Source organism: Leiobunum rupestre, chromosome 1 (genome assembly GCF_980474605.1).
Source record: "Leiobunum rupestre chromosome 1, qqLeiRupe1.1.hap1, whole genome shotgun sequence".
Lineage (NCBI taxonomy): Eukaryota > Metazoa > Arthropoda > Arachnida > Opiliones > Sclerosomatidae > Leiobunum > Leiobunum rupestre.
The window spans coordinates 90,834,601-90,906,689 of NC_143384.1; the positions used below are offsets into that span (position 1 = coordinate 90,834,601).

General features: G+C 37.4%; 3 protein-coding genes across 8 annotated transcripts in view; 1 reads left to right on the forward strand and 2 right to left on the reverse strand.

Moving 5' to 3' along the window:
• The first annotated feature begins 3,367 nt into the window (after window positions 1-3,367).
• Window positions 3,368-51,213, forward strand: LOC149968884 (uncharacterized). Of its 2 annotated transcripts, none has more exons than XM_090155024.1 (20): window positions 3,368-3,412; window positions 7,481-7,539; window positions 7,622-7,715; window positions 7,959-8,027; window positions 8,505-8,678; window positions 10,169-10,421; window positions 11,069-11,284; window positions 11,353-11,452; window positions 13,149-13,260; window positions 14,438-14,617; window positions 14,677-14,759; window positions 14,815-14,890; window positions 38,184-38,288; window positions 39,531-39,860; window positions 41,815-41,941; window positions 42,008-42,158; window positions 42,547-42,793; window positions 42,849-42,967; window positions 49,789-49,912; window positions 50,308-51,213. In XM_090155024.1, the coding sequence occupies exons 1-20, from the start codon at window positions 3,374-3,376 to the stop codon at window positions 50,497-50,499; spliced, it is 2,850 nt and encodes a 949-aa protein (XP_090011150.1). In that variant the 5' UTR covers window positions 3,368-3,373; the 3' UTR covers window positions 50,500-51,213. The 2 variants fall into 2 exon arrangements, with proteins under 2 accessions (XP_090011150.1, XP_090011148.1); XM_090155022.1 differs by having other exon boundaries at window positions 49,786-49,912; window positions 50,308-51,212.
• A 4,496-nt stretch (window positions 51,214-55,709) lies between these two features.
• Window positions 55,710-57,174, reverse strand: LOC149968885 (uncharacterized). Of its 5 annotated transcripts, none has more exons than XM_090173665.1 (2): window positions 57,030-57,174; window positions 55,710-56,354 (listed from the first exon to the last, which is right to left on the reverse strand). In XM_090173665.1, exon 2 carries the CDS (start codon window positions 56,347-56,349, stop codon window positions 55,753-55,755), a length of 597 nt encoding a protein of 198 aa, XP_090029791.1. In that variant the 5' UTR covers window positions 56,350-56,354; window positions 57,030-57,174; the 3' UTR covers window positions 55,710-55,752. The 5 variants fall into 5 exon arrangements, with proteins under 5 accessions (XP_090029791.1, XP_090029799.1, XP_090029767.1 ...); XM_090173673.1 differs by having other exon boundaries at window positions 56,997-57,174; XM_090173641.1 differs by having other exon boundaries at window positions 56,974-57,174.
• Window positions 57,175-65,904: 8,730 nt separating this feature from the next.
• LOC149968886 (uncharacterized) overlaps window positions 65,905-72,089 on the reverse strand; it is a 7,883-nt gene continuing 1,698 nt past the window's right edge. Inside the window, exons 2-3 of the mRNA XM_090173683.1 lie at window positions 66,536-66,868; window positions 65,905-65,980 (exon numbers count right to left, since the gene is read on the reverse strand). Of these exons, the coding sequence (XP_090029809.1) occupies window positions 66,551-66,868 (318 nt within the window). The 3' untranslated portion in view covers window positions 65,905-65,980; window positions 66,536-66,550. The remainder of the gene's footprint in view (window positions 65,981-66,535; window positions 66,869-72,089) is intronic.

Below are 72,089 nucleotides of genomic sequence, written 5' to 3' on the forward strand. Positions count from 1 at the left end.
GCAAGTGGATTTTTCGAACGAAAATCGCAGAAGATGGAACAGTCGCCAAACACAAAGCACGACTCGTAGCAAAGGGGTTCACTCAACGAGAAGGGTTGGACTATCACGAGACATTTGCTCCAGTAACACGCTTCGACACCCTACGAATTTTTCTCAGCATCGTCGCCCAGAAGAAACTCAGCATGCGGCAATTTGACGTCAAGATGGCTTTTCTCCATGGTACTCTGGCGGAGAAGATCTACTTATGTAAACCTGAGGGGTTCGCAGATGGAAGTGTTAGAGTTTTGGTTACTGGAGAAAAGTCTTTACGGTCTGAAACAATCCCCTAGATGTTGGAATGAGAAAATTGACAAGTCTCTTCGAGATTTTGGTTTCAGACGCTCGGACGAAGATCATTGGCTCTACGTTTATTCGACTGACCATACTTGCCTGGTCCTGGTTTTGTATGTCGATGATGGGCTGGTTGCCGGAGATTCTGATAAAGCAATTGATGAGTTCTTAAAGAAATTCAGCGAGGAATTCGAAATCGTCACTGGTCCGGCAGCAACGTACCTTGGTCTCCAAATCGATGTCACGAGGGCTGGGTCAGTCTGTCTTCATCAGAGCGCTTACATTGAACGAGTCCTGGAACGTCTCAACATGGCTGAGTGTAAACCAATAAAGACACCAGCTATGGTTCCTGGTTTGAGCGCTGAAGATCAGAAACCATTCGAGTCGTCGACCTTGTACGCATCAGCAATCGGAAGCCTTCGATACGCCGCCATGGGCTCTAGACCAGACATAGAGTTCGCCGTAAATCGTGCCTCTCAGATAATGGTAAACCCGACGATCGCAGACTGGAACGCCGTCAAACGAATATGTCGCTAACTACGAGGAACGACGAATCTCGGGCTGCTATATCGATCATACGACGTCCTTTCCATAGTCCCTTATTACGATGCTGACTATGGTGGCTGCGAGAAGACCAGACGTTCTACTACTGGCCTCGGTTGTCTCATGGGCTCCACTCCGGTCACTTGGGCCAGCAGGAGACAGCAGTCAGTCAGTCTTTCAACGACCGAGTCAGAACTGATGGCAGCTACAGAGGCAGTGTGTCAGAATTTATAGCCCGGTGTACCTAGTAACAGAGACCATACCACCGGAGGCCTATCATCATAGTGCCCTACGCCAGCGTCCCCCTAGCCCGGACAGGTGACAAATCCAGCATGGGTAGCAGAACCCTACTACTGATGGTCGCACCTTTGACGCAAGCCACTCAACCCAGCAGAAGGTGCAGCAACGGGTGGACCAATCCCCACTTCGCACACAGCAGTGGGACGAAGAGTGGAGCTATAGCAACTCCAGCCGACACCCTACCTATGAAGGTAAAGAGTCAAACCCTTTGGAGAGAGCTCTTAAAGGGGAATGACGAGCACACAGCAGCCCGCATAACCCGGCACAGCTAGCACCGGAGATCCCAGTGGTAGTCCAAAAGGCCGGGAGATGGGTCCACCATGCCCTCATACGGAGGCCCACCGCCCCACAGCAGGCTACCCAATCCGCCGAGGTGACTAGTTTGCCCGGACCCTCTCCGTTAGCCTGAACCGAAGTTCAGTATCCAGCCCAAACCTGACCGAAGTCGGAGGTGGAGATAGGACCATTTGATCACAGCTAACATATCCCAGTGCGACACCGCCCTTATGGGTTACAAGAGCCGGACCCCGACTCCCCGTTAAAGCCACCAGTTATTGCACACTCTAACCCATTTAGGGCCAGCTACAGAGGCAACGAAAGACGTTGTGTGGATAAAGTCAGTCAGGGCAGTCATTGGAGTATCTTTACGAAGGGTCTTCCAGCAGAAACTTTCATTCGTCCTCGTCAGAAAATGAATCTGGTCGCACTATCCGAGCAGGGGCGGATTAACCCTTTCGGCGCCTTTAGGCACCGAAAATTTTAGCGCCCCTTGGCATTGGTCAGCTAGGAGGGGCGTATCGGTTTTTAATAACTAAATAAATATATTTTAGTTTCCCCAAACCTTTTCGGCGTTATTTTGAGTAGGGGCAAGCCAAGTACATGGACCGTGGGGCTTTTTCAGAGTTTTGGCGCCCCTAGAAAATGGCGCCCTAAGCACGTGCCTACTTTGCCTAATGGTTAATACGCCCATGTATCCGAGTCTTCATCGAGGGAGAGTGTTGAAGTTTAATACGATGAGGACTCTTTACCGGTATTATATCTACTCTACAAGGTAATCGGGAGCGTGTTTTTTTTTAACAATAATACGTTTTTTAACACTGTATATATAATCGCCGGTAACTGTTGTAAATTGGTTCAGTATTCACTTTCTCGTTCTCACGTAACCTTGTACATATGTAAATAAACCAGTTTCGTATTGTTATATGCGTCGTCATCATTTGGAAGCTTTGCTATCTCCGTTGAACAACTACTTCAACACTTAGGTTAAGAGCGTAGGAAAAAATATTAACAACATAAATAAATAGCTTATATAAGTGAGGTTTATTACCAAATTTAAGATTTCTGCCATCTGGCTTAAACTTGGGTGCTTTTTTTTTGAGATACACAAACATCGGTGTCGACCCGAGGCCTTAGACACCAGAACACACACAATAACTGATTAATCAGGGTGAGATATGTGTAACGGCCACGCCAACGGGGGGATACGTAGGGACAGGGGTGGGGACACCCGTGGCGGAAGTATCCCGACCACCCGTTGGGGGATTGGTAGTCGGCCTCACATGGCCTTCCACAAACTCTGCCCCCCGGACGCCTGGGATTACAGGAGTGAGCCACTACTCCCGGCTAAACTTGGGTGCTAGTTACATTACAAAGCTGTAGCACCAGTTTCGTTTTCTGGGAGCGCGATGCAAAGCAGAACGTCACGTTCGTTTTTTAATGCGCGCGAAAAGAGTTTAGCACTATATTCGTTTTCAAACGCTCGAAAAGAAAGGAATACTAGCCACTTTCATTTTTCAGTGAGCGATAAAAACGAAGAACGCCGCTTTCGTTTCTTTACCGAATTCGAAAAGAGACGAACCTTTATCGTTAAACAATCTTAGTTTCAAACTGCCGTAACGCGAAACAGAGTAAAATTATAATAAAATGCAAATATAAACCTTTAATACCTTCTATTTCATCCATCATCGCCCATTAATACGCGTATTTACGTACCATAAAAAGTCTGTTGATATCTATCTTAAAAATACTATAATACCATAATACACTTGTAACCAAAAGAGGGTGTAGCGATAGCTTTCGGTCTTTACGTCCCGAATATTTTTTAATGCAATTTTTTTCCAAAACAATTTCCCTTAACGAGTAAAATTTGGATGCTAGCGACATCTGTGTGTATAATATAGACTTTAAAGTGTAAGTAAACATGGCGGATGACAGTGGTGTGTACTGCGGGACATGGAAGGTAAAACATGATTTTCTTAATTATTTTTAATTGCATTAATTATTTTCTATATTAATTTGTATTGCTAATGCACCCTATATTATATTCCGAAACTTAAATATTTTGCAATTGCATTACTTTTAACGCTAGTGATATTTTGGGAAAGCTACGACCAAGGCTCAGTTTTGTTTATCTGTCATTTTATTGGCTTACAAAATATAATTCAGTCTCTAAAGATGATATCTTTGAGTGTGTGACCCCCTAGGACAGGTTCCTATTAAATAATTGTGTTGATAAATTTCATTTAGAGGGTTCAAATGTCGGAGAGTAATTCCTAAGTGCTTAAGAATTACATTCATTTTTATTTGATTAAATACTCCAAAGATGCGTTATCATTAAATTGGATCATTAGCCCTTGAATGGTTTTAAATGGCATTCAGGGGGAATCTATGGATCACATTTTATAGTTAAAGACTGCGTCTGCACCCGCATTCCTGCTGGGTAACCTAAATGTCAGATGGGACTGAGAGCTAGATAACACCTGGGTTTGAGGTATAGGAGCAGTGAAAGTGGTGCATGACTGCATGTGTATGCACAAATGCAATTTTATCTATAATAAATGATCCTTATCTGCATCACGACTTGAGTTGCCCTTTAATGCTTAAGAAGGAAATAGTGCATTTTTTGAATGTCAAGTCTTTTGCGCAATATATCAGTTTCTAAATTGCTACAGCTTAATCTATTTTGGGTAAAAGTTTGCTCAAAGATTTAATTATACCACTTATCATGGGCACCTAAAAATGTTTAATATGTATAGTTCATTTTTTTGTATTTTGGTTAAAATAGTTCTGCTAGGTTTAGGTTGTTATTAACAGATTGAAATTGTTTGCTAATGAGTTATATGACACTACTCAAGGTTAGTTAGGTTCTTCATGCAAAAATCAATTAAAGTAAATTTTCCAAAATATTATAGATTGTGTTTCTGTGGGTTTACCTAATCACTTTTGCCACCACACTGTGTCCACCCACTTTTGAATACTGTTCTTCAGAACTAATTAAGTGGTGACTGTGATGTAATCTAATAGCAAAGCAAAATTATTGTAATTGTTTTTAAATTTTGGTATATAATAATAATCAGCTAGGCTAATAATACCCAAGGCACCACCTTAGGAACAAGTCATTGAGTGATTTTTAAAGCCTTTAAACAGGTGGCCAGCGTAGGAGGGTGGTGGCAAGCCCTTCATGGCGGGCGAGTTAATAGCTCCCTATCTTGATTATAAAAGACTTCATTTAAGTTCATTACTATTTTCGTGGTCATCCCTAACCCTGCTAGTTTTGTTGACTACTTTGGTATAGTTCTGTTTATTTCAAGCCCTGTTTTTAATACGATGTTTATGAGCTTAGAGCTAATTTCAGTTTATTCATGGTGTGGTGTCGTGCTTAGTGTTTGAGGTTTGATGATCTAGTCTCTCTACAACAAGAATTAGATGAATTCCAAATTGAAAATATTGTTAACCCTAAGATTTTAAGTTCACTCTATTTGCAAATGAATACCATCACATGAACTATATTAACTCTCCCTCCCTTTCATATTCCTGAGTGTGAAGAGGGAAATTAATGAATTTTAGAGAAAGGGGAGTTAAATGCTGAACAAAATGAGATGTATGATGAATTTGCCATTTATATTAGCACCATTGTTATTCATTAACTTTTGACAGTACTGCAAATGCAAAATATTTAAATTTTATATATTTTTTCAAAATATTGGTAGTTATTAAGTTATTCAGCTTCGTAGTGGCATTTTTTTTTAAATGCCAAATTTGGAAAAACATTTTACTCATCAAAATACAAATAAAATGAATAAAATTATGGTCAGGAGCAGAGTAGCTCTTCCTTCTTAGACATACTGCTTATCTCAATTCAAATACAATGAGTTTTGTGAATCAAATTAATTAATTGCTAGTACAGAGTAGCTGTTCTTTCAAGCTAGAGCATGAGTTGATAAAATACTTAGTATATAGTACTTCTTCACAACATTTACCATGGCCGAATTTACCCCTCTCTCAAAAACTTGTTTCTACCTTCTCCAGTCACTCTAACCCGCAGTCATCATGCCAAACTAAAGAAACCACACGTGAAAACGTTGGTCAGAGGCATTAACTTTGTAGTATGCGTTATCAATGATTGGAATAATTTACCATGTGATTACATTGTACTAACAACGTCTGCCACTTTTCGCCGAAATAACATGTCCTGGTTTAAGACATCGATATTCTAGATTCCTAGACTGTTATACCTCTCATGACTGGCTTTCATTTATTTTTTACATGGTGTGGCTACATACAATTAAGTAAATTGTGACTTAGAAGCATTTCTGTATATAATATACATAATATACATGTAACTTATGAAATAAATAAATTGCATGAATAATCTGAAAAATTAAGTCCAAAAAGGAAATAGATTATTAGTGTCTCAATTTGTTGGTTAATACGGAGATGGAACACTCAATTACCCAGAAGCAGGTTCTAATTATTTACAGTTCTCAGAGTTTAACCCTTGATGACATAGGTTTGTGTTATTTTAAAGTAACGAAAGCATTTATGCTAAATGCTAACACACAATTAGTTTCCTTTGGCTTTCATGCATGTTAGTTTCAACCTGCATAATCTAGTTAGAAGTTTCATTTAAACCAAGGAATACCTTTGCGTATTGTTCCTTACCAGAGTGACTGAGAAAAATCATATCACTTCGGGCAGGAATCGAACCTACGACCTTTGGGTTACCCTCCCAACGCTACTACCATTGGACTACCGAGGCCACGAATAATCAGGCCTCGGACATCCAATTTAAGAATGACTCTTATCTGGTTCACATTATTGACGGGATACATATAACCCCTGTGTTGACGGTACCGTAGCTTTTTACGTCAACTAATTTATAACAGGTCCTTGATAGCCTGTAGTCATAACATTGAGAATTTATTTTTATTATTACGCAGGAATTAATACAATAATCTAGGTTTTGCACTTTTCACTGAATGGTTACATGGATAGTGTCTAGGGTATGCCCATTAAAATAAAATGTTGCTGATTATATTGTGATTCAGTTGGACACTGAAATGGAAGTAACTATTTTGGACGTTTAAACGTACTTACTAGTTAAATTTAAGTGTTTTTCGTCTTAACTAGGACTTCTGTCTACTTTTATAACTTAAATAAGTTGATGTATGCCAATATTATATCTTCTGTATAAAATATGATCAAAAGTTACTGTAGTTTCAGTAATTATTATACTTTGAGCAACTAGCTTCTAAAGTCTAATAATAATAAAAATAATTATTATCAGCTAGGCCCAAGTCGTCTAGCGACTTTTATTGTCTTGAACTTCATAAATGTTGCTTTGAAAATTTTTAATTTTATTTTGAATTTCTAGTTATATTATTGCATAAATTAAATAGCTTGTGGGGGAAGGGTCTAATTACACTAGTAAAACTTAATTTTACATATAGTCTCTTCTAGTGCTTTGACAATTTTAAATTCAATCATTAATTAGTTATAGCATGCCCTTACCAAAAAATAAGTGGTCTTGTAACTTTTTAAGTTGGTTTTAAGTTGGTATTTGGAACAAATGCCAACTAAATACCAACTAAAAACCTACTTAAAAACCACTTTACACCAACTTAAAACCAACTAAAAGCATTCTTAATAAAGACCACTTAAAACCAACTTAAAACTTACTTAAAAAGACCTCTTAATAAAGCCACCTTATAACCTACTTAAAAATTATAAGTAATTATCTGACCACTAAAAACCAACTTAAAACCAACTTCAAAAAATGAGTATTTTCCAGCCAACTTAAAAACAACTTAAAAACAACTTATTACCTCTTTAAATAGTTTATTAAAATATGTTGGCAACTTGAACCTACTTAAAACCAACTTAAAACCAACTTAAATGTGAAAACCTACTAAATACCAACTAAAAACCAACTTAAAACCAACTTAAATGTGAAAACCAACTAAATACCAACTTATTTTTTGGTAAGGGTGAAGCCAAGCAGTTAATTAATTTGGATTTTTTCAATTAGATTGTAAAGTGTATGTCCTTAGCTGATCGTGGATCAAGTGATGCCTCTGATATTGAAGGGTAATTTATTTACTTTTGTATCAAAACTTATTAATTTTATTTTGGGCTACTGTAAATTTTTTTTGGTATATTTCTTTTACAGAACCGAATTCAAATTGGATGAAAGTGGAGATGTTACGTGGCGAGTTACTGAAAATGCAGAAACGAACCCAATTTTTAACTGTGAAATTTACGAAGTATATGTTATTGATATTTCTCATTTAGTATAATACTTTCAAGTGTCTTCCTGATCGTTATTTATGAACATAATATGTTACACTTTGACAACAATTTCAATTTTGTACATTGTATTTGTTTGGGCCAAATGTTTAGGTTGTAAAAACTATAGCTCAAAAAATCAGGAAATTTATGCTTTCGAAACCAGCTGCCAGAAAACTCATTACCGCTTCAATTCCTGACAATATTTCTATTTTTTCCAGGTATTTCATGGTAATCCGAATTTTCTCAAGTTTTTTGGAGCTGCAACTGGTCATGTGATCGAGTTTATGGTAATTGTAAATTATTGTTTTCATGTAACTTATGAAAAAAGTCATTTTAAACGAGTTAATTGAAAACTCGTCCAATGACCACTTAGTTTTGAATCAATAAACTAGTCCAAGCAGTTAAAGTTGTTTTGCGCAATGACTAACTCGGCAATAACCCGTGAACTCCTATTGCATAAAATTTGCTATTCTCATTAGTTTGTAAAATTTGTAGATTTTTTATACTTGTTCATTAGCATTAGCAAAATACACTTTAGTGCCCATGGAAAAACATGATTTAAATAACAAGTTTATAAAGTTTAATTAAATTACTGCCGTAAAACCATCTATGAGCTATAGCCTGCATAATTTAATAGATTATAACCCCAACCCCTTTTTCTTGTATTAATGCAACACTAGACAAATTATCCTTTTAATTCAATAATATTTTGGCTTCTGACAATATTTTACTTAGAGAAACAATTGTTTTTTTCCTCAACTTAGGTTGATTTACCTAAGGAAGATTGTTTTGAGTTGACATACCAAGGCTGGTTCATTTTACAATGTGAAAAGGTTTCAAACAACGAAACCAAACATGATCATCCGTTTTCTTTCCTGTGTGCCTTAGAAGAAGGTTATTTCTCAGATATTACTATAACTGCGGATAACGGAAAAGAGGTTTGATATTTTTAAGTTGTTTTTCGGGTGTTGCATTGTTTTTCTTGACAGGTATTGAGGGTATTTTTAAATACTGTTATTCATACGAGACCGTGGAATCGCTCATGAGTGCACAGAAATATCCTTAGTGGTAAAATTTGAACTTCCTTCGCAGTTTTTGATGATTTGTTGGATTTGCTCCGTAAATTCTTGTAGCGTCTTAGGCACATGTCATAGCTAGGCCGCGCCTGAAACCAGCCGCCATGACATTCTACGTGAAGTAAACAAGGCAAAACCCTATTTAATCCAGTTTGGTAAATAATCGCATGACCACTATTTATGGGCTTCCGAATATCTTGTCAACTCATTACCATGGCAACCTATGAATCGAAATACCACAATCTTTATGAAATTAAAAGATTTTAGTTATATTGAAATAAATTTTAAAGCTTGATATCTAATTGAAAATTCGTCTCAAAATATGAAAATCAGTTTGAAAAACTGAAATTTGACTTGAAAACTGTATTTGAAAATCTAAAAATGAAATTCAAGATTTCCAAAATCATCTTAAGATTAAAAAATTAAGTACAAATAATTTCGGATCATTTTTATTCATCTTTATTCTTGTAAAAAGGTTTCACTAACCACTTTTCACCAGAATGTGAAAAGTGCTACACACTTAATAAGTTAAAACGTATTTACAAATGAGTCCTTCACACTTAAAAACCAACAAAAAAAGCAAAAGGATAATAAATTAAAAGCTAGTACAGGATTTCATATAAAGTATTGTATGCATTGCAATGATTGCATTCAATGGACAAAAAAGAAATTTACCTGAACCATATCATATAATGATTTTTAGTTTTACATAAACTATTGTTTCCATGATACCCTTTTGTAAATCAGCGTACAAATACCGAAAAGGATATCACAATAAAAAGCTTTTATTATTAGTATTATTTGGTTATCCTCTTATGTATTTGGTGGCGTTTTGACTGAGAGAAGCCAAGTTATTACTAAGCAAATTAATCTATGAGATGACACCATTGAAGTGTTCTACTTTTGTAGACATAGTAAATTGTCTCTTGATTTTTGTTTGTGAAATGGTAGATTTTAGTGAAACCTTGATTTCAAGTTGAATCAGTGACCTGCAATATTTTAAGTCAGTCTTGGTTCGTGGTACCTTATTTTTAGCAACAATTAATGATAATAGTAAAGATAATACCATCTTCTTAACTATAGTTTAGTATTTGGATTCATACACGTGGCTCAGCACCTTGAACCATACTTCCCGTAATACGCTCCAACATTATAGGGAAATATGAGCTGGGTCATGTGCTTGTATCTTTCTCTAATTATTCGCGACATATCAATGAAATTAACAACTATAGAGTAAATTTTCCATGATGGCCTTCGGTTATGTTGATCATTCATGATGAAATATGGGATTAATTATTTCTTAACTTCAACCAAACAATAGTGAATGTGTTCTTCAATATCTCTTTGTGCAGTTTAAAGCTCATACAGTTATTTTGAACTTTGGAAATCCTGAAGTTGATTGGAATGCAAAGCCAACACCAATGGATGGCCTTTCAGCTGATGTTATACAAACACTTCTTCATTACTTGTACAGTGAATGTTTACCTGAATCTTTAAAAGACGAAACTGCTCGCAAATGTTTGTTAGCTTCTAAAAGAATACCGGGGTTTGAAAAGTTTAATGAGTTATGTGAATTCTTCCTTAAAAACACTGCCCTTAAACAATGTAAGCCTTTCTCTCAAATTTCACTTTTTGACTGAGTGAGTGACGTTTACTTTCAATAGTTTAATTTTGTTTGAAATGATAACTGATGTAATTTTGTGTCAAAATGCTTTGAAATGTTCAACATTAAGAATTATAGCGTTTTCCATTTTATTGCTCAAGATTAGCTCTGAATCTGTCTCTGACGTCATAGGTCTCGCCCCAATTGACTAGAGTAAAACCGCAAATGGAACATTCCATGAACATATTCCTGCACTTTGTTGTTTTTCGTCTGCAAGTAATTTGAATTTTCGTGTCTTTTCTGCCATTTTGCCAAAAAATCTAAAAGGAACATGCCAAAATGTGCTCCGATCTCGATCTTGATCCGTTGATCTGTTGAAATTGGCAGAACAGTTTTGGGCGAACTCGGAGCTTCCAAGAGTGGGAAATGGAACACCCGAAACTTGATCGGAGCAGATCCAAGCACGCTAATGAAACATAAAATGTTGATCAGAGCGATCTAGAGCAGTCAAATGGAAAACGCTATTAGACTCACTAATAATTAGGCAATTAAAGTCACACACTAAATGTTGTTGTAAACTTCAGCTCACTCAGCCTTATTGTTGCGTTGCAGAAATCAATTAATCTTACAAATGTAATGGTTTTTATAGTAATTATAGGACTTGTTACTGATATGCACAATCGTGGAAATCGCATAATCGATTTCTTCAGTGGGAAAACTTGTGAGGAAGATGAAAACCCAGACATTGGTCTCACAAATTCAATAAGTAATGGTCCATTAGCCAATGGAGATGGGGATAATTTGGCAGCCAATCCTGCAAAACTCTGTTACATAATTAAACAGGCCTTGCGGGAAGGTGCTATTAGTAAGTAGATATTATTTCTGACTTAAAATTTATTTGTTCATTTCATAAGTATATACTTAATTTTCTAGCTGGTATCAAACTAGTCATGTTGTGTGATATTTTTTCCCGGAAAGAAAATGAGCTTTCACTAGAAGAAAGGGCTGAAATTATGAAGTATTGTAAATCGAGGTAACTATTTGTTGACATTTGATTTTCAATGTAATTTTTGGTGGAACACTTAATTTTTTTCAACTTGTTTATACGAGTAAAGTCAGTAAGCGTATAAAACAGCAGTGTGTCAGAACCTGGAAGAACATTATGTGGCCAGCCATGATGATTATTCTTTGCTGACTTTAAAAGATAAAAAATATTTTGATTTCCAGAACAATTAAGAAATGCATGTCTAGGGTCAGATCTCAAGCTGGTTGGAGTTAATCGCTTTCTCTACAGTTTATTAGTTAAATAAACGGCAAACCGATTATCCTATAATTCAGTGTAGTAAACTAAGAGAATAATATATTAATATTGTGCAGCTCACTGACTGGAGTTAATGGTTTTCTCTACATTTTATTAGTTGAATAAACTTTGACAGTACTATTACTGGATTTTACTACTAAATGAAAGCCCATGCTTAGGGCATATTTATCTCACTTTATTTTTCTTTGGAAGAGTCGATGCTTGATTTAAAGACAAATTGATTCATTGACCTAAATCATTAGGAGATTGGGTGGAGTGATTAACAATAAGAAATAATTAATATTTTCCTCATATGCAGCTGTTTTATAAAATACACTAGCAAAAATATGGCCACTAACACTTGTAATTCCTACCATTATGGATTCTTGACCGTTGCAAGAGTACACTGATTCATATTATAAATAATGTAAAGGAAATGAAGCTATTCATTATGGTTCCATTATTTATGGTCATGTTCCCTCAATTCGTTGAACTTACAGACTAAAACCAGTACATATCATTCGCAGTGATCTAGTGGAAAGAACTTTTCGTTGTTGAGAAATTCTAAAACCACCAACAGATTCCTAAAATTTCAAACATTCGACCTTTCATCTTTTCAAGTTATTTCCAGATCATTTTAATTGCTAAATCATTAAATTGGAAAACATTCAAATTATATCAAGTACAGCCCTTAAACCTTTGGCTCTTGGGAAGAGTGGTAGGCAAGCCAACACCAGGATTAGCAACAGCAGCCAGAGATAAAGTTGAACAGCCAATAAGAGTTGGACAGTAATGACAGCCAATAATTATCAATAATAATAATCAGCACCACCCTAGGCCCTTTTATTGTTTTTAATTTAGGTGACTGCAATGGGAAGCCCTTCATGCCACGCGAGCCAACAGCTCCTACAATTACCATTACCACTTACTAGTGTTGTAAATTACGGAAAATTTTCCTCAAATTGGGAAAATAAAAAATTGAAACATAAATTACTTTTTAATGGTTTTTAATGTTTTTAACTTTTTATCGATAAAAAATGTCTAATATCAGTAAACATACTAAAAAACATTAATAGTGTTACATTGTTAACCAGTTTAAACTAGTCCAGAGGTTTAGTTTTACTTTTAGATTAGAAAAAATGAGGCGAAAATGCTGCTTTATTTAAATTTGCAAACAATATATTAGACTAATCATGGAGTGATAACTTTTTTATTTTTTTCGGAAAAATACGGAAAATTTTCCGGAAAAAGGCATCAGTCATTTTCCGGAAGATTTTCTGAGTGGGAAATTTTCCGCACAAAATTTTCCTACTTACAACACTACCACTTACCTCTACAATTTTTTTGGAAAGGGGAAATGTTAATTATGTAAATTATAATAATTTTCATTAACCTAATTATAATCTAATTTCTGTAAATTCCTCTGTAGATTACCACATTTTTTAAATCAACTGCACAAACTGCTAGAAGTGATAAAACAATCATTCAGTAACTTGTCTGATAGAGAGTGGTTGGAAATTGCCTCGTATCTTGAGCCCGAAGTAAGTTGACTTTTTTTCTATAAATTTATAAATTTGCTTCTGGGATAAAAAAATTAAGGTTAACAGAGAAAATGTAGCCTTGACCATAGCCTCTTTATTTCTAAAGATATTTTCCACCTACATTAAAAGAGCCAGCCAGTGATTGTATCCTTTACAGAGAGAATGGGGGAAAGGCAGAGAATAGCGAGATGAACTGGGTGTTAGACTACGAGCATTGATAATTTGCATTTCCAAGTTTTAATTTCTTTATAAACGTATATTATCAAAGAAATTTTTTCCCTAAAAACCTAAGAACCAAGGAAATCTGTGGTCATGGTTTGATACTAATCCCCCGCAAATATCACATGGATGTTGCAAATATTGTTTTTGTTAACTAATTAACTGGAAATGAATACAATCAAATAAATAATATAAATAGATTTAATTGTTAGAACATTATATTTACAATGTATTAAATTATAACGTTAATACTGAGCTGAGGAGGGAACAGCCTTACTGACCCACGTCAAACAAGCAACTAACTTTCAGACTGCAAAGGCACAATACATAATAACTATTATACCTAACTACGGCAACATTAGTATACACAGCACTTCACCACATCATTAGTAATCATTCCATAAGGTTAATGTCATTAGTTCTAGTTACATGGTAAAGTCCAAAAAGTCCAATTATAACAGTTTTATTGAATCCTGGAATTTTTTAACACTTTTAAAATGTAATTTAATATAATGTATATAATAATGTAATATAATAATAGTACATATATTATTACTATAGTATTACGTATGCAAAATACTTTTCATAATCTGTCAAAATAAAATTTTGATTTTTATGTTAAAAAAATGTTTACACAGTAGATCCTAGATTTGAACCTGGGAAATTCTCTTATAAGAGAAAGATCATAAGTTTAGCAAACCTCCATCTGTATATGAAATTTAGTTTGTGACAATACTGAAATGTATAAGAGCATGGCAGCAGGAGCCAATATTGCCATTTGGTTCAAGGTTCTTACTGACCTAAATATTTTGTTGATAGTATAAAAAATAAATATGCTAGAAGTTCTATTGCGTTAGTCTAAGCTGTTATAAACAATAGTTTGAAATTTAAACGCTTTACATTATATTGTAAAAATTTTACTGGTGTTTTATGATGCAAATTGTAATATTTATTATAGTTTGAAGCAACTGTAAGTTCAATGTCACAGTTCACTATGGAAGTGAAAGTGGCAGTAGAACAAATTATAAATCTTTCTAATGTGAATATGGGTTCTGAGAAGAGTTTCGGTTCTTCGTCCTCATTAAACCACTCTCAAAGAGGAAAGATTAGTGATCAATTTAGCAGGGCATTAAAAAAGGTATTTTTTTTATATGCATCATGAAATTTTTCCATTTTTAAATTTTTTCTTTTGCTTAGGCGCTACATTGCAGGGAATTGTTGAACTTAAGAAGCTTTCATGGCAATGTTATAAATATCTTTTCTCAGTTAGTTTATCGAAAGTAAGTTTCTTTTTGTGTTTTATGTAACCCTAAACTCAATTGTAACGTTATCTAGAGATCGGTTTGAACGCCAAACGTCTTATGAGAAGATAAGATATATGGCGAAAAATTTTGAAGAAGTTATCGAAGAGGTACGTGTTGATCTTGCTGTGTTATCTAGCATGATTAATATTGCTGATATTGCATGTCTAAATGCATGATTCATTACAATAGGTAGTTTTGATCACAAACTTTAAAGGGTTCTGTCAGTTTTGTTAGTGGGAAAACACGTATAAGGAGAGGGAACGAAGAAAAAATAATTTCACCTAGTTTGAACTACCATTTTTATGTGAGTGGGGAGGTATTGGGAATGAAATTCTGATTGACAGCTCACAGTGAATGCGTGTTTATCCTCTCAAGTGACTGTTGGTGCCCCTTAAGCTTTCTTCTAAAACTTAGTTCATAAAACTCTGTTAATCAGTAGAATTGAATTACTACCAAGGTTAGCAAGATGGTATCCCGGATGTTTTAGACCATCTGGGTAAAGTCCATATTTTGAAAAATTAATCATGATATTTTCCTTAAGTAAATTTACATTTTAGGAAGGACTATTGCCATTAGTATTTAAGTGCCTTATAACTAATAAAAAAGATAGACAAAAAACAAGATAATTTTTAACTTATCTAATAAATGATTACAAAGGTACTTTTTATAAAACTGAATTTTCATGTTATTTAAACATGTAACATCAGCTGTCATTGTAAATTCTTAATTCATGTTGTTTTAAATGACTGGGTCAAACTGTAGACCCTTTAGGGCTTAGGTCGTATGTAAGTTATACGAAGAGAAAATTAATTAGGTGCGATCTTATCAACCTCTTTTTCTAATATAAGGCCTTGAGAATGAAGTAGACGTAAATTTGGGCTTCGTGAGAGCCAATATTTCATTCAAATTTGTTTGCGTGAGGTTGGGTCTAGCCCAACCTAGCACTTCGACCAGATGTCCATTGTGCAGCCCCAACCTTTTAGACCTGGAAAACAACAGTGTTAGAAACAAAGAGCAAAATCTGCTTTTCTGAGGTATCCAACCTGCGCATACCAAGATGCTCAAACGGTTGAGCCACATAAAAATCAGACACGAGAGGAAGTTTCCTCCTCTGCAAGGCACGCCCTGCCCATAGGACTTTCACTGATGCCAATCAGATACAGATGTCAGTTTAGCTGGCAGTGACCTAGGAGTAGGCCCGTAACCAACCTGATACTGCTGTTAGAGAGCGAGAGCAATTCAGTTGCTCTTTTCTTAGAAGGCCCCGGGATAAACTCCTTTGCTTATCAAAGCAGGACATCTCTCTCAACCATAGTGCCATGCACATGGCTGGGAACGAGGCCATTGGGTATAGGAATAGCAGTTTCAGCACCCTCCTTGGCCAGTGGTCTGCCCTTTCATTGCCATGATGCCCCTTATGACTAGGCACTCAATAGAGTTGAGTCCTATTATGCTTGCCCAGTTCTGAAAGGAGATCCAAACAGCTAAGAATGAGCTTAGAAGTGATATGTAACTGACTAAGAGCCTAAAGGGCTGCCTGGCTGTCCGAAAAATCTGAACAGTCTTTCCCTGATACTTCTTAAGACAGAAGTCTACACAGAAGCAAATGGTAGATATCTCAGCCTGAAAATCCTTGGCAAAAACACCAAGGCTTTCAAAAAAGCCAAACTTCTTAGTTTGACAGTAAACCCCAGCTCCCACCCCTGAGTGAGTCTTGGATTTATCCGTGAACCAAACATTTTCACGTTTATTTCCAAAAACTGTTTTGCTATTCCAGTCTAAACGACTTGGAAAGTAAACTCTAAACAGCTACTCAAAGTGTAACTTTGCAGCCATCTTGTCAGAACCCATCAACAAGATTGGTAATTGACTAAAGCCCTTTCCACACTAGCTTCTTTTGTATCGCGGGACGAAACCGGAATAGTTGGATCGCGTCCAGACTGAAGTTTAAAACAGTTCCGATAACGTGATCAGTTCACTTCGTCGTAGTGTGAACAGAACTAGCTCACTTAATTATCAAACCGCGATCGGCACGGCTAGAAAATGTTCGGCGTAAAGAATGCAATTTTATTACTACTAATGTTTTTGAAGTACTGTATACGTAATAGACATAACAGATTTTTTATTTAAATAACAAAAGAAAGAGAAAATATAGAATCGAAAAATTAGGTCCACTATTTAGGAATGCCCATTGGTTGTTGTCGACTGCATCTCTATACTCTTTCTTTAATTTTATCGCGGCACTGAATATAGGTTCTCTCGTATCCATTCTTATTCGTGGGTTATTAAAAAATTGTTGTAATATTTAAAAAAAATATCTCTATAACTGATATTTATTTTAGATAAACGTTCACCTTCATACTGTATATTGATAGTCAAAATAACAAGCACCAACGAAAATGCTTCACGTATTATCACGTGTGTAGTCTATTGTGTATAGTATGTTAATTTGTTGACTTATGTCATGACCCTTTCAAGGGAAGGGTCGTCTGCTAAAACGGCTTCGTTATGTTTTTTATATTTTTGAGACGATAAATTTTATTGTATCACGTTGTTCTACAAAAGATGCCTCATTGTCATTGATTGCATTTTAAGCCTAAATGGATACTTAACAAAGATTAAGAGTCTCTGCTTTTGAAATGAGCTTAACATAAGTAAAAAGAAATGGCATCAAGCAAGAATGAAGAGTTATTTTGTTTCCCAAAACTCGACGGAACGAATTACGCCGATTGGAAAGTGGATGTCAAGATGGCCTTAGCTACAAAGGGCTTAGGGAAATATATCGATTCCAATACCACTGTACCAACGGATGCAACTTTATTAGAAGCCTTTAATGAGAAGAAAACGAGAACTTTGGGTTTCCTTTACTTAACATTATCACGAGATATACGCCGTTTACTGAGCTCAACAACCGATTCTGTGATAGCCTGGGACCTGCTAAAAACCACTTATGAACCATCCTCAAGAGCAAGGCTCGCCATGTTACGGAAAACTTTCATCGCATGTAAACCAGAACCTGGGGAGAGGGTTGAATGTTTTCTCAATAGAGTTCAAGAAGCATCAACGGCTCTGGCCGAAGCAGGAGCTACAGTCCCTGACAGTGAAATATCATTTCAAATGATTGGCGAATTACCTGCAGAATGTTGGCTTATTAATTGAAATCAGCAGTAAAACACAAAGGCATTCATAAAACTATAAACTATTTATTATTATTAAGTAAAAGATCAAGGAAAAGTTAAACACCTTATTAACATCATGGCTATTAGCGGAGTGAGAGTTGGAGAGTTAAAAAAATAACAGTGCAGTGTTGCCTAGCGGTTTAGTTCTAAACAATTCAGTTCAGTTCAGTTAATATCAAGAGGAACTAGTTAATATATGATAAAGCAAACATGAACTACTAACACTCCCCCTCTTTATCATAATATATTAATGGGCAATCAAATACACACATGAATAAACTAATTATCAATATTTAGCTTTTGGCAACAATTATCAAACAGTGTTTTACTCAAAAATTTTGTAAAGATATCAGCTACATTAGTTTTAGAAGGAGTGAATTTAAGTTTAAACCGATCATTATTCAACTCATCGCGTACAAAATGATACCTAATGTCAATATGCTTTGATCTCTGGTTTTCAATTGTATCATTCGCAAAGGATATAGCAGATTGATTATCACAATAAATTAAAGGGGTCGGTAAGTTAATATCAAAGTTTTTAAATTCGTGAATTATTGGAGTTAACCATAATAATTCCTTCACTGCTTCGGAAAGTCCCACGTATTCGGCTTCCATTGTTGAAAGAGACACAGACTTTTGTTTTAAGGACCTCCAGGTCACTGCTGAATTTCCTACAAAGGTGACGTAACCGCATGTGGACTTTCTATTGTCGCGGTTAGCTGCCCAATCACTGTCGCAAAACATGGTTAAGTCTATTCTCGGGCCGGATGGACGATATACTAGACCTTGATTTGAGGTATACAATACATATCTGGCCAAGTGGCATAAATAATACCAATGATTTAAACCGGGATTACTGTTATACTGAGAAAGTGCCACCACTGAGAACAGAATGTCCGGCCTCGTACCCTGGGCTATTATTATTATTATTATTGATGAAGGGGTGAAGGGCTTTGGGAATGCCCTTTCGCGCACGTCGACCAGAGGTCCATTGTGCAAAACCCGAACCTTAAGACTTAAAAAGTCCAATATCCGACACAAAGCGGAGAATCCTCTTGGCCGGCATATTATAGAAATCAGAAGTTTCCAGTTGATGCATACCAAGATGCTCGAATCTTTGGGCCGCGTAGTAATCGCACCTACAAAGCACATGAGAGGCGGTTTCCTCCTCAGCCTGACATGCCCTACAGATTGGATCATCACTGATTCCAATCAGGTGAAGATGTCTGTTAAGGAGACAGTGACCTGTTAGTAGGCCAATGACCAACCTGATATTAGATTTGGAAAGCGAGAGCAGCTCCTTAGCTCTCTGCCTAGAGGGGCCCGAGATAAACTCTTTAGCCTGCCTTTGGCCATCCATCTCAAGCCAAAGCTTGAGTTGACGGTCAGTCATGGAGTTAGAGATAAGGCCGCGAACTATGCTAGAGGGGATAGGAACGGCAGGTTCAGGACCAAAGAACCCAGCCTCTGCCCCCTTCTTGGCTAAGACATCGGCCCTCTCATTACCATAGTACCCCCGATGGCCAGGAACCCAATAGAGCTGAACTTTATTATTGGTGCCTAGCTCCGAGAGGAGGTTCAAACAGCTGTAAACCAGTTTTGAAGAGACCTGAAACTGGTTGAGAGCCTTGAGGGCTGCTTGACTATCCGAATAAATTTGGATAACCTTGCCATGAAGCTTCTTCTTAAGACAAAAATCAACACAGAAGCAGATAGCGGCAATTTCCGCCTGGAAAACACTAGCATAGACACCAAGGCTTTCAAAGAAGCCGAGATTGCTAGTAAGGCAATACATCCCCGAACCTGAGCCAGAGCGGGTCTTAGACCCATCGGTAAACCAGACGATTTCTCCTCTGGCCCCGAGGGTACTATGATTGGCCCACTCTGTACGGCTCGGAAAATAAGTATTGAAGGACTTACTAAAATGCAGCTTCGTAGTCATCAAATCAGAACCCATGAGATATACAGGTAACTGACATGAAATTTCCCGAAAGATCTTGGTGTGGCTATTATCCCAAGTATTCGCCTTCCACCAACCATTCTGGTTGAGCCTATAGGCTCCCATAGCAGCAGCTTCTTCTATAAAAAGATGAAGAGGAAGAATGTTCAGGAGAATTTCTAGAGAAGCACTTGGGGCTGTTCTCATAGCTCCTGTGATGCTGACACAAGCCAGCCTTTGTAGGGTGCGCAGATCGCTCTGCACAGTCTTAATTTGGACTCTTGGCCACCAGACCACTGCAGCATAAGAGAGCAGTGGTCTGATGATCATGGTGTACAGCCAGAAGGCCACTTTAGGGCTAAGCCCCCATGACCTGCTAACTGCACTCCTAGTCCTCCAAAGTAACATCTTGGCCTTCTTAACTACACAGTCAAGGTGAGGCTTCCACGTTAGTTTGTTGTCAAGAATAACACCAAGGTACTTCACCTCCGTGCTTTCCCTCAAAATAGTCCCAAATAAGGAGATATCATTAAAAGAGTTTTGCAGCCTTTTACGAGTAAAAGGAACAAGTACCGTTTTACTAGGATTAACCGTAAGACCAACTTCCCTGCACCATTTTTCCACTGATGCAAGAGCCCTTCTCACTAAATCGCTAGTAGTGTTGGGGAATTTTCCCGTAAAGATGATGGCGATATCGTCGGCATAGCCGAAGCAGCGGCACCCATCCCTGTCTAGCCTCACCAAAAGCTCATCCACAACCAGGCACCACAGCAGAGGTGATAGAACACCACCTTGCGGGCAACCACGGCTGGTGGAGATCATAAGGGATTCACCGAGCAGGGAGGATACCACCACACGATTCGTCAGCATAGCTTTGAGCCAGAGACACAGAGTGTCATTAATGCCAAAGCGCTTAGCAGCCTTCATGATGACTGCGCTGGACACCTTATCAAAGGCGCCCTCAATATCAAGGAACACAGCTAATGCTATTTCCTTAAAGTTAATAGCCCTTTCAATGCAATTGGTTATGCCATGAAGGGCAGTCTCAGTAGATTTGCCTTTTTGGTAGGCATACTGAGCCGTCGAGAGAGGTGTATGAGAAATAACCTCTCCCCTAATATAGTTGTCTACCAATTTCTCCAAAATCTTTAGAAAAAAAGAAGTCAAACTGATTGGTCTAAAAGCCTTAGCCTCGAGATAGTTAGATTTCCCTGGCTTCGGAATAAAGATCACCCTAGAAAGCTTCCAGGTGCTAGGAATATATCCAAGGGCAATACAAGCCCTATAGATTCTACTCAGCATTGGGCAGACAACGTCAATGCCCTCCTGCAACAGAATGGGAAGTATCCCATCCGGCCCCGGAGACTTATAGGGCTTAAAAGACTTTATAGCCCAAATAAGTCTCGAGTGCGTGACAATTTTATTCGCCACCGCCCAGTCCTCCCTTTTGGTACGTGCAATCCTAATAGGAAGGGGGTCAGAATCAGTACTGTTTGTAATTCTGGAGTCGGGAAAGTGTACATCTAACATATGAGTTAGTGTCTCCTTACCCGACGAAGAATGACTGCCATCTTTCAACTTGATAGTGTCAAGATGTTTAGTCTTATCGTTGGCCATAATTTTCATTAACTTTGCCGTACTAGGAATATCAGAGATATTCTCACAGAAATTCCTCCACGAGTCCCTCTTGGCCTCGCGGATGGCCTTATGGTACGCAGTGAGGGTTTGCTTGTAGGCAACCCAGTCACCCGACCTCTTAGCATTGTTAAAGAGCCTCCTAGACTCTTTGCGAAGCCTGCCAATCTCAAGGTTCCACCAAGGAACTAGCCTTGGCTGGTTGGCAGACTTCACCGGACAGTTACGGTGGTAGGAGTCGATAATGGCATGTTGCATGCGATCAACAGCCAAATCAAAATCCAGCACCGATGACAGCCTAGGCTTATCATCCTGCAGATGAAGATTTAGATCATCCCTAAAACCAGGCCAATTAGTTCGCCTGGGATTACGAAGTTCGGTACAAACCTGAACCACTTTCATCCTGACTGTATAGCAGATGTGTCTGTGATCCGACAGTGATGGTTCACTAGACACATGCCAGTCATTAATAAGAGCTGCGACATTTTCTGTGCACAGCGTGAGATCAATGACCTCACTTCTGTTACGAGTAACAAAAGTTGGTTCATTGTTCCTATTAAGAATATGGAGTTTCGTACTAACCACATATTCCATTAGTTTATCACCACGATCGTTGCAGTTACTGCTGCCCCAGATAACATGGTGAGCATTTGCATCACAACCTATAATGAGTTTCTTTCCCGACCGCTCACAGTGGTTGACCAGATTGGTCACCTCCTGTGATGGTGGGGGCAGAGCATCATCGTAGGGAAAGTAAGCAGAAGCCAGCGTGAGTTCATCATTCCCATCAGCAGAAGGGGAAATGATTTTAACCACTGCAGTGTCCCTAGAGTGATAGATTGAGAGCGGAAGGGCATGAATGTCCTTGCGTACCAAAATACAAGCTCTAGGAGAAACGGAATTATGGTCATAATAGATATTACCTGCACTATTAAGACCAAGGATTTTACCCCTGGCAATCCAAGGCTCCTGAATAAGAGCAACATCAATTTGCTCCTTAGCAAGCCTTCGACAAAGTACAGCGGAGGCTGCCTTGCAGTGATGAAGATTTATCTGCACCACCTTAATGCTCATGGCGACGGGCCTAGATTGGAGGTTGACCAGTGACACCGCCCCCTCCAGTGGGGGGTGTGGAAACCACACCACTCCCGCTGGTTAGGTTAGTACCACCAGTCTCCCCCACCACTGCTCCATCTGGCTGAGCCACCATGCCTTGGACCTCTTCACCGTCCGAGACACTGAGGTTCTTGATGTCCTCTGTCAGCGTATCCCCTTCCGAGTAATCGCTGAGCAGAGGCTCTAGGTCCTCTAGTCCTGAAATTACCGAGTCGTTAGACTTGGAATCATTAATAGGTGTAGGATTATCCACACCCTCTACAGCACTTACGACTGAGGTTTGATTTGGTTGACTGAGTATCTTAAAGATACCCCTATCCAAACCTGTCTGAGCGGCAAATCCTGCCGCTTTGATGGCGTTGACCGACTCACCATCCATTAGAAAAATCCAACGGATGGCAGCCGGTTCCTCGGATTTGCCCAGCACCTTCCAGCGGCTGGTGTTCAGCGCACCGTTGAAGGCTTGAAGACGCCTGAGGAGCACTTTAGGGTCCTTCGTCCAGACGTCCCTTGTACGGAGAGCGACCTTAAAAGGTTTCGGCAGGTCACTGGCTTTTGTTACCAAAAGCTTCGTTCCCTGGAGAACCTGTTCGTTGCGGTCGAACTCCTGGCTTAACCATTTACCTGTGAAGTCATCCTTACACAGGTAAACCAGGGCACCTCCTTTCAGCTGGAATTGCAGGAATTGAGGAAGAGGGTTACCCGAAGGTATCCCGTCAATCCTCTCCAGAACTCCACGCTGGATGGTACCCATTTCTGCCTCGGTTAAGCCGTTCGAGGGAAAGCCTTCTTTAATGATGGCCATCCGCATCGAACCCACAGCTTCACTGAAGGTTAGTGGTTTGGACTTCTTGGCAGCCTGTTGTTGAGAGCTAGGAGAGTCTTGATCTGACTCCCTTGTTCTCTTGTTAGAAGAGGAGTTACCCTTTGGAGAGTCGTCTGCCACCTTCTTGTTTGTCTTACGACGCCTGTTCCTCTTGCGAGTACGAGCATTAGAAGCACTTACCTTGCTTCCCTCCGTCGGGGTACTGTCTTTGGTAGACTCCGGCTTCTGATGCTGGGTACTGCCAGAGGCAGACCCTAGCACCATGGGCTCGGTATCCTCCACGACAGACCCACGACCTGAACTTGTGGAAGGGAGGGTAGTATCCTGAGATACACCCTTCCCCTGGCTAGAGCAGGGTGCTGTCAAAGACAGACCCTTGCCCGATGGTTTTTTGTTTTGTTTTTTGTTGTTGGAATTCATAAAAGATCCCACGAGAAAAGAGGAAAGTAGAAGGTCACCGCCCTTAATCCTCTGTCCGGGCGGAAGGCTAAAATACAACGGGGTGTCGCCTGGTTCCCCGAGGGGATCGTTCACGATACCGTAATTTCGCTTCCCCGGTACCACTCAGCCCTCAGCACGATACCACCCACCTTAGCTTAAGGAAGAAGCAGAGCCTTAGTTGGCCAGCATGAAGGGTTGCCCCTCCACCTGTTACTCCCTTCCACCACGAAGAGGTACAAGGTTGCAGTTTATGGAAGGGACCCTGGGCTATAAAAAGTAGACTTCCAACCAAGGACCTGTACGGGTATTTGCTCATTGCTTCAACATCTGCTTCATCTGTCGGACAATCATTTCTAGTCAATATTGTGCTTGCGTTAACCGGTAACTTAATTGATTCTTCGCAATATAAACCATACTTCTTCCCTAACTGGGTAATATAAGATTTTTGATGTAATTTAATGGATCCATCTGGTTTGTCTTCAAATTCTACTCCTAAAAGGTTTCGCACTTTTCCCAGGTTCTTTAACTTATAGACTCCTGACAAGCGTTCATATATGTCTTCTACAACTGCTTCATCTTTACCAAATACTACTAAATCATCTACGTAGACCAAGATAACTGCTTTATATGGAATGTAATAAACACAGTTCGTGCTTGATAATTTTATGAAACCAAGGTTGTGAAAGGTCTTATCGAGGTCTTGAAACCAAAGGCGGCCACTTTGTTGTAGGCCATATAATGCTTTGTATAACTTTAAACAATGGGTATTGGGATTTCCACGTTCATATCCCGGGATCTGCTTCATATAAATATCCCTATCAAGTTTGCCATACAGATAAGCGTTCCGCACATCAAAGTGATTGTGTGCCCATCCGAAAATTATGACAAAAATGGCAAAGAAAAGGCGCACTAACGCAAAATTTACTACTGGTGAGAATGTTTCATTATAATCAATTCCTTCTGTCTGTGTATACCCCTGTGCGACTATTCTTGCCTTATAACGAAGTATCTTGCCACTAGTGTCTCTCTTGATTGTACACACCCATCGGCAGCCAATGACATTCTTCTCATTTGGTTTTTCTACCAGTTCCGTGACTTCCCTTTCATTTATGATACCCATTTCTTCATCCATGGCATCTTGCCATTTCTTTGATTGTGGCGATCTCATGGCGTCTTTATACGACTTAGGAACTTCTACCTCTGTACAGTTAGCTTCGAAGATTTCAGAAATATCCGCTGAGACCAATAATTGCATCATTGCCTGCTTCCTGCTAAAGTTGAAAATATCGATATCATATGGTAGATTGTTTCTTGTGAGATGCTCTTGTACTTCTCTTGTTGAACGGAATTTATTCCCTTTGTCATCATAATAATATATATCTGGTAGTCCTTTTGTTTTTCCTGACTGTCGAATAACGATATCTTTTCTCCAACCAGATGGTAATTCCTTCTCGGTAATGTCCGGATTAGCTTCAGCATTCACTTTTGGTACTTCTTCAGAATTATCGCTTGACTCGTCTTCGGACAATATGGCTGCTTCAGTGTTTTCAACTTTATCTTCAATTGTTGGTACTGAGTTCTCACCGGCATTCTCTTCAAAATGCCAGTTTAATATTTCCTTATCCCCTCTATGTTCTGTGCCTTTAAAGCAATCAATTCCCAATTTATCTTCATCGAAGGTTACATGTTTTGTCTCCACCACTGTATTTTCATCTGGGTACAGGATACGATAACCTCTTGTTCTATGTGCATAGCCTATAAATATGCCAAGCTTAGCTCTGAAGCTTAACTTTCCTTTTTGCCGTTGTTTTGGGATGTTAACAAAGGCCAAACACCCAAATCTCTTTAAGTGACCAGCACTGGGTTTACTGCCGACTAGGTACTCGCATGGAACCGCATCTTCCAATAATGAATGTCGCAAGCGATTCTTCAGGTAGACTGCTGTATGAATAGTCTCCGCCCAGTACTTAGAATGCAATTTAGCACCAGTTAACAATGATCGTACCATGTCCAATAGGGTGCGGTTGACCCGCTCAGCAACACCATTCATCTCTGGTGAATAAACGTTTGTTCTTTGGTGTCTTATCCCAGCTTCTTCGCAAAATTGCGTGAAATACCCGGCACAATATTCTAAACCATTGTCGGTTCTTAGTATCTTAATTTTTCTCTCATATTGGTTTTCTACATAATTTTTAAATTTCTGGAAACAAGAAAATGCTTGATCCTTACTTGTGATGATATAGACCCAGGTATATCGACTGTAGTCATCCACAAAACTGATATAGTAACGGGCTCCGCCTGCAGATGATGTTCGTGCAGGTCCCCAGACGTCGCTGTGCACCAATTCAAGAACCCTCTTGCTTCGCCTCTGGCCAATGCTCTTGTGGCTCTGCTTAGTGCTTTGGTTTAATCTACAAGAGACGCAGGTATTGAATTCTCCTTCTAAATTTTCCAACCCTCTGAGCATTTCTTTCTTTGACATATGCTGCAAATCGAACTCATTCACATGCCCGAGGCGTTCATGCCATCTGTTAATATTCGACTTGGATAACTTGGACATGGTATTGCTTTCACAACAACCCTCTTCCTGACTTCCTGTTACAACTTGCGCATCATTTAAAGCATAAAGATTATCCTTGGATAATGGTGCCGTAAAAACAGTTTTTCCCTTTCTATCATAAGCCGTATATTTTCCGTTGAAAATAATTCCTTTATATCCAGCCTGGTCTATTAACCTCCCGGAAATTAAGTTGCGCTTCATACCAGGGGTAAAGACCACATCCCTCAGGCTAATGGAAATGTTATTTCTTCCACCAATTTGAATATCTATATTCCCGACGCCTTCTATCTTAGTCTTGCCTTCTCCGCAAACCGCATCAGCCTTGGAACTCTTAAAATCAGAAAACCACTCACGTCTATTACAAAAGTGATGTGTCGCAGCAGAATCAATGATCCAGTCATCTGAAGGCGTATATGAGCAATGCGCTGATGCTATAAAAATGTGCCTTTCATTCTTTCTTCTCCTTTGATCCTGACCACGTCTCCCTCGAGAACTTGATGTATCCCGCTGTTCCCTTGGGTGTCTATTTTCGCTATCATTTCCTTTCTTCTTACAATCAACTGCTTTATGACCCGGTTGATTGCAATTATAGCATAAACCAGAGAATTCCTTGCGAAAATCTTGATTGAATCTTGAACGATTCTGTCTTGCCCTGCTGTCAACCGACCTGCTGACTCGGGTGAAATAAATATCAGGCTTTTGTTCCAGTAATTTATTCTTTTCAAATTGTCGACTGTATTCTCCGATCAATTTCTTCTTAATATTTGCTGGGGTAAAATCTTTATCATCAAATTGGTAGATTTGTTGGACCAATGGTTCATAGACTTCTGGTAAGGATGATATTAACTGATATGACCCGGTTGATTGCAATTATAGCATAAACCAGAGAATTCCTTGCGAAAATCTTGATTGAATCTTGAACGATTCTGTCTTGCCCTGCTGTCAACCGACCTGCTGACTCGGGTGAAATAAATATCAGGCTTTTGTTCCAGTAATTTATTCTTTTCAAATTGTCGACTGTATTCTCCGATCAATTTCTTCTTAATATTTGCTGGGGTAAAATCTTTATCATCAAATTGGTAGATTTGTTGGACCAATGGTTCATAGACTTCTGGTAAGGATGATATTAACTGATACGCTACTTCTTTCTCGGCTATTGTTTCCCCAGCCTCAGCCAACTGTTTCTTAATTTCATACAAGCGCCCAATATAGGATGGCATACTCTCACCCGACTTATACTCTATAGTATAAAACTCTTTCCGTAATACTGCTATGCGTGCTCTTGACACCGGTTGAAAAGCTGACCTTAACATATCCCATACTTCGTCTGGTGTATTAGCTTCTGCTATTATGCTTCTTAATTCTGATGAGATTCCCAATGCAATAATTGCAAAGGCCTTGGACGCACGTAATTTGTACTTAGCTACAACATCAGCTGAAACTTTAGTAGCATCAGGTGGGACTTCAGTTTTATTCACAATCTCCCACAAACCTCTGTCTTGCAATACTAGGGCCATCTCATATTTCCAGTCATGATAATTAACATGATTTAATTTCTCAATGTGCCCCGATAGATCAGGCACTCCGCCCTCCGCCATCTTGAAACGCCGGCGGGAAAAACGATCTTCAAGCCTTGGCACTCACTGTGGAATGTGGAACCATCTCATTAAGTTTGCTGACAACCACGCTTTTGCTACCACTTGTTGGCTTATTAATTGAAATCAGCAATAAAACACAAAGGCATTAATAAAACTATAAACTATTTATTATTATTAAGTAAAAGATCAAGGAAAAGTTAAACACCTTATTAACATCATGGCTATTAGCGGAGTGAGAGTTGGAGAGTTAAAAAAATAACAGTGCAGTGTTGCCTAGCGGTTTAGTTCTAAACAATTCAGTTCAGTTCAGTTAATATCAAGAGTTAGAACCTGGGGAGAGGGTTGAATGTTTTCTCAATAGAGTTCAAGAAGCATCAACGGCTCTGGCCGAAGCAGGAGCTACAGTCCCTGACAGTGAAATATCATTTCAAATGATTGGCGAATTACCTGCAGAATACAATGGAGTGGTTTTGAATGGGTATCAATGGTCCGATTCTGACTTTACATCCGCTAGGGTGAAAAGTGCCATAACAGCAGAAGCTGATCGCTTACGGATAAGAAATATAGAGCAGGAATCAACAGTGGATATCATGACAACGCAGAATGATTGGAAAAAGAATAATGAAGGGAAACATAGAAGAAGGGAAACCAGAATGTGTTATAATTGCGGGGCAAGGGGCCACCTGGCGAAATTTTGTAGACGACCAAAGAAGGTAGAACCGGGACGTGGGCAGAAGAAAAATGTACCCTCCAACGACAGAATATGTTATGATGTAGCCACAATATCAACGGCTGAAGAAAGTCACGTATCTGACAATGAGTGGATATGGGACTCTGGAGCTGGAATGCATTTATGCAATAAGAAGCGGTAGTTACGACACTATAATCCGATGTCACCTATAGAAATGAAGTCCTATTATGGGACATTTACAATTGTTGGAACAGGTGAAGTGGCCATAGAGCATGAAGTTGATGGCAAAACAAGAGTCCTCATATTAAAGAGGGTGGGATATGCACCTCATGGGCGAAGGAATTTAATAAGCGGATTTCAGATGGATAAAACTGGTCATCATTGGACGGGTGGTCAAATGGAAATCATAGTTCAGAACATGACCGGAGACAAGATTATGTCCCTTAAAGGTACACAAGGCTTATATCGCATGGAAGGAATACCATACCATGGTGACATACCACATACCATGACTATGGAACTACATGCAGTTGAAGAGGTCAATCCACAACTACGACTGTGGCATCAACGGCTAGGACACCATGGCATATCAACGATTATTACAATGTCAAAGAATAACAGCGTCCGTGATTTACCATTATTACAAAACCAACACATGATATGTGACATTTGTCAAGAAACCAAGATGACCAGGTTAGCACGACCACCTTATACAGAGATACGGACAACGAAAATGCTCCAACTGGTACACACTGACGTATGGGGTCCGTCTGCATTCAAATCAGGCTCCGGACAAGTATATTATATTTCATTCACTGATGATCATACCCGATGGACTGAAGTAGCTGTGATGAAAAATAAATGGGAGGTATTTGATAAAGTCCGAGAGTACATCACTAAAATGGAACGACAATGTGGAGAAAAGGTTATCTGTTTCAGAAGTGATAACGGAATGGAGTACTGCAGTAAGAAGATGTATCAGTTATTAAATTCCCTGGGTATACGACATCAACGCACTAATGTCTACACACCAGAGCAGAATGGTATTGCCGAGAGAATCGGCAGTATTGCACATTATTTTGTAGCAAAACAGACACGTACAACTAAATTTGCTGACACTGCGAAGAAAGGTATTTTAGTGGGATATGCATTGTCAACTCGGGGATACAGAATCTGGAACCCAGAAACTGATAAGATAATTGAAACAGACAACGTGAAACTTGATGAAAATCGTACTTATAATCATGATGACCATAGTAATGGCAAGAAAACCCATATTGATGTTCTACGTTTTGAGGATGTTGTGAAGCCAAGTAGCAAAACGAAAGTCACCCCGCCGAGAACACCCCCTACTTCTCCTAGACACCAGGTGATACAAGAAGTACGTCAAGAGGCTTGTGGAGAAAAGACCAGTCCGGTAAGAAATATTGAACCAGATCAAAAAGTGTGGAGGCGTACCGCAGTACAAAGAGTAACAGGAATAACAGCAGGAAAATATGATATATATTATCGATATGGCGATATGACTTCGGCTTTGAGAAGTAAACGTGAGGTTCTAGAATATTGTAAAGCGAACAACCTAAAAATAGATCCAGAGTCAATAGACTATTCATCAAAGAACACATATTCAGGAATTTGCAACTTGCAAACAAGTACGGAAACGGAAACGGAACAAAGAGAAGATGATCCCTTCTCCAATCTCGAAGTATGTTTCACAAATATCGATGATCCGAAAACGTACGAAGAAGCAATCCAAACAAAAGATGTTGTAAAATGGAATGAAGCCATGGATGAAGAGATCGCCACATTACGAGATAGAAATGTATACACACAAGTACCCAGACCAGATAAAATAAAAGTACTTGGAAATAGATGGGTATATGTCCGGAAGAGGGACGAAATAGGACATATTGTTCGTTACCGGGCCAGATTGGTTGCACAGGGTTATGCCCAACAACAAGGAAAAGACTACGAGGAGAGCTACTCACCAGTAGTAGACCCTGTATTAGTTCGTTTCTTCCTTTACATGTTTTTTGCCTTTTGAAATGGATGTGTAAACATATAGATATCAAATGCGCCTACCTATATGGCGACCTAGACCAGACCACGTATATGGAAGTACCGAAAGGATATCGAAAGGATCCAAATGTAGTGTGGAAATTAAACAAAAGCCTGTATGGTTTACACCAATCTGGACGTTGCTGGTTCAATAAATTACACGCTGAATTGAAGTTAAGTGGTTTTCAAGAATTTTTATCATGCCACTGCGTCTATCGTTACAAATGGGACTGTATTATCCTTATTTGTGTTTATGACATCCTTGTCTTCACCAAAAACGCTGCAGTAATGAACTACGTGATGACCCTCATGAGAAGCAGATTTGATATTCAAGATCTAGGACAAATTAAAACTTTTCTTGGCATTGATGTGGCAATAACGCCAAATGGAATCGTATTATCACAAAGACGATATATTGAACAATTAAGTCGACAATATGACATGATACCTTGGAAACGAGTTTATGAACCCCTGAAGTTTGGAACGAACATCATAAAACCAAACCAAGATAAGCAAGACCTAAAGGTACCATACAGAAACATGATTGGTGGACTGTTATTTATCGCAAGACATACACGCCCGGACATATTATATACCGTCAATGTCCTTGCTAAATATAACAACGATTTCAACCTAGACATCTGGAACCATTTAGTTCACCTATGGAACTACGTGGTTACCACCAAAAACAAGGTCTTAGTCATGGAATACACAGAACAGCCAGAAATCATCGCATATTGTGACGCATCATGGGCATCAGATCCAGAAACCAGGAAATCCACCTAAGGTTATCCAATCATGTGTGGCGACGCACCTCTCGCTTTTAAATCAAAGAAACAAACATTAACCGCGTTATCAACAATGGAAGCGGAATTAATTGCCGCAGTGGAAGTGACCAAAGACCTTATATATCTCCACCACGTCCTAAAAGAATGTTCACCTATATTACCGTCATCCTTCCCTGATCAAATTCAACTATGGATAGACAATCAAGCAGCCATACAATATATGAAGAACACAGTTGACAACTCGCGAACAAAATACATGGATTTAAGAGTAAAATTCCTGCGGGAAAAAGTAATTGAAAAACTTGTTGTTGGTATGTTTGTGCATTCAAAATTTAATCGGGCTGATGTATTCACAAAAGCATTACCAAAAGAAAAACTCAATGTGTTAACTGATTATGTAAAAGAAATTGATTAGTGATAATAAGTGAAGCAGGGGGAGTATGATAGTCAAAATAACAAGCACCAACGAAAATGCTTCACGTATTATCACGTGTGTAGTCTATTGACCCTTACAAGGGAAGGGTCGTCTGCTAAAACGGCTTCGTTATGTTTTTTATATTTTTGAGACAATAAATTTTATTGTATCACGTTGTTCTACAAAAGATGCCTCATTGTCATTGATTGCATTTTAAACCTAAATGGATACTTAACATATATCATCATTATATTTAAATAGACTTAATTTTTTTAATTTGTTAGGTATCCAAAAGTCAGATATTACTAACGTTATTAAGATTGCAAAGAAATACTTTTTAATAAAATGTTACTGGCTTGGTTGGTGCGTCCACACGCGCATTAAAAATGACGGAAAGCGCGCCGAATACGGTTAAACCTCATGAGGTAGTCTCAGCCCGGGTCGATGCCGCGCCAAATTTTGTCGTGTTAACACGGTTGTGCCAGGCTCGGCCCACTTCTAAACCGCTCCAAAGTGTCCGTGTGGAAAGGGCTTAAGAGTATTGTTGAAACAATTTTGAGTGGCTACATTCCCAATTAGCAGACCTCCACCAACCATTATGTTGGCACCCATATTTACAACCTCCTCTGTATAAAGATGGAGCGGTAGAATATTCCGGAGCAACTCCAGAGAAGTGCCCTGGGCAGTTCTCATAGCTTGATCTGTAATGCTGACACAGGCCAGCCTTTGCACAGTTCATAATTCTGTCTATACGAACTTAAACACCACCCTCGACCACCAAACCACTGCTAAGACCCCAAGATTTGTTGATGGTACCCCTAACTCTCCAGAATAACATTGTTGTCTTACTGATACTAAGATCTAGATGAAGCTTCCATGTTAGTGAAGGAGGGGTAAGTTTGAACACTTAAAGAATGAATGAATACTTCATAGTTAACAGTAAAACAATTTATTAGCAAGCTATTCTATTTAACATTATTTACAACTGAAGTGGTTAGCTGGAGAGGCAGGGAGAGACTGACTAGTATACTGCTTCTCTTAAGATCACCGGGTTGCCATGTGACCATTACGCTGACGTCATGGAGAAATTGGCGGGAATAGGGCAAAGCTCAATGTTTTTTACATGACTATTTACACTCCCCCACTTTGGCGTATACATATATTTTTCTGACATTAAGTTAAATTATTAATTCATTAACTTTATCTTTGTTAAACTTCTAATCTTAACATTGTTATATATTTCATAAAGTTGGTTTTGTTCACAATCTTCGTTAGTACATCTGCGATGTTATCATTCGATTTCACTTAACTTAAATCAAAAGTATTTTTATCCAAATTATCCCAAACAAAATGATACTTCAAGTCAATATGTTTGGTACGTTGATTCTCAACATTGTTTTTAGATAATGCTATGGCAGCTTGGTTATCGCACAAGATCAGGGGCTTTTCTACACAAACACAAAATGATTTTAATTCAGTAATTATTGGTTGTAACCATAGCAGTTCTTTGATGGCTTCAGTTAGCGCAATATATTCTGCTTCAGCCGTTGACAAGGCCACAGACTTTTGTTGTACGGAACGCCATGATATAAGATGTCTGTTGTATTTTCAAACTCCCATCCGGTCGAAAATCAAAGACGACTCCTAAAAGCTTCTGTACGGGACCAAGATGCTTCATTTGGTATTTTGTAGAGAGTATCTTGAACGTGTCTTGTATCGCTTCGTTATTCTTGGCCAATACCACTAGGTCATCGACGTAAACCAGAACAATAACCGTGAAAGGTTTATAATAAACGCAGTTTGTTCCGAATAATTTGGTAAAGCCCAGTTCTGTGAAACTCTTGTCAAGTTCTAGGTACCACTGCCGCCCACTCTGGGGTAAACCGTATAGTGATTTATGTAAGCTCAGGCAGAATTTGTTAGGATCCGCCTTCATAAAACCCGGGACTTGTTTCATCAGTACTTCTTGATCCAATTTTCCATATAGGTAAGCATTGGTGACGTCAAAGTGACCATGCGTCCATCTCAGACACATGACGAAGAAAGAAAGAAATATTCTTATAAGGGTGAAATTGACTACGGGTGAAAAAGACTCTTCATAGTCTATGCCTTCTGTTTGTCCAAAGCCTTGGGCCACGATCCTTGCTTTGTATCGGATAATCTTGCCACTTGAATCTTTCTTTAAGGCGTAGACCCATTTACATCCCATGATCTTTCCGCTTGGTTTTTCAACAACCTTTGCCACTTGTCTCTCTTCTAATACTTCCATTTCGCGGTTCATTGCTTGCTGCCATTCGTCTCTTTGTGGTGAATGTATAGCCTCATCATAATTGATGGGTATTTGTACTTCGGCGCAATGAGCTTCGTGACTTTCTTCGGCGACACAGCTGGCCATTCCAGCCTTCTTTGTGAAATCAAACAAACTCAAGTCCAAATCCAAACTATTCTCTTGTCCGTATCGTTTCACATCAGGTAATGATCTCAATGTAAAGTTGTCAGGACTGCGATAATATATATCTCTTTGACCCGCAGTGGCCCCAGATTGGCGTATCTTCACCTCTCGTGTCCAACCAGGTAGGCCAATTGCCGCTTCTCGTCCCACAGGGTGTACTCTTGCGACCTCCAGGTTTTCGGCGGGTTCTGCTATGTTGACTGGTTCTAGCTCTGGCTCTGGTGATGCGTCGATTGAGTAGAACACTATATCAGATGTTTGTGGTATATTCCCAATGTGTTCCACTCCAATCCTTTCCTCAACAAATGTGACGTGCTTGGACTCAATTACTTTTTTCTGTTCTGGGATCCATACTCGATAACCCATGGTATCAATGGCATATCCTACCAGCACACCAGGCACGGCCCTTCTGTGAAACTTGCTCTGACGTTTTTGAGGAGGAATGTGAACAAAGGCTTGACAACCGATTCTACGTAAGAATCTACCACTCGGTCTCTTCTGTATCCAAAGCTCGAGGGGGACCTTATCACCCAACTTGGAATGCCTTGTACGATTTCGCAATTTCGCTGCTGTTAGAACCAGCTCTGCCCATAGTATGTGAGGTAAATTACCATCTTCAATTAGTGCCCGTACCGTATTCAACAAGGTTCGGTTTGCACGCTCCGCAACCCCATTCATCTGTAGTGAGTATACGTTAGTGCGCTCATGCACTATTCCTGCGTCTTTACAGTAGTTCTTGAATCGATCGGCCAAATACTCAAGCTTTGATTTTCGTATTAGTTTGATTTTCCGCTTCCGCCTTGTAATCTAGGAAGCATCGAAAAGCGTCACTTTTTCGCTTCATTATGTATAGTGACATATATCGACTACGATCATCAATAAACGATATAAAATAATACGCTCCGCCAAGTGATGGAATACGGGCTGGGCCCCAGACATCGGAGTGCATGAGCTGTAGTACTTCTTGACTTCTGATAGTCCTGAGCGGTGGATGGGTGCTGCGTGTACTTTTTGCAAGACGACATGGTGCACAGACCTCAAGATGCCCTCTTGGAAAGTCGAGCCCATCTAGCAATTGATGGTTTGCCATATATCGGAGATCATCTTCATTCAAATGCCCAAGGCGTTTGTGCCACAAATCAATCCCTTTAAGCTTTTCTTGACTCTGGTTTGTCGCTGTTGAGTGGGTTTCAACAATATTCTGAGGATCCTGCTCGTCGAGTGGTCCATCCAACAAAACTTCAGCTTGAATGGCGTAAAAGTTCTCTTCGGACAAATGGGCCTTAAATCTGAAATCCCCATTTGGAAAATATGTTGTAAAACAGGAATGTTCAATTACCGACTTGAAACCGGCTCGGTCCATCAGGCGGCCGGACAGTAAATTCCTATGCATACCTGGCGTATGCATAACTCCACGAAGCTTGAACATGTTTTCATCTATTTTCAGCCAGATATCACCACGCCCAATAACCTTGGATTTGCCTTCACCAATAATGGCTTCCGAGTCATATTGTGTGTAAGTGAAGAACCATTCCCGACAATTGCAAAAATGATGCGTCGCCGCAGAATCCACAATCCAAGTACATGATCCGGTAGCGCTAGTCATCATCGCTGAAGCATTAAATGCACCTCTCATGACTTTCTTTTTCTTAGGTATCTCTGGCTTCTTATCTTTATCTTTAGTTAAAGCGGACTTATTCCTGCAATCTGCAGCTTTATGACCCCAAATATTACATAGATTGCATCTACCTTGATATCGTTTGCTTTGTCCTTTCGAACCATGACTCTTTTGAACTTGAGCTGTGTAAGCCGTAGATGCGTGTCCGGATGCTTCTTTCAACGCTTGACGTCCGTACTCCGCTATGAGTTGATTCTTTATAACTCCAGGCACGAAGTTTTCTGGAGATGCATCATAAATAACAGAAACCAGACTTTGATACGATTCAGGTAACGATCCTATTAACTGGTACGATATCTCTTTGTCAGATACAGTCTCACCGGCCTCCACAAGTTGTCTTTTGGCATAGTAGACTCGCCCGATAAAAACTGGCATCGCCTCTCCTTCCTGATATTCAATGTTATAGAATTGGTTTCTTAACATTCCAATCCTAGCTCTTGATTGTGGTTCAAAAGCTGCATGTAAAGCTTCCCAGATCCCAGTGGTGGTTGTTTCCCCTTCTATTAGACTCCTGATGTCTTCAGACAGTCCAAAAGCAATCGTGGAATAAGCCTTTGACTTTCTCTCTTTGTACTTCTGTATTACTGCATACCCTGCTGTGTCTAGAGGGGCAGACTCACTTTCTTCCACTATCTCCCACAAGCCTTGACTTCTTAACAACATCTCCATATCGAAACGCCAGCTGCGATAGTTATCTGAGGTCAATCTTGCCATTTGTCCCATCATTGAAACACCTGAACCGGCGTCCGCCATTTTCACGATGTTCGTAACTGCGTAGTTCCGCCGGAATACTGTTTCAACTTAAGCCTTGTACAGTCGCTTGTTACGATTTGCATTCACTCTCCCCAGCAGAGATGCCAATGGAAGTTTGAACACTTAAAGAATGAATGAATACTTCATAGTTAACAATAAAACAATTTATTAGCAAGCTATTCTATTTAACATTATTTACAACTGAAGTGGTTAGCTGGAGAGGCAGGGAGAGACTGACTAGTATACTGCTTTTCTTAAGATCACCGGGTTGCCATGTGACCATTACGCTGACGTCATGGAGAAATTGGCGGGAATAGGGCAAAGCTCAAAATGTTTTTTACATGACTATTTACAGTTAGCTTACTGTCGAGAATGACATTGAGGTATTTTACCTTAGTAGATTTGACCAATATGGTCGCAAAGTAAGAAACATCATTAAACAAGTCGTGTCCCCTCCTCCATGTGAAGGGAACCAGGCTCGTCAGGATTGACGGTGAGGTCAACCTCCCTACACCAGCATTCCACTGAGATGAGAGCTTTTCTCATCATGGCTGAAATGGTTCCTGGGAACTTCCCAGTAATAATAAAATAATAATCATTGCAACAGTCTATAACCAGACACTACAGCAGGGGGGAAAGAAAACCCCTTGAGATTCGAGTAGCAGAGAGGCCAACATGACCCGATCAGTCAACAGAGAATCGATCCATAGACACGTGTCATTGATACAAAACGCTTAGCAGCGCCTTAAGATTGACCGCTTTTCAAATTTGTTAACTTTACTATGCCTATAGTGGTAACTAAAGAATTAATATTTTGCTATTTGAGTTGGTGATGTGGAAGCTTTGCTTCAATAAAGGTCCATCATTGCCCCCTTATTTGTTTCTCTGTCTTCTTTTATCTCTTGAATCAAGGCAGCCTATGACTTGTGGATGCATGTGTTGGAAAAGATAAAAATCTGATAAAAAGTTTGTTAATAAATGGGCATTTTCTGTTTTCTTTCAGTGAGCTTAACCCTGTGCATGGTGTCTAGATTAATTCTATTTTCATATGTCTATAGTCTCGTGTAGCACTAAGATAAATTATCTGTATGTCATTTTGCTTTTCCATGTTTAGTGAGTTTGTCGACGGAATAGTTTCTAGACAGGAAAGTTTCAAAGTTCAAAACAGATTTTGTCTATTAACCAATGTTTTTTTAATTAATTAAGGGTTAATTTGTAAAAGAATTAAGTTAAATTTATAATTGAATTATTTTATTTAAAATATATTTTAGATTCCGCTTTTGATATTAAGGATTGAAGAGTTTAAAGCAGCTGTTGATGAAAAACTATGTTGGAAAGAATGGAAAGGTCTCTTTAAACTTTGTACGTATAAAGTGGTAAGTTGAATATCACGCAAATTTCAGTTGACAATTACATCTTTTTAATTACTAAATAGGCCACAGCCTAATTGTAAACTATTATGAGTAGTATCTTGTTAAGGTTTTATATAAAGGATTCCACAAGCCCAATAAAAGGAGAGCCATGCATCCAATGTTTTTCAGCGTCATTTTCTGATATTGACACATATTAAAACTAATATCCCAACTGGAAATGGGCTGCGTGTTTCTCCCCTTATGGGTGCATCCTTTTAAGATTCTTAATAGCATGCTCATTATAAAATAATCACCCACTTTATTAAAATTTATGCAGCCATTTTTATTAAAATAATTTTAAAAGTCATATTCATAATACGTTTTGGCTGACAAGATCCGCTGTCTTCAGTTGTTAACACTACTATAAATCTCGCACACCAGAACAATTCCGATGTCATATAAAAATTGTTTCAAAAGACACAAAGGGAATTTTTTGTATAGTTAGATGTTTATAGATAAAGGAAGTATTTTGAAATAGCTATTTATATTAATAAAAACTAACCTGAAATGAACCTAAACTCAGGATCGAATCTTACTAAAAAATAATTGTAACAATCTAATTTAATAATTCATTATACGCGTATAAGATCTATAAAGATATTATATAATAAATTCCCTTTTTTGTCTTTTGCGAGTTTCATTCTAGTGTTAACAACTGAAGACGGCGGCTCTTGTCCGCTGAAAGTACTGTGAATATGACTTAAAATTATTTTAGTAAAAATGGTTGCATAATTTTTATTATAGTGGGTGATTAATTTTTTTATTTTTAATATGCATGCAAGCAATGTTTGAAACGTTTGTCACTTCGGTCAATGCTTATAAGAAATTCTTAGGAAACAAACTTAACCGCAATCTATTTTAGTTTATTATAGCTTTCAGAGGTGACAGAAAGATTGATCTTATAGGTCTTAGTGCAGTGCTTTTCAATCTTCTTAAACCACTACTCCATCAACATAAATAGATAAATTTATTGCTCTCAAACCCCTCTTTAAATAAGTAATTAACTATGATTTGTAGAAAGATAAAAGTAAACGTTCTTATAAGCGATAGTAGATGATGTTATGCAATTAGGAATATAGAGGGTTTATGTTTGAGAGAGGAGCTTAAATTGATTATTCTGTTTATGTTATCTATAAACTAAATACGTTCTTGTTTTTACCTTAATTTTTTTTACTATAATACTGAATTAGTTCATTGTTTTAACAGGCACGGGTTCTAAGCAAATTAGTTCACCATCGATCTATTCTTCAAAGCATCATAAACAATGTCTGTGAATTTGTGAACAGAGAACAATTTACGAACAGCTTGGTGCAGTTAGGCCTCTTAGACCCTCCTCCAACTCCGCCGCCTCTCGCCACACCGGGATCTGATGCCACTGGATCGCTACCTAACCACAAATCTACAAATTCCTCCCCTAATCGAACGAGTAATAAAATGTGTGCTAATGGAACTGAATCTGAAATCTCCGGAACATCTCCTTTTTCTGGCATAAATGATTTACTAAAATCACCAGCTAAATCCGACATTACACCGCCTGTAAGTAGCTTGTTTCTGTTTCATGCAATATTTAAGTTCTTTACTAAAAAAATATATTTTTAAAAAACCTGAAGCATATTATAAAAAGAAAGTTGATGCTCAAGATTTTATTTATCTGTAGGATATTTTTTTTTAAATATTTGGTTTTGCCATAATTGAGAATCTACCAATTTTCTGTTATTTTTGATTGAATTCTGCCAGGAATTCATACCTCGAACTTGGAATGGTTATCTCGGCCGATTTCCATCTATCTATTGGACCGTTTTTTTTCATCATTTTGACGTCAGAGCATACGAGTTTTCTCTTACGATTTTCATTGGCTTAAAAATCTCCTACCAAAATATCCTGGACCCCTACGGTACGTTCAGCAGCAGTCAACGGAAAAAAACCTGATGGATTTGATATTTTCCACCGATGAGGTTTTTCGTCATAATAACGTCGTAAGTTGCTGGGCGATTTTTTTTTCATACACGCCACCGAAAACGGTCCCCGAGATCTTACCATAGGGAATACGGCCGGATAACCATTCCAAGTTCGAGGTTTGAATTCCTGATTCTGCTTTAAAGTTTCAAAAACTAAATTAAAGTTAAATTAAAATTTTCTGTAACAAATTATACAATTTTTTCAAAAAGAACTCATGCTACGACTGATACTAGATGGTGCTATACAATTAGGAAAAAAATAGTTTATTTTTGAGAGAGGAGGAGAGGTCATACGTTCTTGCTCTCATTTCTTAATTGAAGTTATGAGAGACATTTCTAATAAAATAAAATTAGGAAAATGTTATTTTGAGATATTGGGGTTTGAAAAAACCAAAACCGATACCTGTTTTTATTTCCAAGAAATAATCGAAACAGCTGGTATCGCTCGTTACATATTTACGGCTCTAATATTTGATTAGATATAATTGACGAGTTACAATAAATAAATCTTTTATTTATAATATCAATTTATTAGTTAACATTCATACTCACAACGTAGTCCAGTCCATCTATTTCTAATTTGTCATAAAGAAATTGACAGTACATGTCTTAATTATGAAAAATAGTTCTAATTTAATAGTTTTCGTTGCTATTTCCTATCTCAGTCCTTTCTCCGCACTCTCTCTCTTCCACATGGGGAATGAACCTTTATATCCCGTCCGCGTTCTGTGTGACGTCATAAAAAATAAAAACTCGGGGCAAGGAGTCTGCAGCGGAGCAGGCGACATCTGATTAGGTAATACAGGCAATCGCCTTTTGAGGGGCTGGAGATTTTAAAGATTGGCTTCCTTACAGTTATTTTAGGAAAAAAATTTCTATCTTCCTTTCAAAAACGAAAGAAACAATGTATGAAGCCATGCTTACATTTGTTTAAATTGTTTGAAGGGCAAGGGAAAATCATCGTCTCTACTCAGTTAATGTAGATTTTAGTTTCTATTATTCGGTATTGAATAATGATGCTCTTTTATCATCAAGAGGCACATGTTTCTTCCCTTACAAAGCTGTTGGAAGTATTTCACCAAAAAAATGACTAGCGTTAAGGTAAACGTGTGAAACCTTAGAGTATTATAATGTACTTAAATGTAAATCTGGGCTGTATGAAAAACTTTAAAACTGAGAAAACTCTTTTAAATAATGCATCTAGGTGGAAGCACCTTTCAGCAACTCTAAGCTAAAACCGACTTATCCGGATTTTGCCTTTCGTATACAGAATATCAAAGGTGCTAGAAATAATTCTATAAAATTCACTTAATGGATGTTAACTTACACTATATTTTATATTTCCTATATAAAAACATGAGAGTTTGTGATTTATTATAACACGATGTTTACAAAGAGACCATCAACTTGGAACGCAGCTGTTACTTGCTGAATAATATATTGCTAGGTCAAAATCCGTCACATCTAAAAGTTATTTTTCTTTGGAATCAGGTCTGAAATATGTGTTTCTTATACTGTCTTTTCTTTCTTAGCTGGCAACGTTTGAATCTCTTTGTCGTTCTCCTTTGTCTCGAGATAGTCTTTTAGCCAAAAATTCAGTCAATTTACTTAGAAGTGGTATAGGAACCGATGTTAGCTTCGAAATTCATACCATAAATGGTAACTAAGCTTACCAATTCATTTTGTTGATAGAAGAAAGTTACGTCATCTTATTATTAAATTTAGCTGACACAGTGATAGACCATACACAAGGCATTCCAATGGCTGAGGAAGAAATTGAATCTTACGTTGTCCGAGCTCATTGTGTGGTAATTGCAGCTAGGTGTGATTGGTTCAGGAGGGCTTTGCTTAGTGGCATGAAGGAATCAATAGACAAGTAATTTTTTTAAATTAAAATTTTCCTGATATTACTTAGTCTAAGGTGCTTCTAAAAATTAGTCACATTTGGTGTAATTTAAAAAATTCCCTGACCTACCTCTGAAACTGTAGTGTAGCCAGGCAAAGTAAGTTTTAGTGGTCATTTCATGACTCTTAAATTTCGTTAAGCCTTTTCAACAAAAGAGCGGAGTAGATTATGTTCCTTAAAGATTTTTTTGGAAAGCAAACCAATGTAGTTAGTCATAGACAACATTATTTTAAGTACACTTTACAAAGTCGCTCCAGGGTATTTTGATATTTTTTGACATCACTAAAAACATATTTATGGTTATTATTTTTTAACAGTATAACCTTTTTACCACATAAAAAAAACATTGTGTTTTTAGGAGGATAGTGGTTCATGACACAACACCAACTTTATTCAGGATTTTTCTTGAATATCTTTATGGAGGTCATTTAGATTCTAGTCAACTAAGCACTGAACAGCTAGCAGATTTAATGCAACTTAGTGATCGCTATGAAGTTGACAACTTAAAAGTAATTTCTGAAGATGCTTTAAAGAATCATATTGATGACGATACTGCGTTGTTTCTTTTGAGCATTGCTGATCAGTTCAATGCTAGGAATCTAAGAGTAAATGTTTTTTATTTTAACTATTTTTAAAATGTTAAATGAATTTTTTATTTAGAACGCAACATTAGAATTTATAGCTGTGAACAAAGAAATTATTCGCAGTGAAGTTTTTTATGAGCTACCAGAAGATTTGCAATCTGAAGTTGAAGAAATGATAACATGGGCCGAAATAAGGTGAAGTAAAACATTACGAGCTTGATTACAGTTGGATAATTATATCAAAAGTTTATTATAAACCCTCCTGAAAATACAATTATCCTACCAAGGCCAGATAATTATACACTTAAATTGTCGGTAAATTTGAATTTTGTAGCAATGTTGATGTTAAATCAAATTTTTAATTAACGTTTAAATAAAGTTGGGGCTATTGAAATTTTAAAAATAATATTAATGGTTACAATTTTTACTGGCTAAATTTGAAATTTGTTGTGCATTGTTGTATGTTCAGGCTGAGTTATTGAAATTATCGTACAGCTTTAAAATTGGCTTAAAATTACTGACACGTTTGATAATTATTGTACGTCTGGCAACGCTGCTTGTAACACTTTAAAAGCTATGACATTTAAGACAACAATTAGAGAACAAAATTTTAAAATTAAGATAACGTAACTGGCTACCACGCAGTTGCAGGAGTTTCCAAGGCCTACAAAGACTATTACGCCTGTATTGTCCATTTGTTCATGGGCTAAGGCAAGGCTCGGCATAGCTAATTACCCCCAAGCATCAAACGTCCTTTTGGTTTTACAAAAATAGTAGAATATAGTTGTAAAAACCATGCAACTACTACGCTAAGCTAGTATTCTTTTGTACTTGCTCACATTGCACCATGTACTGAGAGTGATATAGTTGTGAATTCCCATTGAACTGGTTCCTGCCACAATTTCCGTGGTCTATTTTTTGTCAAATTTAATGTAAGGAAATGGGGCAAGGACATATCACTTTCATTATTTTAAACTTACAAGGAGACGACCCGAGGTGTAACACACCGATTTGGTTCAAACTCGGGGGTTTGGTAGACCTTCATGTAACTTGAAAAACTCCAAAGGGAAATTTTTCCATAGCCAACCGTTTTGCCATGGCAACCAAAAATGTTTTTGACAACACAAAATGGAAATTTTCCCATTGAAAATGACATGTGAATTTGACCAATTTTGAGGATACCCCCTGTCACAATTTTGATAAATTTCGAACTTTTCATTATTTTTCGTAGAAGGAAAGTAAGGGCGAGACGCCACTCCCGGGTTCGGGTTTGGGTTCGGGATCGAGGATCCAGGATTTAAGGGGTGAAATGGGGGTAAAATCATCGAAAAGTCAATATATTTCGGGTATTTCTCGCGACGATTTGTTCTCTCATATATCAACATATTATGTCCAGGCCAACTTGTTCATTTATCTACGCTTATCTCGAAAGATACTTGAACGTATATATTATCAAGTTTTATCGTACGGAATAAGTTGAAATGATGTAAAAATTGATAACCTAGGCGATGTGTGCGCAGATTACCCGGGGGACGCGGTTAATTTGAATTTAAGAGTGTTTTGACGTAATGGAATATTCGTTGTTAAAGTAGAATGGAAATATTTTTAAACTTCATTTTAATATCATTGTAGTACGCTTGACACTTGAACCAATCTCACGAGTATTTCTTAAAACGAATATCTCGATCGCGTTTTATCGTACGAAATAAGTGGAAATTATGTAAGTTGTATGATTAATAACCTAGGCAGGAAGATAGCGCGCGCGCGTGTGTGGATTACCTGGGAGGCGCGGATTGCCCGGGCGCGCGGTTAATTTGAATTTAAAACATGGATTCCCTCTCCGAAATAATTCATGTACCCAAAATTGGACCGCAAGTTTTTTTCTTTTAGGGGAATCTCTATGGGAGTTTAACATTACAATAAAGCTAATAGGTCCAGTTTGGGGTACAAAGGGCCGAAAATGGTGACTTTGGTCGTTTTAAGGGTACTTTTGGTCTATTTTGGTCCATTTTTGGGTACATCAGAAAAGCAGTTGGAAAAACGAAGAGCCTTATTTTTTTTTTCCACCCATCTCCAAACTCCAAAAATTTTTTGCTATAATTTATTTATCCCTTCCGTAGGTATAAAATAAGATAAAAACCACTTACCTATATTTTAATTACGGTAAATTAAAAATACTTAATTAGTGTACTAAGTTACGTTTAAAAGAACCTTTTGTAACAATTCCAATATGTAAATATAGGTATAAGGATTGAAAAAATACTTAAAGTGGTTTTACTGATAAACTCTAAAGGAATTTAACTTTAAAGGGTATCTTAGATTATTGTTTTTAATTTTATTCAAGTTGAAAACGTATTAAGAGTCCTTCAAAGTACTATAAAAGGATTTTATTTACGAACTTAATTCATATTTTCTTCAAACTTTCAATTCGCTTTTATTACTATTTAAATACGGTAAAATATAATTCTTATACACAAATATAGTCAGAAAGATACTATAAAACACTAAAATTAAAATTAAATTAAATTTGTGTGGATAAGATTTGTAAATATCATTTTGAAACTAATAACTTTCACGCTTTATTTAAGTCAAGCCAATAAAAACAATTACCTATATTTTAAATACGGTAAAATATAAATACATTTCCGATATGTAAATAGGTAGAATAACACTATGAAAAGTTCCTTTTTCTTCTTTTAATACGACAACACACAACTCTGATACGCAAATATATAAAGAAAATATAAAAAAAAAATTTACTCTACGTTCGATACGTTAAAATACATTTCCGATACACAAATATAGATAAAGAAATACTATAAAATGTAAAAAGGTAGAAAAATACTACACATTAACCATTATGAATTTAAGCTTACAACATCCTTCACGTATAGAGCATAACATATATGTTCAGAGTTAACTTCTTTCCTCGTTATCTTTATCGCATGTGTTTTAAATAGCGTATGCATTTCAGAAATCTTTTTTAACATATTGAACGCCAAGAAAAGAGGCTTTTGTAGTATTTTTCCTCCTATATTTACATATTGGAATGTAATTTAACGTATTGAAGGTAAAGTATAGAGATTTTGTAGTATTTTACTACCTATATTGGCATTTTGGAAGTATATTTTAACGTGTTGAATGTAGAGTATAGAGAGTGTTGTAGTATTTTTCTTCCTACGTGACTACACCGGAAACGTCTCTGTGTTATTCGCTTTAGTAATCAAGCCGACTCTTAACATATGTTTTACTCTTTATTCTACGAGGTTTAAACATACACCATTTCAGTACATTCTTAACTTATTCCATACGCTATTTAAAACACATGCGATAAAGATAACGAGGAAACAAGTTAACTCTGAACATATATGTTATGCTCTATACGTGAAGGATGTTGTAAGCTTAAATTCATAATGGTTAATGTGTAGTATTTTTCTACCTTTTTACATTTTATAGTATTTCTTTATCTATATTTGTGTATCGGAAATGTATTTTAACGTATCGAACGTAGAGTAAATTTTTTTTTATATTTTCTTTATATATTTGCGTATCAGAGTTGTGTGTTGTCGTATTAAAAGAAGAAAAAGGAACTTTTCATAGTGTTATTCTACCTATTTACATATCGGAAATGTATTTATATTTTACCGTATTTAAAATATAGGTAATTGTTTTTATTGGCTTGACTTAAATAAAGCGTGAAAGTTATTAGTTTCAAAATGATATTTACAAATCTTATCCACACAAATTTAATTTAATTTTAATTTTAGTGTTTTATAGTATCTTTCTGACTATATTTGTGTATAAGAATTATATTTTACCGTATTTAATTAGTAATAAAAGCGAATTGAAAGTTTGAAGAAAATATGAATTAAGTTCGTAAATAAAATCCTTTTATTGAAGGACTCTTAATACGTTTTCAACTTGAATAAAATTAAAAACAATAATCTAAGATACCCTTTAAAGTTAAATTCCTTTAGAGTTCATCAGTAAAACCACTTTAAGTATTTTTTCAATCCTTATACCTATATTTACATATTGGAATTGTTACAAAAGGTTCTTTTAAACGTAACTTAGTACACTAATTAAGTATTTTTAATTTACCGTAATTAAAATATAGGTAAGTGGTTTTTATCTTATTTTATACCTACGGAAGGGATAAATAAATTATAGCAATAAATTTTTGGAGTTTGGAGATGGGTGGAAAAAAAAAATAAGGCTCTTCGTTTTTCCAACTGCTTTTCTGATGTACCCAAAAATGGACCAAAATAGACCAAAAGTACCCTTAAAACGACCAAAGTCACCATTTTCGGCCCTTTGTACCCCATTTCGGACCAAAAGTACCCCAAACTGGACCTATTAGCTTTATTGTAATGTTAAACTCCCATAGAGATTCCCCTAAAAGAAAAAAACTTGCTTTCCAATTTTGGGTACATGAATTATTTCGGAGAGGGAATCCATGTTTTAAATTCAAATTAACCGCGCGCACGGGCAATCCGCGCCTCCCAGGTAATCCGCGCACGCGCGCGCTATGTTCCTGCCTAGGTTATCAAGTATCATACAACTTACATAATTTCCACTTATTTCGTACGATAAAACGCGATCGAGATATTCGTTTTAAGAAATACTCGTGAGATTGGTTCAAGTGTCAAGCATATTTAAGTACTACAATGATATTAAAATGAAGTTTAAAAATATTTCCATTCTACTTTAACAACGAATATTCCATTACGTCAAAACACTCTTAAATTCAAATTAACCGCGTCCCCCGGGTAATCTGCGCACGCGTCGCCTAGGTTATCAATTTTTACATAATTTCAACTTATTCCGTACGATAAAACTTGATAAGATATACGTTCAAGTATCTTTCGAGATAAGCGTAGATAAATGAACAAGTTGGCCTGGACATAATATGTTGATATATGAGAAAACAAATCGTCGCGAGAAATACCCTAAATATATTGACTTTTCGATGATTTTACCCCCATTTCACCCCTTAAATCCTGGATCCTCGATCCTCGATCCTGGGATCGGAGTGTCGACCTTACTTTCCTTCTACTATTTTTTATTTATATTTTTTATTTTTTAGTATTTTCAATTTTTTTTTTTCAAAATTGTGACATAAGTATATGTATTTGTACCCCGCTGCTCCGCCTTAAGCACTACAGCGGCCACCTTAAACAACCAGCCCTGGACAAAAGTGCGCTTTGCGAAACAACGTTCGGCCAGTGAGACAGCCATTTTGACCGCCTCACATATAGCAAACAAACGCCCTCATCACGGCCCAACAAAAGGCGACACCATGGGCTGCCCGAGACCCACCCTCGCACAGCTGAGGACTAGAGTGGCTTCCTCTTTCACTGCAAACTACCCTCCTTAGTAGGTCACAGAATGACGAATGTGGAACACCCATGAGGTTCCAGTGACCCAGCGCCCCGATCACATGACCTTGAGAGCCGGGTATGGAGCCCCCCACAGGCTCCAGTGACCCCATCACACCACTAGATAGGGACATAAGTATATGTATTTGTACCCCGCTGCTCCGCCTTAAGCACTACAGCGGCCACCTTAAACAACCAGCCCTGGACAAAAGTGCGCTTTGCGAAACAACGTTCGGCCAGTGAGACAGCCATTTTGACCGCCTCACATATAGCAAACAAACGCCCTCATCACGGCCCAACAAAAGGCGACACCATGGGCTGCCCGAGACCCACCCTCGCACAGCTGAGGACTAGAATGGCTTCCTCTTCCACTGCAAACTACCCTCCTTAGTAGGTCACAGAATGACGAGTGTGGAACACCCATGAGGTTCCAGTGACCCAGCGCCCCGATCACATGACCTTGAGAGCCGGGTATGGAGCCCCCCACAGGCTCCAGTGACCCCATCACACCACTAGATAGGGACAGTGGGAACACCACTAGATAGGGACAGGGGGTACCCTTAAAATTGGTCAGATTCCCATGTTATTTTCAATGGGAAAATTTCCATTTTGTGTTGTCAAAAACATTTCTGGTTGCCATGGCGAAACGGTTGCCTATGGAGAGATTTCCCTTTAGGGTTTTTCAAGTTACATGAAGGTCTACCAAACTCCTGAGTTTGAACGAAATCGGTGTGTTACACCTCGGGTCGTCTCCTTGTTAGTGGCAAGAGTAAAGTTAGTCATCATGCATTCATACACAAAGCATGCATTCTGAAATGAAAGATTATGCTAATTACAATCTGCCATGTTGGTATAGTCTTAACTTATGGGGTAATTCACAAATTTAGTGGTGATATTATCATGTGTAACATGTCATAAGTATGCCCTAAAGGCATTTTCCTTAATGCAGGGGCGTAGGAACGTTCTAGAAGTTGGAGGGGGCAAAGATAAAGAATGGTTTTTAATTTTTAATGGAGTGTAGCTTCTCCGAATGCTTGTGTACTTGTTACTACTACCTAAATTGGCGGGAAAAGACTGAAATTTAAACACAGTTGAGGTTGTATAAACTGTATATGCTTTTAAAATGAAAATTTTAGCCTTTTAAAGATTTAAACTGACCAAAGGTTGGAGGGGGCAATAACATTAGTTGCCCCTCCCAGAAAAATTCTAGGGAGTGGCATTGCCCCCCCCCCCCTGCCCCTCCCGGTTCCTACGCCCCTGCCTTAATGAAGCTAGCTTTGGTCAAGAGCTGTTCAGTTAATTACATAACTTCCAACATGTTACGAAATATGCATCATCAACCTTTTAGGGGAGTTAGGGAGGAGCCACACCGTAGTTGCATCTGAAAGCATGATTAATTTCGTGCCTCAGCATTCTGAGAGCCCCTCTTAACCTTAAAAATTTGCTTTTAAAATGGTATAGAAGAAATATGTATGTTCTCAAAATTATAAGGAATTAACTTTTCAGCTCACTTATTCATGTTCTCTGGAAACGTTATATAGAGGCATATTTATCTGTGTTAAATGTGATATTATAATTTTTTTGATAGAACTTTTAATAGCTTTTCATTTAATCAAATGATTAATTTTTTGACAGAAGTTCCACGCGCAGTGACTTCTGCTCACTTCCCCAATTTCTAGGTCCAGATAGCCCCAGTTCCATGTCATCTAGTCTATTAGATATCGAAGAACTAACATCAGCAATGAACGTATCTGGAAAAGAGGTGAAAGATTTTCTTTGATATTTAGTTCAAATTTCAGTTGAATTATTTAGATTTTTTAGTTAAAACTTGTGGTACAAGATTTTTGTTTTTCAGTTCAAATTTGTAATTTTTTTATTGCAATTTTAGTATTTAACCAATATTGTGAGGTATATTCAGGAAATTTGTTATGATTCTGGGTGCTTCATTGGGCTAATGTACAAAGCTTTCTGCTACTTTTGATGCCGATATGAAAAAATTAGTATTAAAACTTCATTGGAATGGGAATAGTAATTTACTTCTAATGTTAAAGGATTATGTTACATGGACGAGTTATTAAGATAACTTTTTGTTATATTTTGTAAAAATAACATTTTTCATGAAGTATATTGTGGTTGTTTCTATTTTGATAATTAAAGGGTGAAGTTGCATCAGATTCAAGTTCTCTAGAGGACCTTCCTCTAACTCAAGATTCTACGCAGCTAGAAGCTTGTGTTGCACAGTTACGGGACATAGTGGGAGAAGCAGTTCCGAGGGAGGAACTAGTTCAAGTTTCATTAGCTGCAGATTATGATGTTAATCGTGCTCTGAATTTCTTCTTCTCATCCTGATTAGCCTTTATTTAATTCAATGAACTTGGTAAATAATTCCTTTTTACTACATTCCCACCCTTTTTTCACTTTCAACATAAATTTCGAGTTTTAAATAAAATTCAGTGCTCGTTGTACTTAAATTGTCAAAAATTTATCCCACTACCGTGCAGTTTTTTTTCCAGTAAACTAAAAATTTACAATGCAAATTGAATGTTTTGTACAGTCCGTTTGAAAATAACCATATATAAACTGACAATTTTGATTCTATAAAAAACTTCTTACATGAAAGTTAACTTATGTCTGTAAAGGCTGACATTTAGTGGCATTACAATTGATACGTACAAACTATTGTTCTGATAATAGAATGGTACATTTTGTAAAAATATTTTGTTGTGAGCTTTCCGAACTAGCCTTATTGCTCACATGGTCTTGCGGTTAAGTTTTGTTATACTTCAAATTGAGGTTTAAAATTTGTTCGTTGCTGAGTTTCACAAATCAATCTTAAAATCGTTATTTTAGTTTGTGTTCAAACATATTGGAAATGTTTATACTTGAATCTTAGCAATGAGAAATATTTTGTTTTATATTTAGAAATATATAAATTATTTCTCTATACATATTCCATCAGGAATGCTTCGTAATTATACATTGTGTAAATGTAATTTAAGAATTTGAATACCAGAATTTCAACAAATAAACTAAAAGCATTAAACTTAATTATAAATTAAGTACTTTGTAGGCATTGATTGTTAGATCTTACAATATGTATAGTACACTTGCTGCCCAATTTATGCACATTTATTTAGTTTTTATTACAAAACTTTCTTGAAATTCAAAGTAATTACATTTTAAAGGTGCAATTGTGTATCTCCATTTGAGCTAGACATATAGCTAAGCGCTCTTTGTGAATTGCCTAGAAACTAGTTGGGTTTCAAGGAAGTTTTGGAAAATGGTATATTGGACCAATTTCAATTATATCCAAAATTATACCCAAAAACTGAAAATATTTGGAGTTTGGCATTGACAAGGAAATGTCAGAGCTGTGTTCTAATACCTCCAAAGTTGTGTAAATAAATAGTTTGAGTGTATCAATCATAGAGATAGAAAACAGGTAGAGGGAAGATTACCACATAAAGGCGCCCTTGTTTTTGACCGGGAAATTTCATCGCCCCTCTGGCGCATGTATGAGAAGCGGAGGTGGGCAGGATTTTCTTGGTGTTGCTCCGCGCCACCTATCGATTGGCAGAGTAACTAGTACTAGGCTGACATTTCAAATTACAAATAAAGGCTTAATGTAGTTCATTTTACCTTTCGTTGATGGCGCCACATAATCTGTCCAGCTAATGATCTCATACATTGGCAAAAAGGGGTGGTCGCCATTTGCAGTCACCTTCGCCAGATTCAATTAAGCCTCCACCTGTTTCCTACCTCTATGGTATCAATACTTATTCTTATTTTATATCGAAAATTATATTAATATAATTATAATACACATACTGATTCTAAGAGAAACAGGTGGAGCTTAAATTACGTTTAATGTAAGATGTAGCACAAATTTTATAATTAATTAACTGGCTGCTGTCCGTAGAAAGATAGAGCCATTAATAAATGTAAAAATTTAAAATAAAGCAAAGTTAGTCAATCCCTCTACAATCTTATATATACTCTTTTGAGACTTTTCCTACAGAGCTTTAAGGGTAAAATTCTCGATTTGGAATTATGATTAGTCTTTCCCACAAAATTTTAAGTTACTTATTTAAAATTCTGGTAGTTCTATCTTATTTTAATGTACTGGAAGACTGACTAAAAATCTCAGGAAATAAGCTGATTTCATTTCATTTTGGACAAACATCTTAGCAAAAAATTGTCACTACATCCGAGGGTAGAAGTGGGTTTGTTGCGCACTAAAACTAGAACCCGATAATGTGTTGATGAGAGTCAACACCTGTACTATGTTACCGCAATTCCAGTGGATCAAAGGATAATTTTCCCTTTCTGGTGGCAATTTAAATTTCTTTTCTCATGCCAGTGAACCTTCTAATTATTTCTTAGTCGCATATGCAATTGTGATTTTACTTGATTTAGTTTTGAGATCAGCTTTATATATATTATCAAAGATTTACTTAAGTTGTTTCAGTGAATTCAGCTTGCACGAAATGAATGATATAAATTAATTCCACAAAGATTCAAGAAAGTTATTTAAAAAAAAATCACATGTATTTGAAGAATTATGTGAAATTGATAATTCTTTAAAGCTTTAAAGATAAATTTTTAGAACGATTTATTGAATGTTTTATATATAATTTCACTTATTGCTAAAGGTTGATAAATTTAGTTGTCTTCAGAGTATGAATGAATAAATCTACGAAGTAATGATGGAAAATGTTTGTAAAAGTAGCCTAGAAAAGACCAGCTTTCATGAGCCACCATTTTAGCCCAAGAAAAATTTCCAGTTGTACTCAAAAATACCTTTGTAAGGCCATTCTTAAATATCATAGTTTTTATGACCAAGGTTTAGTGAAAATTTGTCAGTAAATTGATTAACAATAATGTAGATAGAAACACTTTTTGTTTAGGATGCGATACAAGAAATCTGTACGGTCTGTAATATGTATAGTTGGCTCATGCGAGTCTTAAATCACTCTCCTAGTAGTAGCCTTATTTATCCCTAAATAAAGTTTAGTTACCTCTTTATGAATTGTAATAATAATAATTTAAGAAGATTTTTTAATTAAAAGCTGAAACTTTGTGCCAGCATTTAAATGACTAAATTTTAACAATTTTTTTTAATTAATAATCTAACACTCTCTTGATTAGTAAGATATAGACCACTCATATTCACCATTTTCAATGTATTATTTTTAAAACATGATTTAAAAATGGAGCTTTTTGGGCATGGATAAAATATGTGAATCAATTAGTTACTGCAGCTATGGCCCCATCACTTGGACCCACCCCTAACTTGGTGCGATTGTCTTTGTAGTATTGTCTTTCGGGGGAAGGGGCATGGATTAATTAACTAAAGAAGGTACCTCAAAGCAAGAAAATCTGCCAGCATTGTGTTACCAACGCCACCTAGCTGAATAGGTTGTTTTATGGACCCAAAAAAACCAACCAAAATACCATTTCCTTGGTCTAGCATTGACATGGGGATGGAAGGGGAAAAGTGTAACATAACACCAATAGGAATGGGATTTAGAGATCTACAGTCTGAGGTACATCCTTTACTGAGGATAGTTAATTAATCCATATTAGTATGATGGCACATTCTTTTATAGTTTGAAAATAATTAAGTTGAAACATTTTACTAAAGCATAGTGTAAAAACAAAGATCTTCATAATTTTTTTTTCATGCTCAAATAGTGGTTCAATATACAATTATAAATGGTATGATTTCTCTACTAAAATCTTTCCCATCAATATTCCTACAAATACTTTAATTTTTATAGAATTGTAAGGCAGTAAGTCGTATGTGTATTATTTAAGAATCAGTTTGCCTAATGAAATGTAACAAAATTACTACTGAAAATAACTAATCAATTTTGTCTAGTTAAACGGAGCTGCTTATAGTTTAATATTGTGTGTCTAACTATAATAATTATAAATTAGACACGCTAATTTGTGGTGTTTTTGATTGATGATAGATTTCATTTAAATGGTAACTGAAAAATGTCACAATGAAATATAATTATGAAAATAACTTGTTTTTATAGAAATGTTATTGCAACTAACAAAAAATGCTGTTGTGGATAGTTTGTCTTGGAAAATTTTAACTTTGTTTTTAATTGTATTGAAACTTTTTGTTAACGTTTAGGTGTAATATAAGAAGACAAAAAAATCTTGGCTATTAATATTTATATACTAAAAATTCAACTAGCTCCACATGTTTACTCATTAAAGTTTTAGGCGTTTTAATACAGTAGTTTTATTATTTTTATAATAGAAAAGTAGTTTGTAAGAATTTTTTTCAGAGTTAGTCATTCACCATATTATATGCTAATTACTAATCATTGCCTACCTTATCGTAAACAGAGTTGCCACAATTTTCAGATTCAGATTCTCTGACCTTTTTAAGAGATTTTCCCTGACTATTTCCTTACTTTTTTAAGGCCAAATTTTTATTTTATATTTTACTTTTATTAAAAGTTAATAAATTTAAATGGACTTGTATTTCAGTAAAAAAGATATTGCAATGTTGAAAAATTTAGCAAAACTTTCAATTAAATAAATGATAATCATAGAATTGGTCATAGATCTAGAGTAAAATTACCTTAAAAAAGTACCAAAAGAAAATTGAATTCCATGACTTTTTCCTGACGTTTTACAAATTCTTAAAATTCCCAGACATCTCCCTGACTTTTTAGGCCCATTTTTAAATTCCCTGTTTTCTCTGATAAAGGATAATGCACTGAAAATTTCTTCAATTAGATAATGGCATTTTAGTTCAACATAATTATGGCCACTAGATTATCTGTGATCCTGTTCTAAGAACAATGTTTTAACTTTTTCAAGAAAAATGTGGTGTTCCATTAATTTGTGATGCAATTTACTTTGTTTAAGTTTCTTCAAAGAAGTTTAATCTCCAGAATTTAAGAAAAATATTTCTTACTTGTGTTCTAAAATCATAATAATAGTATCAGCCAAGAAGGTATAGCTAGTTTATATATTACTGAACAGGTCAACTGAAATCATATCAATTTGCACTGCAGCACTACCAAGACTCGGTTTAATCACCTATTGCCTAAATAGTCCACGACAGATAGGTAAAAACTGGTTTTGAATTCTGACATTAGACCATAAAGATTATGATTTTATAGCTCAGGTAGTTTTGAGCTAAGAGTCCCCACCTAGTGCAAGATTCCAACGCCATCTTGGAAAATGGCTGCCATGAGTAGTTGTAGTATTGGTACAACCCTATATTAAAATCTTTTAGGTCTCATTCGTATTACCCTCAATCATATAAAAAATTAACAAAATTAGTATTTAATAGGTTTACAACTTTAAAGTTGTAAGCACTTAACTGAAATATTTCATTATTTGGCCACCGTCTTGGAAAATATTCGCATTCATGACCATGCAATATATATTTGCTATACCCTAAATGATTTGTTGAGTTTGGTAGTCCTTCTGGACATAAAGCATTTCATTTATATTTAACTCCGAAGCAAGAGTTAAACAGGGCAGTTCAGTTTGAGCATGGAAAAAATTAAATTGAAACAAATAATGAATGCAAGTCAAAAATCTTTATTATTACACCGTGGTATGATTAAATTACATTGTTACATCTGGTGGATCATCATTGTCAAAGTTTATTTTTACGACTTTTAGCAATCTTCTAGAAGGATCACTCTCAAAAACCTTGAATCCTTGATTCTCCAACTTTGTTTGCATTTTTAAAGTATCATGCAGGTTTTTGAAATCCATATAGTTTATTCGTTTCCTACGCTCGTGAGTTAACACAGTAGTTAAAGTTCTCCGGCATTTATCAATAGGTATAGTATTTAAAGTTTTTTCATCATTAAAATTTATTTGCGATTTGAAGGCACGAATATGTTTAACATTTTGGAAATTCTTAGAGTTGGATATTTTTTTTTTACGCTGAGGCATTAGCATTGTCTTTGATTTGGAACTACTGGCATTAGGAGATTCAATGTCTTTAATAGCTAATTTATGTACCACTACCAGTCCTTCGTTTATGGAACAGCAGTTTAATTCACTCTCTTTTGATGTAGTTTCTGTGGTATTATCATCGACATTTTCCACGTTCGTTTTCGCACCTTGTATATTAATCCCACCACTGTCAAATTGTTCGTTAAAATCAGAAACTTGTAAATTCCCATTAGAGATGGAAACCGTGAATGATTCCATTGTTTCTATTATTATAAACATTAAAGGGTTTAAGGTGTAAGCAAAAAAGAAAGAAGTTACTTAAAAACATGGGAAGGCAGATAATTTAAACCACAGCCACCTAAATAGTCAAATGTCTGTGTGCCTGATATTCATTGCATGTGCAGGGATGGACTGGGTACCTTAACGCGAAATGGGCTTGCCTGAAGGGTACATAGTGCTAGAATACAGAACTATATTTTAATAAACCTAACTACCTTGCGCCTTCTACTGGAACCAGCTTAGTGTCTGTGGAGCCATGCGCAACATACCACCTTAATAGAGGATATCCAAACTCCTACCACTAAAATCCTGTCAGTTTAGTTGATAAGACTCAGGGCCGTTTTAACCTTTCCGTAGGCCTTAGGCAAAAATCTTTAATTACCGGCTTTTCGGACCTTCGTAGGCCCTATTATATGGAATCGTAGGCCCTTATTCTCCTAAAATTTTCGTAGGCACTAAGCACTTTCCTTAATCTGCCTTATGGATAAGGCTGCCCTGATTAGACTCTTTGCCATTAAAGACCCATTGTCTACTTGGATTAAATTCTACTCTAAAACTGCTACATAAGTAACATAACCCAGCAAATACTAAAAGGAGTCTTACTTCTCCTACTTTGCAGTCTTTACCTACTCGTGGTAATAGCGAATAACTTCATCTACCTCATTCCAAGCATGATTCTCAAAGATTTTCCCTTACAATAATTATATCATAGAAACCTCTCCCAAATGAAATAGAAAATGAGGCACTTTTCAAGCAAAAATTTATCAGAAACTTAAATTGAACTCTTTAGGCGGTCATCAGAATTTTCATTATAACTAAGTACTTCTACGATCAAAGTTGGCCGTGGTACTTCCAACTACTCGGTGCCAGGGTTGAATATAAGCAAAGATAATTTAAACTCGTACCCTAGATTAGAATATTGAGAGCTTTCCCATTGACGGTTTTGTTACGAAGCGTTTTACCTTTTCCGACACGTGACCTCAGAAAAATCGGGCTTCATCAGTTGCGGTAACGCGCAAACCATGGAGCGAATTTTTTCTAGTTCCAGCGGGAAGTGGGTTAACGCTATCGGCAACGCGCGAGAGAGTGATTTCGAATCTAGGGTACGAGTTTAAATTATCTTTGATCAAAGATAATTTAAACTCGTACCAAAGATTCGAAATCAATCTTTCGTGCGTTGCCGATAGCGTTTACCCCTTCCCGCCGGAACTCAGAAAAAAATTCGCTCCATGGTTTGCGCCTTACCACAACCACGGCCAACTTCGATCACGCCCTATATAGCCCGGCAGCGCGTGATCGAAGTTGGCCGTGCCGCAACCGATGGACCCCGATTTTTCTGAGGTCACGTGCCGGAAAAGGGTAAACGCTTCGTAACAAAACCGTCAATGGGAAAGCTCTCAGTATTCGAATCTAGGGTACGAGTTTAAATTATCTTTGCTTTGATATACGGCACTAGTCACGACATTTGACTACTAAGATAATTGTGGGGGGGGGGGAATTTACCTAAATTTTCATAAATAATGGCGAATATGGCGTATCATAAATTCATCATTCATCAATCCCATTTTATTTAAAAAAAATTGTGATCGATAAAGGCACGTTATAATAAACTCCTATTTTAATTCTGACGTGTAAAGCAAAATGTTGGATGTCCTTATTGTGTTTACTCCCCCCCCTACCCAGTGACTACTAAAATAAATTATGATAAGAGGCTCACTAGTCAGGCTGACTACTTAAAAAAAATGTCCTTGTGTCCAACCCTGCTCGGTTCCTCCGAAATAGATTAAGGCCGACGCCATAGATATAAGAAATGTATATAAAGGTCTAGATAAATTTCGTAGCGTCTAAGCCTAACATAAAATACGGAATTGACACATAGCAGACACTGAGGAAGGCACGTGACCAAGAGCGCGAACTCTCTTAGCATTTTAGTACTAAGTGCTTGACCTTTCCGCAGGCCGTAGGCTTTAGACACCATCTGTTGGTGATCTTTAGTATTATTTTTAAGCAGGAGACAATGGCTCTCGCGACGATAGCACGAGCTTTCTTACCGATAGATAGCGCCTTATAAGGATAGCCTGCAGAAATTACGTGTTTCTGCTAGCTGTCACCTCCGTATTCACTCCCTTTGAAATATTTTATCTAGACCTTTATATACGTTTCCTATATCTATGGCCGGCGCACGCTATATTAACAGAGATAGACAGAACCATAAGTCTATAATATTGTTTCATAAGTTTTAACTTTGGGGAATATTTTACTGAGAGCTACTAATGGAGTGACGTCATCACATGAAGAAAATCTCCCCCTAGCGAGGCGGTATCAAAGGCTACGTGTGATGCGTTAGCAAGCGGACGCAAAACTGTGACGAAGCCCGTTATGCAGTCCTTGAATTATTCCAAGTGCAGTCTGTCTTGTGAATAGCTCTCGGTAAAACCTTTGCATGTAGAGAATAGGAAGTGTCACACTTATGTAAAAATAGACCTATTAAAGAAATAGACACCTTACGCGGAGTTAGATTTACCAAAAATATATGGGAGTGATAACTAGCAGACAGCCCACAGTTCCTAGAAATTTCACAGACAACAGGCAGTCGTTCCGTATTCCTGGGGTACCCCGTGTAAAGCGCCACCTAACGCTTAAGAATATTTATCGGGTTTAAAATTAGACGCAAAAACTTAAGCGGTGAATTTGAAAAACGGGTAGTACGTTTATGACTTAGGTAACATCATAGAAATCTCAGGTAACTAGAATGCTGCCGTGTAATTGGCCAATGGACCAAACGCCGTGGCAGACGATAGCCAGATCTCAGCCAATCAGAGCTCAAAGAGTGGTTCTGCGGTTTCTGCCAAGAGTTTAGCGTCACCTAGCGCATTATTATTTTTTCATTACGTTACCATAGAAACAGCATTTGATCATTCTTTATATACAATCTTCAAATACGGCACTCTCGCGCTCTCGGCGAATGACAAGTTTTTTTAATAACTTTTTTAAATGTTTTTAATAGTATTTTATTTACAAAAATGCCTTCCCGGTGTTTTGTTCTTCCGTGTACAAAGCGTCGGTATTCCAGTCGCGAAAATGTGTCATTTTTCAGGTATTAAACTTTAAGACGAGGCTTATAAACGGCGGGAAATTCAAATGATTTGTGAGTTTTATCCAAACGGCGGGTTATTGAAACGGAATTCAATTTGATTTCAAAAGTCGGAAGACTATTTAATAAATATTCTTTCACTTGAGTAAAGGGATATTATTGTTTATTGTAAATATTGTTGGTGATAGTAAAAACAAATCAATTTCAGAATGATTTCGGAATTTAATATAAATGATGTTAGAAACAACAATATTTAAAGTGCAGAGGATAAAATAAAATGATGGGTTTTCGTCAGCTAAGCTGATAATAAATCACAAGGATGATAAAATACGCGAAAAAGTAGATAAGTCCATAATTAAAAGGGATAATATAGCTAAATCCTAAACAAATTTGAAGAAAATTAAAAACTTACTAATAACTCGTACCGATAGGTCTTCGAGCAACGCGAAACTCGGATCAAATAGATCTTCGAGTAATAAACTAAATTAAAAATAAATAAAATAGCCAGAAATTATTTCTGGCTATTTCGCGTTGCTCGAAGACCTATCGGTACGAGTTATTAGTAAGTTTTTAATTTTCTTCAAATTTGTTTAGGATTTAGCTATATTATCCCTTTTAATTATGGACTTATCTACTTTTTCGCGTATTTTATCATCCTTCTCATAGTCCATAGGTGGTTTCTTCTAACTTAATAAATCACAAAGCGTCTGATTACCAGATAAAAATCCAGCAGTTTATGACCTTCTACCGTTGATCACTACATGGCTCTATGTAAAATAACAAGTTCGCCAAGAAGGCGATAATATTATTTCCTGCCCGTATTCCATTTAAGAAGGTAGCAGAAAATCATGAATTGGTAATAAACCTTAAATTTGAGTGACATATTACTTCTGGCCATACACGGCTTAGATAAGGAAGTTCCACACCAGGCCTTTAAACACGCTATCGCAGTGTCTTAAGTTCAGCTCAGATCCAATAAAGAAAGTGGCCGTACTAGCGACATCATCCGGCTAGTATGATACAGATACATAATCTAGTCAGAAGCAAAACTGTGATATCATGTATTGGATTAAACGAGATCATACTTTTTCGAAGGAAGATTTGGAGATTTCAATAGGTAAGAAATATCAAGGAAGATTAAAGAATCTGTAATTAATCTCCTTTAATCTTCCTTGGGAATATTTAACTGCTTTGAGGCAAAGCTTATTAGCTTAGGCTTTAGTTACTTTTCAATTTTAGGGCCGCTATACAATTCGGAATTTTTAAATGAAATTGCGGAGCTATATTTAAGAAAGCTCTTCAGAATTCTTCTAACATAAACACACAAACTTTACCCATTATTTAAGATTAAGATGAAACATACTTTGTGGAAATCTATCGCTTCTACGCGCCAAAATTGCGAGAAAGGTTAGATGTACCAAATAATATAGCAAAATTTACACCGTATGGTTCATGACAAAAGTAGATGGCGTTAGCTACTTATTATCGTAGATCGTTTCCCCCTTTTTAGCCCCGACTAGTTCGAAATTTCCTTGAAAGGTTAGGCTGCAAAATTCCGCCAGACTGGCATTCCATTCTTTAATCTTCCTTGGAGACAGCTAGCAAAAGACCAATATTTTCGGATACGCTATCTATCTGTGACAAAAATTAGTATTTTCTTAAAAGAACGCGGTAGAATCAGGCTTGGAAATAAGCGGTGGTCACTGGGTCAAAGACCAGTTTATTAATTGATCGGACCAGTTTTTTTATTCAAAAGCTGGGGGTTCAACCGTTCACTGGTCCAGTGTCCAGTTTATTAATTCAAAATTATCTACCGTATTATTAACCAACTGGTCTAAGTGACCACTTAAATAATTCAAGAGTTGGGAGTCACTGGCAAATAGACCAGTGTAAAAATAAACCTTGTTTCCAAGCCTGCGTAGAATAGGTCTAATTATGTGGAGTTGAAGTCACTTGTCTTTTTTTGTTGCTTTTGGGGGAAAGCAGTGGTGGCGCCAGGAATTTTCGCGAGGGTAGGCAAACCAAATAAATGGGCCCCCGACCCGGGACCCCCCTTTATCAACGAAATCCTTCAATAAAATAAAGAAGTGATGTACATGACGAACAAAAAAGTTCTAACAACAGTAAAACGAGTCCAAATATAACAGAACTGGTTTTATTTACTAGGAGATACCTCAAAAATGTCTAAATACATTATCGACATTTGTTTCATTGTTATTTATAAATGGGACCCTTTCTAGATAAATTTGGGGCCCCTTATAGGGTGATTTTGGGGCCCTTTCGAAATTTTAAGGTAGGCAGTGGCCTACCTGGCCTACCCCCTAGCGCCGCCACTGGGGGAAAGATAGCGCTACGTAGCGCATACAGAAAATACGCATTGTCTGCTATAGTTGTCTCTTCCGTATCAATCCCTCGTAACATTGTGGATCTATACTAATTCATATATCTATGCATCAGACATGCCAATAGCCCCCCTCGACCCAGGGCGTATAGCCATATACAGCTCCGATTAAAAGATATCGAGATATTTAGTGGCTAAAGTGGACGCTATTAGTTATTCGTTTAAGTGACTTTATAAATAATGATAATGCATTTTAATATAATTTTTGCTTCGTTTGCTTATATTTTGATAAGTGTATTTAAGAAAAACCGTTCTTATGACTTTTTAATTTGTCTGTAGCAGACGCCAGATCATAGGCGCTACCTCGGAGAAGCTAGAGCGAGTACCTGCAAGTTACTGTTTATTTGTTGCTTGTTGAAATAATGGAAACTTTTCACCTGCGCCGTGTTTTTGCTTGATATGTCAAAAAAAGCTACCCAGTTAAAAATAAATAAACATATACCGTACAGGTGAAAAGTTTCCTTTATTTTAACAAGCACTATATAAACAGTAACCTATAAGTCCTTGTTCTCGGAAACAATACTTCTGGTTTTATTGAAGGGCCTATTATCCTATAGAGCCATATGGTGGTCAACGCGAGAAGCTCATAAACAGCTTTATTTTCGTTTGCTAAACCAAGGATCCTATATGTTAGAAGGATAGGTAGCCCTCCGGCCAGCCCGTGTTTTCAAAACGCAGGCAGCGCCGTCGATATTAAGAGAGCCTCTAAACGTGGGACCTCTTGTTTTTATTCCCTCAAGGACCAATTTTGGCGGTGCTGCCTCCATGTTTTGTCCTTGACGGAATCTAAAGACGAATTCTCTATCGCGCATGACCCACCGACGGCGCTGCCATTTTTCGTCCCTCGCCTCATATCCTTCTAACATATAGGATCCTTGGATAAACAGACGCTTTTGGTTTTATATTTTACTATGGTTATTTCCATCCTTGGTTTTGCCACTATTTCTACTCTACCCCCCCTAGTTGTCAATAGCTGAGCAGCTATCTAGCCACTATTTCTACTCCCCCCCTAGATGTCAATAGCCGAGGAGCTATTTCCACCATCCTAATTTTCAAAGAAATAGAAATGGAAATGAGACTAGAGCCACTGCGCTATACGGTAATCTCAAGGGAAACGGGCAAGCTGCCATGATAATGGAATCGCTACTAATCCACTTGTAGTGGTTAACGGTAATAGTTAGTGTAGGGAGCTGTTGGCTCACATGGCATGAAGGGCTTGCCACCACCTGTTAGAATTATGACGTTGGCATAAATTCAGACACGAACTTAACTTGAAATAATGGCTTCAAAAGTCGCTTGATGACTTAGGCCTTAGGTGGTGCCTTGGGTATTAGCCTAGCCTAGCTGAAAGGTTTATTGAGAACTGATCGTGTTTACCATATTAGTTCTATATATTTATATACAAAGGAAAAAACATGTAAGTACTATTAAAAAAACGTTTCTTTTAGTCTATTAGTAGTGAATCCAACTTGTGTCATAAGATGGTCAAATTTGGTCTTTAGTAAGCAGGTCGGCAGCCATGTTCTCTGTAGGGCAATACTTCCCATTCAACGATGCCTTTCTCTTGCATATCACGATATGTTTCGTTCTTGCATTCGTACGTTCGGACAGGCTTAGCTTTATACATCCTTGATTGTCTTCGAAGAGGACTGTTGGTTTTGTTGACGGGAAACCAAATACTTGTAGTAGTTGTCACAACCAGATCACATATGACACGCTTTGCTGCAGTCCAGTCACGTTCTCTTGGGTTAGACACTCTTCTGCATAAGATACCAACAGCGATGGCAATGTCTGGTTTGGTTACAGTTGTGATATGAAGGAGGACTCCGATTGCTTTCCTATATAGCGTATTGTTTGGTAGGCGGTCTTCCTCGCCTTTTAACTTGGGGTATTCGAGATCCATGGCCGTTTTTGATGTTTTGGCATTTTTTATACCGAAGTCGTCCAACATTTGTTTGATCTTGCATGCCTGGTGAATTTTAAAACTTCCGTCGCTGGAGCTTTCAACTTCGATTCCAAGGTAGTAAGAGATTTCACCCGAGTCTTTGAATTCGAAGTGATGATTCAGCTTTCTTTGTAGGTCATTTATTGTATCTTCATTCTCATTAGCAACCAGAAGATCGTCGACGTTTAACAGTATGTAAACCCAGGTGTCATTCTTTTCTTCTTTGCAGTATAAACAAGGATCCCCTTTGCTCTTCGTGAAGCCATGGTCGAGAAGTACTTTGTTAGCTTTTTGATTCCACGCTCGCGCCGATTGTTTGAGACCATATATGCTTCGCTTGAGCTTGCCTACCAACTCTTCTTGTCCAATCTGTATGAAACCTGGCGGCTGTTCCATATACAAATCTTCTTCGCTGTCCCCGTGCAAGAAGGCTATTTTGACATCGAAATGACGTACGTGCATAGGTTTTGCGGCGGCGATTCGTAGAAGAATTCTGACGGTGTCGTATTTAACGACAGGTGCAAAGGTTGCTTCGTAGTCTTCACCAAATTTTTGCGAATACCCCTTCGCAACGAGACGTGCCTGGTATTTTTTAAGCTTCCCATGTTGGTCGTATTTCGTCTTAAAAACCCATTTGCCTTTTGTCCTTCAGGTAAGCGAGTTAATTTCCAGGTATCTCGTTCTTCAAGGGAGTTGATTTCTTCTTCAGCTGCCGCCATGCATTTGGATTTTTCGCTTTTGGGCATGGCCATGACCTCGTCCCAAGATGATGGTTCTCTCACGTGTTCTGTTGTTACTTTATACGTTAGCCTCCGTGGTAGAATTCCCTTGTTAGACCTTTTTGACAGTCTTAATTGAGTCTTTCCGGCATCTTCAGACCATGTATCCGTTGTGGTTTCTTCCGATTCCGAGGCGGTTTCGTACTCTCCTTCGGAAACCAGATCATCAAATTGATTGACCAGAGAATCGATTGATACGTAGGATAACTTAGGATCATCTCTGCTAACGCCCTCATCTGGATCTGTCGTGGTCGCCATTACGTTGTCGTATGAATTCTCATTGAATTTGACGCTTCTGCTCGTGAAGACCTTGCCAGTTTGTGGATTGAGAATACGGTAACCCTTCGAGGCCACGCCATAGCTTACTAGAATCCCTTCAACAGCTCGGTCTTCCCACTTAGTTCGCTTCGGCTTAGGAACTGATGCATAAACCTTGCTTCCAAAGATTCGAACGTTACCAATCTTGTTAGAATTATGATGTTGGCATAAATTAAGACACGAACTTAATAAAACAAAGGTTTATTGAGAACTGAACGTGTTTACCATATTACTTCTATATATTTATATACAAAGTAAAAACATGTAAATACTATAAAAAAACGTTTATTTTAGTCTATTAGTAGTGCGTAGGTCGCCGTCGTTATCTTGATCTATTCGAACTACGCATTGTAATCCGGCCACCAGAATTAATGGCTCTAAAAGTCGCATGATGACTTAGGCCTAAGGTGGTTCCTAGTTGATTATTGAAAAGAATATAAACTTTAAATATTTTAAAATAGATGGCGTGCTCTCACAAAGAATACTGGCGATTCCACTCTCATGGCAGCGTTCTAATTCGTACGTCTCTGCACAATCTAATCGTGTTTCTAGTCTCATTTCGATTTCTATGGTAGCGACCGGGTGGTGATTTTGGTTTCACTTATGCGTTTAGAGCCGCCGAAGCCCCGCATTCGGAATCAAAGTTATTTACACCTTGCGCCATCTATTTTGGAACTATACACGATTTCAACATTTTTATAATATAATAAAATAAACACCGATTCTGTGGGTGCCGGGCTTTCGGTGGCTCTTAACGAAAATCAACACCCAAATGATGATCGCTAGTTCCCCACAACTTTATTCCTACTAGGAATAACGTCAATTTATCTATATGAAGGAGCTCCCAATAAATCACTAGGCTTATTTACCGATAATAATTTATTTCAGTACATACATAATATATACCAGAAAGTCTGGAAATGATAAATTACTTTGGCACCGAACACAGAATACGCCATTTTTGTTTGTTCATTCTTCGAACTGAGGTTGATTCCATTTTGATGATGACGGTGGTGTACCAATGCTCGTTAACTGGTGCGCTTTGCGACGTAAATTTCTGTCGAATTGAAGGTCTGAAACGGATAGTGGAATCATAAAATTTAATTACAATTGTTTTCACTCTCCCAAAAGCAACTTAATTAACTTTGAATTGAAATAAAGACGGCACATCACTAATTTTTTGGGTATTTTAATAATCATGGTGAAATGTTTAAAAATTAGTTAATATTAAATGATTTCTATTTAAAATGAGTTTTAGTAACGCTGCTGATACATGGTTAAAATACTTGTATTACAAATTTTATCACTTAATGTTTTTTCCTTCGAAATCTGTTGCGTATTTTAAACAGACTTAATAATAAAGTATTTTAACCACGAAGTCACTAAAACCCATTTTAATTATTATATTTAACCATGGTCAATAAGAGCTAAATCATTTAAACCAGAATTTAATCATTTCAATAACAGTTTAATCATTTAAACCAGAATTTAATCATTTCAATAACACTTTAATCATTTATATCACAATTTAATCATTTCAATCACTATTCGAACAATTCATTTAATCACAATCTTTGGAGAGTACGTGTGGTAGTAATCCTACTAGTGAGCACATTAAAAGGCCTTACGCAGAAATCGGTGGATTATTTTCCAGCATATCCTGCTTCGTCGTCGAAGTCGATGCCATCGTAATCCTCTTGGTGTCCGTGCAACTCGTGGCCTCCGTATCCGAAGTCGTATTCTTTGTGGTGGTCGTCGTGATGATGGTCATGATGGTCGAAGTGGTGATGTTGATGATGACTAGGGTAGATGTAGCGATGATCGTAGCGGACGCTCTTGCCGCCGTAGCCGTATCCGTGATGGCTGGGATGGTGAATGACCAGGTTGTAGCCGAATTTTCCATACGATGGGATACCGGACAAGACCAGGGCCATCAGGGACAATGCCAGCAACGCTGCAAACTAACAGCGCATAAAATTAGAGCTGGATTTAGCTTTGCTTTCAAGCTTAACTTCCAAGTACTGCTTTCAATGCATTTAATTGTTGGCCCTTTAATCCTGTAAATACATTGAGTTGGGAATATAGTACTTCTAGAAACACAATTTATATCTGCTGTGGCTGGGTCTTGAGGAACACTTTCTTGAAATCCTGTACGAACCAAAACAGTTATTATTAGTCGGTGGCGTCACCTATCTTTCAAAGAAAATATATATTTTTTAAATGCCGTCTGCTTATACTCGTTTCACGTTAGTGGTAGATAGCGCCACTGGCCTAAATTATTCTCACTGCTACCTTGCGGTAGATGACGCCACCGACTAATAATAAATGTTTCGAATCGTGCATGGTTTCCAGAAAGTGCCTTCAGCCATCAAATACAAATTTTGTCTCTAAAGGTACTATATTCGCAACTCAATGTGTAAATATCGATGGGCATTTTGCTTAAAGAGTCGCTCAGCTCGCGCACCACTCGTACTCGCTAGCTGGATGTCAGTTCACCTTCGCGGCGTATTCTTCTCATACGCTCATTTGAGAGGCGGAATCAGTGCTCGTCTCACGCTTATTTGATTATTTGAGAGGTGATATCAGCGCTTTTCTCGCGATTATTTGAGAGGTGAAATCGGCGTTCCACTCTTACATTCTCGCTCTCAAATGAGTTGAGCTGTGCAAACTAATGTGCGAATATCACGAATTATGTATATTTTGGATCAATTTTCCTGGCATTTGGTTTTTGATAGAATAATAATTTTTTTTAGATAAAACTATGATATGTATTTTCGAATTGGTTCAGTGCAATATTTTAATTAATAATTTAGTTATTTTGAAACAAATCTTCAACTTGACTAACCGACTAAAAACAAAACATTTTCACAAATTTAAAAAAGATATATATATATCTATATTTTTTGAGAATGGCGTAAGATGGCTGGGGTTTGTTTTATAATATAAACTCTGTTTTAAGCACATATCCAATTTAGAGCCTTAGTTATTTTAAAAATATTATTAAATATTTTGAGTCATTTTAACCATTTTACTCGATACTTAAAGCGCCTTATTTTACTTTTTATATTATTCATTACAGTTTCAACACTTCTAGGCATTTAACAACTCTTTTTTTGTTTGCTTACTTTGAAGCTGAGATATTAATTAATTAAATGATGATGTTTCAAAGGATGCAGGCTCTTTCTCACCACTGGTTAGAGACTATTTAATTCGGCTTTACTCTAACAATACAGCACTACGTTGAGGGAGTTCTTATTCCGTCTGTTGGCAGAAAACGTGACTAAACATTAACAGGGGTTAATGAACGTCCCCTAATTTTATATTTTAATTCTCTCACCCGGCAACAAATTTCAACAATTTATCAGTTTAACCGGTGAGGATGTTGGTGTCTAAGGTCTTCGGCCGACACCGTTTGGGTTCTCTCAAGAAAAAAAAGGGGTTAAGTTTAATTCTCGTAACTCTTTAAAATATACTTATAATCTCTGATGAGAAACATGTGTGTACCGTTTTATATTTTAACTTATTTTCGTTCAATCTAAAAGTTATTTATTATAATCAAAGATAATATAAACCTCGTACATTCGAATTACTGTCTAGAGCGTTGTCAATAGCGTGTATTTCTAAATTCTTCTAAATCAGCTAGGCTAATACCCAAGGCACCACCTTAGGCCTAAGTCATCAAGCGACTTTTGAAGCCATTAATTCTGGTGGCCGGGTTACAATTTGTATTCGGGTGATTCCAAGCCCTGCATGCCACGCGATCGAGCCAACAGCTCCCTACACTAACTATTACCGTTAACCTCAAGAAGTTTTTATAGAAGGGGAAACCCCTTAAACCAGGGGGGAGAGAACTTGCAAACTCAACGCGGAACGAGTTGTTCCGAGTTTTCACCCAGTACCACAAGCTGGGACCGAACCCGGCTCCTCTTGCTGCGAGGCGAAAGGGCTAACAACTCCACCACCCACTTCCTACCGGAACTCCGAAAAAATTAACTACATAGTTACAATGGTAACCAACTATAGCTAAGAATACGGCCCACTTTGATGACGCGCGGTTGCGCGAACAGCCCGCCATTAAAGTTGGCCGTTATAGGATTATGGCAGCGACCGATGTAGGCTGATTTTTCGGAGGTTCGTGCCAAATGTGGGTGGAGTCCTTTGATAACGACATCTGTCGTACCATTCAAGTACTAAAATAGAGTTTGCCACTTGCTTCAAGGTGGAATTTAAATATGAATACTGATTAAAACTAAATATTATATTATATCATATTTTACAGTTATACTTATATTTTTGCGGGAAGCCTTGGGTGAACTCACTCGCCGACAACGCCATCTATTGAGCCATCGGGTACTAGAGCAGCGACTTGTTTTAATTATATCCTTCTTAATTGTAATAATGCCACGGTTGGTCAGAAACAGCCCAGTTAAAGGGGCTCCAAAGTTCGGTGGCAAAATGTGTGTAAAGTCAGTAAAGTGCGAAATTTACGGTTGACTCTGCCCGCCTCTGCCAAGGCCGAGTAAGGGGTTGGGGGGAAGGAAAAGCATGTTCAATTTTCTTTTTTTTTGCCACCGAGCTTTGGAGCCCCTTTAATAAGCGCAATTCAATTTCACTTTTCCTAACGCCGTAAGAATACTTCCGGTAAAATTATCCATGCTTTATTAAATTGAAAAGAAATATTTTGCTCTAAGAGCGTTAATTGTTTCACGGATTTGAATATAAGTTCCTGATTTTGCATAAATGATTTTAAAATTGTCTCTTTTTCTTTATTTAACGGATAAAATCTCCAACTTTTAGTTTTTCGTATTTCCTCTTAAGCGCTAATTTATTTCGTTTCGCGTTCCCCACCAATTAACGAAACGTGATCTTCACGGACTGATGACCATTTTTACGTCATTTCCAAGTGCTTTTTTTCCCTAGTACAAATCTAACTAACTATTAATAAACTCTTCTTCTATTTGCGCGCACCACTGAGCCTTCAACGTCTTGATAATAATTTTTACTCTCCGTGGGTGCTAGTTTTACTCAAATACGATCATAAGTCTATATTCCATAAGTATGACGCTTGTTATTCTTCACACGAAAAACTTTAACTAAGAGCCGAAGTATATGACATGTCTCTTGCCCGATAAGTATTCTACTACCTATCTTGCTAATGTTATTTGCATGAAACAATAAGTAAAATATGCTTCCGTAATTAATCAAGGCCCGTGCATGCTCGAAAAATAAAATATTTTCACGTATAAAACTATTAACTACTTAAAATAACATTAAAAGTAAAGATTTTCTTAAGCATTGGCTAAAAATTTCGAAAAGTTTTACTTCTGAAAATTACCGAAATATTCAACTTTAAACTATAGGTTAAATAATATTTCGATTTTAAAATAATGTAATATAAATATTAAGATTTATAAGAAAATACTTAGAAATTAGTTTTATTCTTCAAACGCAGTCCTAGGAAGCTAGGCCTGAGCGGTAGATTCGACTTACACGCGCCGCGAATTTGAAGGACAGGAAAATATTTTATTTTTCGAGCATGCACGGGCCTTGATTAATTAAGTAGGTAGTGCTCAGTCACACTACGCACTTTGGAAACGTTTTAAAACGGTTTCGAAATATCAAATTGTAAAATTTGGGTGTCGTATGTATTTATCGTATGCCTATTAATACAGTTGATTCCGAAAATGTTGAATTTGATATTTCGAAACCGTTTCAAAACGTTTCCAAAGTGCGTAGTGCGAACGCGGCTATAGAGTCAATAAAAAATTCAGATTCGCGATTTCCTGTCAAATCGCGCCCAACGGAATCTGCTTCGAGCGTGTTCATTTTGATGGCCTACATGGAAACTTCTCGCGTAAGAGATATATTCTGTTGGGAGTTATTATTGGACTGAAAAGAGTCTAGGTGGCGTTCTTTCGACGTTCCGAGATAGCGGCTATGATCTTGCGTCTGCCTAAATCTGGGCGTCGTAATTGCAGCTGTGTTACAATGCAGGAACCCAAAACAGTGCAAAATTATAACCAAATGCCAATATTAAGCATTTATAGCTTTTATTAGCCTCTTTCTCTAGTAGAGAGGAAAGAGGCTGTTACTTTCGTTGCTTATGTTGGCGGTGGTGAAGGTGAATAATACAGTGTAAGCTAGGATACAGTACAGGCTATAACTCTGTATAGGACCCCGCGAAACGACGAATTCTTTTCAACGGAACTCGATATAAATTTAATTCAGACGTCATTCTATTAGTATTAGTTCTATCTAACAATGCCAGTGGTGAGTCGCGGTATTTAATCAAAGGGGTAAAATCAAGAGTGCTAGGAGGAAGAGGCTACTATTGTGGCTGTGCCATCTTGTTTCTTTCATTATAATCATCTAATAAGCGTAATCGGTGATTCAATAAAACATCTTCAAGGAAATTGCCAAGAAGTGTTATTTCCGAGAGCCAGGACCTGCAAGTTACTTTTTATATTGTGCCTGTAGAAATAATGGGACCTTTTCACCTGGAAGGTATGCAACAGGTGTTCACTTTTAACCAGTTAACTTTTTTGACATATTAAGGCTTAGCAAAAACACGTCGTTCTATTTACAGGTGAAAAGTTTCCATTATTTTAACAAGCACTATATAAACAGTAACTTGAAGGCCCTGGTTCTCGAAAATATTATATCTTGCTGTGTGGGTGCTCTTGTGTAAAAATAAAGTCACCAGGTTTAACAGAAGACAGCAGTGTAGCCCGGATTTGATTTCGTGGAGGGCACACGATGAAAAAAAGTGAAACAAAAAATAAAAAATTGTACATACAACCATACGTTTCGGGGGTGGGGAGCACGTGCCCTACCTGGCTACGCCACTGACAGAAGATAAGGGTGATTGGCGCTAATTACCTTAAAGACTAGTCTTATTGCGTGTTAACAAACGGTTTTTCGATTTAGATTCTACTCCCTTTATACTATACATGTGTATCTTAGAAAATAAAATACAAAATAATAACAAGGTTGAAATTAAGGAACACATACATCGAAATTGTGCCCCTACATTTAAAGCGCTATTTTTGTATAACCTACAATTGTTTGGTGACATTTCGCACGAAACATTTTCAACGTATCGGTTTGAAACATAACGTATACAGGACAGTTTATTGCTTGACTGTAATTGATCCATTGTCTACGCCTGAAGCGAGAATGCTG

Bases quoted from the DNA above. Each gene is read 5' to 3' on its own strand.
- LOC149968885 (XM_090173665.1), bottom strand. From the start codon at position 56,349: ATGGAATCATTCACGGTTTCCATCTCTAATGGGAATTTACAAGTTTCT.
- LOC149968884 (XM_090155022.1), top strand. From the start codon at position 3,374: ATGGCGGATGACAGTGGTGTGTACTGCGGGACATGGAAG. The intron at 3,413-7,480 runs GTAAAACATGAT...TTTTTCAATTAG, and splicing joins TGTACTGCGGGACATGGAAG to ATTGTAAAGTGTATGTCCTT. The intron at 49,913-50,307 runs GTGAAAGATTTT...TGATAATTAAAG, and splicing joins TGAACGTATCTGGAAAAGAG to GGTGAAGTTGCATCAGATTC.